This window comes from Liolophura sinensis, chromosome 5, assembly GCF_032854445.1.
Source record: "Liolophura sinensis isolate JHLJ2023 chromosome 5, CUHK_Ljap_v2, whole genome shotgun sequence".
In the NCBI taxonomy this organism is placed as follows: Eukaryota; Metazoa; Mollusca; class Polyplacophora; order Chitonida; family Chitonidae; genus Liolophura; species Liolophura sinensis.
This window is the reverse complement of record NC_088299.1, coordinates 18,439,867-18,511,955: the sequence shown is the minus strand read 5'-3', so window position 1 is coordinate 18,511,955 and position 72,089 is coordinate 18,439,867. Positions and strand designations below refer to the sequence as shown.

General features: G+C 40.1%; 2 protein-coding genes across 2 annotated transcripts in view; one reads left to right on the top strand and one right to left on the bottom strand.

The window, feature by feature from the left end:
- LOC135465648 (forkhead box C1-A-like) overlaps window positions 1–3,022 on the bottom strand; it is a 4,255-nt gene extending 1,233 nt beyond the window's left edge. The window contains exon 1 of the mRNA XM_064742936.1: window positions 1–3,022. This exon is cut by the window's left edge and continues 1,233 nt beyond it. Coding sequence (XP_064599006.1) covers window positions 1,307–2,857 — 1,551 coding nt within the window. The 5' untranslated portion in view covers window positions 2,858–3,022 and the 3' untranslated portion in view covers window positions 1–1,306.
- A 56,967-nt stretch (window positions 3,023–59,989) lies between these two features.
- On the top strand, window positions 59,990–70,751 carry LOC135465530 (forkhead box protein F1-like). The gene is made up of 2 exons (XM_064742768.1): window positions 59,990–61,243; window positions 70,612–70,751. The coding sequence occupies exons 1-2, from the start codon at window positions 60,127–60,129 to the stop codon at window positions 70,749–70,751; spliced, it is 1,257 nt and encodes a 418-aa protein (XP_064598838.1). The 5' UTR covers window positions 59,990–60,126.
- Window positions 70,752–72,089: the final 1,338 nt, after the last annotated feature.

Below are 72,089 nucleotides of genomic sequence, written 5' to 3'. Positions count from 1 at the left end.
AAACACGACGTCGAGTACCCGGTTACCTTTGTCATATATTATTTCAAGGTTTTTAAAACTGCTTTACATTTTTCATGAAACATCAGTAAAAATATTTAACACCGTAAAACTTAGCACTTTTGCTAAATACTTTTTCTCTATAGATTTTAGAAGCAGCCGAACCAGGAAACGTTCGAAATTTGGAGTATACTTATCTCACTGTACCCATTTACAATAACGTATGAACGAGGTCATTTTGTTCACGTTAAGAACATACGGGAAGAATATTTCAAATTCCTGTAAGGGAAAATATTTTGTAGCACTCACTTGTCCTTTTTTCTGTCATTATTGTAGTTTTTAACAAGCTCTCTGGCAAATTTGTCTTCAACTGGACTGGAATTTCCATCTGTCGTTCAGTTCCTAGTTTTCACCGGACCAGCCATTACTTGGTTGGATTTGTTGGAACAGATGTAGGAGCGAATATTTTTGCCATAATGTTCAGACCGAGGGGTTGGCATATACCCTGAGAAAATCGTATTACCATCGGCCAGGGCAGGCCCTGGGACTTCGAACGCCTTGAAGCGAAGGTTTAGACTACAGCTTGGGGTATTTGACATACCCAGTGACCAGTCTTTTTCACCATATGTCGGGGTTGAACTGAACTTCACAACTTCCTCATGAATTAGACACAGATGCTAATATACAAAACATGGACAATCGTGAAAGGAATCCCTGAAAATCGAGCTATATTGTAATAAAGATGTCAACATACGAAACGACATTTCAAAAAGTTCTTCATATATCTGTTATGTTTGTCTATAGTTCAGCGTAAACACCTCTGAGCCAGTACGATTTATCACTGCGTCTGTGGACCACATTTCTGAAAATATTTTCCTAACTCTATGGAATTTCCTCGTTCATGAATCTTTCACAGAAAAGTGGTTTATGAAAACAGTGCAGTTCCGATTGCTGAATGAGCCATTTGTTTAGAACACGGGTCCTATGAGTGTAGCTAGTGCACATGGGTAACAAGGAAGAACTGCGTCCTAATCACTCACTTGTAGAAGTTTGTACACAAAGCCTTCTATCGAGCTAGAATTCTCCATGTCTCTTACTGACAACTCACTGACTATCTGTAGAGAAACACTCTGCGTCTAACGAAATACCAACTACCCAGCTTAAAACACCTGATGAAGATTTTACACAATATGGATAGCGTCAGTCTAGGCGACGTCCAAAATCCAAGAAAAAGTCCAAAAGTCAACGAGAAAAAACTTGTCTCTAGTTTATACATGACATTTTATTTAGTCAGATCACAAGAAAGTCATCAGCATGAATATTTTCCACAGTCATAAGCATAAGGATTTGATGGTTTGTATGGAGCACGGAAAGCTGCCAGCTGACAACTGGGTGAGCTTGTCTGTCCGTGAACATTGGAGGGAGCGGACAGCAGTCTTTGAGAGTCATACAAACTTAGATTTGAGAAATGGGGTGCAGACCCGTAATCCCCTGCGTGGTGTCCGAGATCTGCTGAAGGGGTCATATACCATGAGTTTGATCGTGAATACTGTTGTGGAGACTGAGCCATGGAAAACATGCTGTGGTTCAGTCCGTTTGTCTGCGTGGACAAGGTGGTATGAGGGGAGCTGGAAGTGTTCTCTTCGGCCACTGTCACCGGCGAGCTGAGACCCATAGTTTGACCCACGGAAGCCGGGAAGACAGTCTGGGCACTACAATGATAGTTGTAAGATCCGGTGGACACTTGGGAAGAACAGCCCGTGTTCCGGTAGAGCGGGTCCGGTGATCGGTTGTACGGCAGCATCCCCGGCGACACGAGCGCCGGCGGCCGGCTGGACACATACGAACTCGTACCACCGTTCATCTCGCAGGTTGTCGTGGCATGGCTGGCTGTCATGATGTTCTCCACGCTGAAGTTGGATGTTCCAGTCTCCAGAGGATCAGTTGGAATGGGTAACGAATTAGGACTGTGCTGTTGAAGACCACAGTCCGATCTTGGCGAGTCAATGGGCTCCAGTTTTGTGGTTGGTGTGGGAGACGTACCGTTACACTTCCTGTGACTGTCGTAAGTGTCTGATTTGGGCGAGCTGGAATTGTCCGAGGTGTGTCCATTATGGTGCACGTGACTAGTAACTCTGTGTTTTGTGGCTAAGCTAGCCGACTCACCGGGTAGATGGCCGTGGTGATGAGGAGGCTGTTGCTGGCGGTTACCTGTTTCCTTGCCCAGGCTGTCACGAGGGGGTGGGGTGGAAAGAGGTTCCTCCGTCTCTTCCTTCAGTTGTTTTTCCCTCTCCTCCTTCTCGCGTAAAGCATCCTTCTTCTTGAATCGCCTTCGTCGCCGGAGGTAACTTCCGTTGTCAAACATGTTGTAGCTGTCTGGGTCGAGAGTCCAGTAGCTCCCTTTACCTGGTTTCTTGTCGTCACGTGCCACTTTGACGAAGCACTCGTTCAGGGACAGGTTATGACGTATACTATTCTGCCATCCCTGCTTGTTTTCCCGATAAAACGGAAAACGGTCCATGATGAAGGAATAGATTCCGTTCAGAGTCACTTTCTTATCAGGTTGACTCTGAATCGCCATGGCAATGAGGGCGATGTAGCTATAAGGTGGCTTCACCATGTCCTTGGGTGCGTGGTGTTGTGGCGCGTACGGACTGTAGGGGGAGGGCCGGGACACGGCGGAGTACTGGTCATGACCATACATTGTCATCCCACCCATCGTCATGCCGGTATATCCTCCGTGTCGGTAGTAAGGGTTTTGATCCCCGAAAAGTGTTGGCACCATGCTCAAACCAGCGCTGGAAATATTGGAAGGCAGAGCTGCTGAAGGGTACCTTGACTGGAGGCTCCCTGGTTGCATACTATATCATAGACCGTCGTTGTGTATATGCATACACTAAACATATACAAGACTATCGCTTTGCTGGGTCTGGAAAGATAGCACGTTGTTGTATAGGCAGTGCCCAATATCGCTGTTGCAGTTGTCAGGGAGCTTACTATAATAAACTTTGACGAGAAAACAGTCCAACTAGTTGCGATTCTAAACGTAAACTGGGTGAACTGCTTGAGTGGTTTGTTGATATGAGTGTCCCCTTATATGGAACGTGCATCCCACCCACAGGGCGAGAGCGGGCCAATGAGAGCAAGGCACAGCTGATGACGGGCAGGCAACTCGGCCACACGCAGGGAGAGGTATTCGCGCAGTCCGGTGACAGTTGCGCGCTGCTCTCTCACGGCCTATTCAATTAATTGGCAATTTCGACACCGCCCCGTTTTTATTCAAACAGCAATAGGCAGACCCTCCCCTGAAGCAACCCCGATTTGTGCACCTTGTAGCTTTTTCATTTTATCCAGATTTTGACAAGATGGCTTGTTTAAAATATATACATGGACTATACCATTGCTGTTCAGCTCTCTCTACTTTGACTGTTAAGTGTAAAAGCCATTACAGCCTGAGTAAGGCTGTGCGCCTGGTTAAGGTATCGGCAAGGGTAGACTGAAGAGCACTTGACACGGATCACCGTGTAAACATACAAAGAGAGGAGAATAAAAATACTGGGAGTATAAGCTAGCAGATTTAGAGCCCGTAGACGCTCATAGTACTCATTTGTTGAAGTGAAAAGACAAGTGTTTGTACATTCAGTCGTGATATAGTTCACAAAACATATTAAATATCTTCACACCCCATTGTAAATAGCTAACTGACTTTTAACTTACAACCAAAACCGTAAGTCTATAATTGTTTAATCTGAAGCCTAATCGACTATTTTCTCGACGGTCGGTGTGTACTTCATTCTTTCCAGTTGACGTTTTATGTAGAAACCAGCAAACGGTTAGTTTCATGCTCTAGTAATAATTTATTGATCGGTTAAGTAATACGTTATTTTTTATATATATTTTTATTTTGACCCACACTATAGAAATAAAACTTCCTGGCTAAACACAGAGCAGAATTTTACTCTAGCCACCGTCCTGACATTTGTTCTCAGGCATCCCTTGACTATGCAGTTTTGGCAGAGCCTTTCCATTGTTCGAGGCTCTCAGAAAATAGCGTGTATTTGGGAGTAGCACACGTGGTACATATTAAGGAGTGGGGGGATAAGCTTAAGTTACCCCTAGCTCGGTGCGAATAAAATATTTCCAAATGTGTGCTAGAAATGTCCGTAAATTGGATCAAGTCACATTGCTGTCATTTGACATGTTCGCTTTTCCCACGAGCCAAGGGTATTTAGCACAGGTACAGCCAAACGGGCTGATGTCGACCAACTTCAAGAAAAAGGTGCAACTTTTCTGGTTCATAAAGTGTGTTGTGTTTCTGATATATCTAGCTTTACGTTTTCTGGTTTACGGGGGGAATCAAGCCTGATCTCTGACAGTACAAATGCTCAGTAACAATGGTGGGATTGTGAACTGAGTCGATATCTGTGTCGAAATCTGGGCCTGAATCAATATCTGTAAAAGGTGGATTTTAACCTGGAGAGACTGACGAACAGACGAACAAAATGCGGAAAACGAAGCGTTATGGAGAGACTAGAAACGTGGTATTGTCGGGGATAGTTAACTGACGGTGAAAAGCGAAGCTATGTGTACGGTGATGTCGTCTAGCCCGGGGGTGCTTCCCCACTCAGGCTGGGTGAGTTACAAGTTCACGCATAGAGAACCACTCCAGAAGTGATTAAGCTACCTGTAGGCCGTCATGCTAACATCAACTCTCCTGCCCTCTGTAATTATTTCTTTTGCATCGGAGACATTTTCTTACAAAGCTTGATTGAGAAATTCATTCAATCATGCTTTAGATGTATACCAATGTCAAGATAAATGCATTACAGATGAAATTAAAAAAGTTATTCTCAAAACATATCTACTAAACTATATCGACCAATTAAAAATGTAGCCACGAAATGCCAGCTCATTTTGATTAATCTAATTTTTTTAACGTTTATTGCTAAACACAAAAAATGATGGTTACAATTTTAATCGTCTGCCTTTTCATTGCTAATATTTTTAACCGCCTGCCTTTTCATTCCTTACAATTTTTATCGTTTGTCTCTTCATTTTGACTAATCTAATTTTTTAACGCTTATCGCTTAACACAAAAAGAATCTTGGTTACAATTTTTATCGTCTGCCTTTTCATTGCTAATAATTTTAACCGCCTAACTTTTCATTGATAATAATTTTAACCGCCTGCCTTTTCATTGATAATAATTTTAACCGCCTGCCTTTTCATTGCTTGCAATTTTTATCGTTTGTCTTTTCATCAATGCCTTCCTTTGTAAAAGCAGAACTTACACCTATATCGGTGTAGGGAATTTATTTAACTTGACGTTGATCTTAATTATTATTTTAACTTTATAAAATTTTTTTTCCTATTATTATTTGCAAATTTTAACAAGTTTTCTTTGAGACAAAAGCAAACTTCGTAGAATATTGTTCTTTTTTTGCCAGATAGTATTATTAGACCGTTTTTCAAAACAGGAAGCCCTAATCACTCATTCATCCAAAGAGGATAAGCGGATTTTCTTAATTAAGTAACAGGCTTAAGAGTAATTTAAAACTAGCACACAGATGAGCTGGTATGTGTGGACAAGGTTTGATCAAGACACCTGAGATTAACACTGAAGACAATGAAAAAAATATAGCCAGTAGTACATAGGCCTATACTAGCATTTCCACACATGATAAATCACAAAATTAATATAACGGAACCTCAAAAATGCTAACAAAAATTATTGTGAGTTTTGTTTTTGCTTTAACTGGATTTCTCGAAAATGTGATAAAGAGCTGTGATTGAAAATGATGAACTTTACTTGTGACTATGCTCGACTGAAATTCACTTCTTAAAAATTGTCTTTTATATTTCCAGTTCATTACCAGCTCTTGTTTTCTTCACGCCGGGGTCAGCGTGCTCTCTTTACACCACACGCCTGCCGCCAACCACTCCACTTAGGTTACTTTTCTTAGGCTCAGTCAACGAGCCACTCGAAATATGTTTTCATAGACAATATTATGTGTTTTGAAGAATCGTAGGAGTTTGTGTATAATGATAGGAAAGTGGGAATGGCTGGCGACTGAAGCGTGCTAAAGAACACAGATCTTTGTGACTATGTATACGAAGACGAGGAATAAAACTGCACAGTGTCTCTGGGGCTGGTCATTTGCAGACGGAGCGGAGTTGCCGACGAGGATGTACCTCTGTCTCTTTGCCATGGGGAATTGTTCGCCATTTGCCACCATTTTGAGATCTCTGTGATTATGGATACTGCTGCGGATGAGTGACTGTGTGATGAGCCAGTTTCCAGTACTTACTCACTGCTCACGTTATGGACATGTTACGTAACTGATACGTCACTGGGAGGCATATGCTATGACGCTTTACGGGGGAGGAGAGAGGTTAATTACACGTAAGTATTGTACTGAAGTGTTACCACATTACAGTATAGGTTTGACCAGAGTTTAGAGACACGTGACCACTCCCCCTGGCGGAGAAATGGCCTGGGGAGCCGCGGGTGACAATATGGCTGCTGTCGCGTGCCTGTTGATCATGCGTTACTTGGTGGTATTGTTTTAAGTGTTGTCGGGCGGCATGGTAGTCTTTGTTAAAGTGTACAGCCACTCGTGAGGTGAGTCTATGAAGGTAGCGGATTGCTTGTCCTTGTCTATTGTTTTCGTCGGTCGAGAGTCCAGATGCTACTTGTGCAAGCTACTGTCTCCCGCTGTTATCTCTCTTCTGGACGCAGAATCCGCCGTCACAGATTGACTGACAGGGACGATCGGGTAAAACAACCCATAGATATAACCCGACTGACGGATCCAACAATCTGTCTCAGTACATACCTATCTCTTTGTTGTCGATGTTTAGTTTCGGGCTGTTTAAGATACAATAAGCATCATGTCAGATATGGAATAGTTCCACCCCCAGGCGAGCAGAGAAAGAGCGCTAAAAATTCCATATTTTCACCCTGAAAAATATGTGCCCTATGTCGGAATGAAATTATGAATGTTCATGTGAACTGTAAACCTGATGTTAAAAAAAATGGCCCTAATACAGTGTTTGCGCAATAGGCCATATATTTTGTAAAAATATAAAACATGTATTTATGAACACTGGAATATTGAATATTTGTAAAGAGTTTAGTTACAAAACCATGAAACATTTATTTGTTGTGAACATCTTCGTCATCATCTTACAGACCCTTTTTTAAAGCACACAGACAGCACTTATGTTGCTTGTGTTCTTTCCAACAAAAGCCTTGTGTCATATTTAAACAGCTCTATCTGTGTTGAATTAACACAGGGTCTTAGTGTTTACTTCACGTTTATTTAACACGTTTCTGTTGGAGTAAAACATTTCTGTGTAAAAAACAAAACAACAGAAGTTGTTAGATTTCAATTCAAGTGTTTCTTTGTATGAAGGTATTAGATAATATCATTATGCTGTCTGCAATCGTTCCTTTACATGCAAATAGATGAGAGCGCATAAAGAAAGTCTCACTGATTTAGTTCACCGCCTGGTACAGGGCCAAACGAAATATCAGAACATTTATTCTCTTCTCAAAATTCTCTTCTCATTTCTTTGTAACGTTCAAGGATGAGCGCAACCAGCAAGTACACCATGTTGTATATAGCCAACTCATAGGCTCTATGTGACTTATGCACATTTCAGCCGTATTAATTCTTGACACCAGTCTATTGTCGTTGGTATGGTTATATTTTACGAATACATTGCGATAATAAGACATCAATAGTTTTAATTCATTTTGCGCTCTTCGTTGGATGTTCTGTATATGAGCTCACTCCTCTCTCGCGCGCCAGCCTCTTGGCGTGCAGCTAATCACAGCCGCTTTAGCCCTTCCTACGCAAGCCACGAGTGCACGGGCTAAACCCCTCCCTCCCTCTCCAAGCGCAAGCAAAACCGCCATCTTTGTCACGTGCTTCTCTTTGGTTTATATGCCTTGATAGATTCCGCTCGAGTGTTGAAGCTAATAACTATTTACATAAAAATATGCTTGGATCTTATCTATGCAGATGACACGCTTGATAGTGTCAGAGTCATTACCCAGCGCCATGAGAACTAAACAGAACGCTGTTACAACGACAGGCTAAATACTGTCTGCCCGTCAGAATTAATGTCAACTGTGTGGGTAAGCGTGTCGGTGGGGGTACACCGCTAAACGTCCGCTCTGAGCGGTCTGATGGTCCGTCCCCTCAGGCTCTGGTCAGTCAGTTACTCCTAACCCCTCCATCTATTAATTATTACACGTATTAAGCAACAAAACTTAATAACGACGTAATCCAAGTATACGTCTGTTTGTTGTGTTGGAATCGCAGTAAGTTATGGACTCAGCTTTCACTGCCTGGGGACAGAGAGAGAGAGAAATTAAAAACAACTCTCCATAGCTTTGTTACAACTGCCATAGTTGTATCATACCACAAAAGAAACATTGAAATTAAGCGGAAATAAATCTATCAACAGCATTCAGTTGGATCAGGTGATCGCTTTTGTCATTCTCCACCGAGTCGTTAAGAATAATGTGTGATGTTCTGTCAACGTATGTACACGCAGAGCACATATGCTGTTAACGTATTTATCTGACGCACAAACGCCCGTTTTTTTTTTGTGGAACATGGTCTGTTGCTTGATCACTGTCTCGTGTCGGCGGGACCGTTTGACATCAGTTAGCTCAGGGCAACGACAAAGCAGTTGAAATGTGGGAATCCGCAACGCGATTGCTGAAATGAATTGCTTCACATTTCGCTGAATTGTCTATGCTTTCTTTTTCCGCTTGACTTCTCTGTATAAGTAATGACATTACACATTTGAATCAAATGTGTCAATTAAATGGACATTAATAGTTAAGCAAATGTAAGTTAAAATGACATAAAAATAGTCACAGAAATAAGCGATAATTCTGGATTTTGAACGAAATCATTATGAATACATGGCTTACACTTCGGTTGTACGGCAGAATCTGTGACAAACTTGGAGGAACCTATCAAGGCAAGGAGTGAGTGAGTGAGTGAATGAAAGTTTTAACGTCGCTTTCAACAATATTTCAGTTTTATCGCGACAATAAAACGTCAAGTAGTCGATCTACTACGGATAATCAAGGCAAGGAGATCGTGTTGTACATGTAGGTGTATAGCATTGTATCATGCTAGTGTTTGGTATCATCAAGACAGATTCTCACGATAGGGTATACATACTGTTTATAGATCTGATGGAGATCAAACCCTGCAAGCATAAAGGTCAAATATAAAAATGGAAAATATCAAACTCATCACACATGCTATGAAAGCCTGTTTTTGATAAAGTAATATTTTGCCGTCACATTGCTTATGACTTCAAGTTGTCAATGAGATTTTGTGCTCTGATTCAATTTTGTTGGGTTAGAAAAATCATTTTTTGTTAGATTATGATTCGATCTTTAAGCCTACGGTAGTTGTAACAAGTCTGTTATTATCTGAGGTACAGCTGTTTCGTTCCTGTGCTGAGGTCACTGATTGTTCGTCTCCACGGGGGATGGTGGGGGGGGGTGGATGTGATATGAGCATAATCTGCACGCAGATCGTCAGGGGGTGAAGGAACGTCATACCCAATCACGGGAGAGGTCAAGCTGTTTCATGCAGCTCTCTATTGTACGATCCTTTGCCAGTCACTGGATGACGGGGCAGGGCACGAGACAGATTGCTCATGGCCGCTCCGCCCCATATCCCTGCTCAGGTAACAGTATGTGACCGTCAGTTGCTCTTTTACATTTGATATCCATTCACTCTTCGCTGTATAATTCAAACCAGCATGTTCACACTGGAAGAAATTGTGAAAACAAATACTTGAGATAATATTATTGGAATTGTTGGATGTGTAATGAGACACATATCCATTACCATGAAACGTATAACAGAACAACAATTGGGCCTAATACGAAGCCTTGACTTTGTAATTTATTGTCCGCAAACAATAATCTCTTTATTCACTTTTAGTCTGATATGTTGGCCATAAAATGTCTCGTAGATGTAATATGACTGTTTTATTCATGAAATAAGGGATTGGGGAAAAATTAAGACCATATCTGAGCCCCTCCCCTCCTTCTTCCCAACAAACACACAGACCAAGTTCTTAACGAGACGATGAGCTCCGTGAACAACCAGTTTCACTTAAAGTCGAATTAGTCCAGGTCAGAATTATGTGATTCACTTAGCACCTGTCCCAATGACCTATTGTCTGTCAATATCCGGGCTCGCGTCACTCTCCCTTATTGAAGGTACAGAAAGGCTGTAAATGGCTTACTCTGTGATACAAAGCGGATTAAGCACTAATCCAATCACAAGTAGAGTAATCAGCATGCCCCTAATGCGTCAGTAAAACACCATGTAACAATTATATTGTCATAACACTTATTTATTAATTTTTGGGGGGTATATGTTTTTTTTGATTTCCGCGTGTTCGTTTTTTTTTTTGGGGGGGGGGCTTTAATTTTATGCATTATATGGAAATATAATTATCTTGGTTGATTGTTAATAGGCATTATGACGTTATATATTTTGTATTCACTTGTAGTTTTATTTATTTCGACAACAATATGAACCTCACAACCGCACCAGAGTGCATATATAATGTTGAATTTGCTTTGTTAGTAAAACGCCAAAGCTGTTCTCTTGACGATTGCTTTTACATTTACTTATTTCGTCGATATTTATAACGCTGTTATTTCCTTTTCCCCATAAACATAAATTCTAATTAGATCATGTTGAAGACACCTGATGGAACACTTACAGCTTATACTCCCAGAGTGCGCTTGTCCTCGTCATTGTTGATGAACTCATGAAATGAGTAACATGTCAAGCATAAACCAAAACGAGGGGTATCAATGTTTCCGAACTTCACCTGCACTTAAGTAAAAATATTGTGGACAACTTAATTGGTAAGATAACGTACAAAAGTCTTTAATTGTGGCAAATGATAGAACCAAGCTAATGTAAATCGTTTTTTCTTTTTGTCAAATAGCTTTGAGTGTAACTATAGTTTTATGAACTCACGACGTTTCATTCAGTTGCGGGGTCACACAAAAGATGTAACAACATTCTATTTACTACACATGACGCGGTGCCAAGGCATTCGATACACAAAAACAACGAGCCACACACCAACAATTTTGTATACGTATTTGAGAGCATATATCTGATTGTGCAGCAGAATTTCTGATAATGTGACATGCATTCCATATAACGCATTATTTTTAAACAATGCTAAAGTGCATGCAACACGGTACGAAACTGTCGAGTGTCTAAACATACAGTTCACTGTCGTAGAGTTGTATCAGATATCCATGACCTGTATGCCTGAATTCCATGTTTAATAAAAGAAGTAGACATAGATGCATACAGTCCCATTCTTTAGTTCGATGGTTTGATCGACACCAGCACTACATTGAGTCCGATATACACGCAACAATTCTGTTAGGGATGAATTTTGGGGTATTTGTTACTCAAGTGCAATAAATATAAGACTGTTCTACAGTTCTTTATTTATTTATTTGATTCGTGTTTTACGCCGTACTCAAGAATATTTCACTACGAACACGGCTAGAATATTTCACTACGAACACGGCGGCCAGCATTATGGTGGGAGGAAACCGGGCAGAGTATAAATATAAGCTTCCTTCATGCAGCTAAAATAATGGATTTATATCCAACAAACTGCAAATTGGCAGGAGTGTATATTTAAATGATACGCAGAAGTGGTGCGGACCCTCCGAGTTTCGGTAATCCTCACACTGTGGCTTTCCGTCCCTCCGCGTCTCGATAAGAGCGCTACAATGAGTATCGTACAAATATCATATCTAACAAGGCAAGAAGACGTCATGGCAAAAGAAACTCAAATCGACTAACGGCTTGAAAGAGCTGTTTAATAACTGTGTATAATTATATGATTGTCATATCGTCGTCTGTAATTGCTCACATCGCCTTTCTTGATACTACCCCCTGTCCCGATTGGTTGATTGCTTCACAATAAATATCCGGTGTGACACTCCGTAGTGCTGGCTCTATAAAGCACATCTTAACAGGGATGAGTTTGGGAGCCCCTTTATGACTTGGTCAGATTATAGTACCAGCATACTGCGCCCGGAAAAGAGCAATTTTAACACATCAGACGGCGACCTTCACGCGTGCGGTGGAGTGGGGGTGAGACATGAAGAAACATTAATACTTACGGTGAGGCCAAGTTTATGTTTATATTCACTGTATAAGTTTGAGATAAATTCTTTTCCCTTTTCTCTGTTTTTTTTATCTTATGTAATGAAAGACTTACAGCACAGAAAGTAATACGAATTAACTCCGTAGTTTGGAAATGCACCATCAAGAGACAGTCAAGCTAATGATTGGCTGCGATATTCCGTCTGACCTCAAATAGTCAACGTAATGCTCCTATATAAGAGGGTAATGCAAATTACTGTCTAAGGCGTGTTCTAGGTCAAGAAAAATTCTAGCTTCAAGTGGAAAACTGTGGTGGACTAATTATTCAAAGCCCTTGTTGCGTATGTTGTGGTTTAATTGATTCTCTGATCCTTAGCACATAACGAATACATAAACGAGGATTTGCCAATCGTCTTCCAATTACTAGTGACTAATAGGCCTGGATTCCACGCTTACAAGCGATACCCAAACACCAGTTGTGCTCAACGATGCCATGACGGGGGTACTGGTGTACACGTTACAGGCAGCTGTTGGTGGTGGAACAGGAGGGGTGTGAGAACTAGGGAGAAGACGAGGGACTAGCCGGGACTGACAGGCTTGTCTGTACACCCAGGAACCACCTGTCCCACGCCGTCTTCACCCCTCCAGCCAGGCTTGTCCATCAAACAAGGGAGCGAAGATACGAACCAATTTGCCACCAAGGATATCTCGATTTCTTTCAGCAAATGTCGTGGAGCGCTAATCGTGCTCGCCAACTATTAACAGTGACGTTTCCACTTAAAGTCTAGGTTAAACAGTCACTTGATACATTCCTGCTACATTTCTCCTCTTGTTCGTGACCATCTCAGCTCCACGCACTCGAGCTTCTTTGCAGTCTCTTCTGACAATCTTAGACATGTAAGGTATAAAGCTATTGGAACTTACTCCCTCACGTTACCAGTGTAAAACAGTGCTCGTAAAAGCACTGTTTTACACTGGTAACGTGAGGGGGTAAGTTCCAATAGCTTTATGCCTTATATATCCCACCCCGATATCTACGTATCGGGGGTATACGGTGTATGGTATATGCCACCCCGACATCTACATATCAGGGTTATAAGGTGTATGATATATGCCACCCCGATATCTACATATCAGGGTATACGGTATATGGTATATGCCACCCCCAATATCTACATAACAGAGGCATACGGTGTATGGTATATACAACCCCCGATATCTGCATATCAGGGGCATACGGTGTATGGTATATACAACCCCCGATATCTGCATATCAGGGGCATACAGTGTATGGTACAGGCCCCCTTAAATATCTACATATCAGGGGTATACGGTTCTCCGTTCTCTAGCTAACTGGACACCCAAAGACAACTCTAGCTCAGGATGTCCCATGTTAGTAAAAATATATGTGTGTGTTACATGTTAAATCAACATACAAGGGAGCTTAAGTCGTGCCTCAACTCAACATGCCGCAAGGAGTTGGTCTTACCGGCTAATGGCCAGTGCGATTTAACGCTTGAACAGTATCGGCCCTACTTGTAACGATTCCAGATAAGTAGTATCGTTATTTGACACCAATGAACGTTTAGGACACGACACATCTGGCGAACTGAGCTGTGTGTGCCGAAGTTAACAGTCGTGAGGAAATACCACTAGTTACACATTTTTAGATAAAGGAAACAACATACATTGTAAGAGCTGAATAATAACTCTCATAATCTTTTCACATATATCCGATGGCGGTCAGGATGTAAGAATCCTGTGTGTATTGCGTAAACCACCGACGTTGAGTACGTGTCTGACAAACTCCAAGCCCAAACAGCAGAGTGTAAGAATCCTGGGCGTATTGATTAGCCCACCGACCTTTAGTACGTACCTGACAAACTACAGGCCCAAACAGCAGAGTGTAAAAATCGTGGGTGTATTACGTAACCCACCGACCTTGAGTACGTATCTGACAAACTCCAAGCCCAAACAGCTGGGTGTAAGAATCCTGGGTGTATTGAGTAACCCACCGACCTTGAGTACGTACCTGACAAACTACAGGCCCAAACAGCAGAGTGCAAGAACCCTGGGTGTATTACGTAACCCACCGACCTTGGTGACGTACCTGACAAACTCCAAGCCCAAACAGCTGGGTGTAAGAATCCTGGATATATTACGTAACCCACCTACTTTGAGTACGTATCTGACAAACTCCAAGCCCAAACAGCAGAGTGTAAAAATCCTGGGTGTATTGCGTAACCCACCGACGTTGAGTACGTATCTGACAAACTCCAAGCCCAAACAGCAGAGTGTAAGAATCCTGGGTGTATTGCGTAACCCACCGACCTTGGGTACGTACCTGACAAACTCCGAGCCCATAGAGCAGAGTGTAAGAATCCTGGGTGTATTACGTAACACACCGACCTTGGTGACGTACCTGACAAACTCCAAGCCCATACAGCAGAGTGTAAGAATCCTGGGTGTATTGCGTAACCCACCGACCTTGAGTACGTACCTGACAAACTTCAAGCCCACACAGCAGGGTGTAAGAATCCTGAGCGTATTGCGTAACCCACCGACCTTGAGCACGTGCCTGACAAACGAGTACGTACCTGACAAACGAGTACGTACCTGACAAACGGGTACTTGCCTGACAAACGAGTACCTACCTGACAAAGGAGTACGTCAGAAATAAAAACTGGCTCCAATTTTATTATAGTTTGGACGATAGAATTAACGCTGTTCATCATTTCTGATTTCTGCTGTCAAGGAGTGTCACCTGGTTCACATCATGCTAAAACATCACTTTGTTGAATACATATCTCTTGCATACGCAACATGTGTTTGTTTTTGTTCTGTCGTCTTTCAAAGTCTTGGTAATTTGTTTTGACTGCTGTTTTACGCCGTACTCCAGAATGTTTCACTGACACAACGGCGGCCAAAATTATGGTGGGAGCAAATCGGACAGATCCCGGGGGAAACCCATGACCATCGGCACGTTGCCGACACACCTTCCCACGTTCGGCCGGAGAGAAAAACCAGCATGAGCTGGGCTTGAACTCATTGCGACCGCATTGATGAGAGGCTCCTGGGTCATTGCCCCGAGGTGGCGTACTAAACCCATCGGCTACGGAGACCCCAAAAGTCTTGCTAACATTTCATTTGGACGTGAGTATAGATGATCTATTCGAATCCAGCTGAAGACTGCTGCAGAAGGAAGAAGGTTGGGAATTTCATAAAGATTTTCTTTCAGAGACAGATTTAAGGTTTCCGAATTATACAGTGGCCATCTTTTTTTCGACGTATAGCTATTTCGAACTAAATAATGGATGGCCATCGATAATACTAGCTGGTTGGATTGGGGCCTTAACTGTGAAGTCATGTGATAGCCCTAGGGTTTTGTCCTTGCATGTAGGTTATTTCGGATGTAGCGTGAAGTGGTCTGAAGGCGCCATATATCGTAGCAACTGAGTGATATGCGCAATCTTAAATAACAGTCTTGAAGGCGGACAGCATGACAGATCCAAGCACGGTTTGCAAAGTTTGGAGACTGAATAATGAGGTCGCGTGTAAATAAAATTCATTTATTCTCTATTAATCTTGGCATCCTCTTGAATATTGTGAGTGCAAATATATCCGGACAACACATTGCGTAAAGCACTGTGTGGCTTTTCTCTCAACAACCGTCATCGTCGGGGGGTAAATCGGTATGGAAAGCAAAATGTGTAAAACTTGCGTAGCCACCCAATTAACGCGTTCTGTCGTCGCGCAACTCTTTATATGATGGTCACACATGTTGAGTAATAACAGGGCATATAAGCCATGCTTATGTACATACCGTCTGTTACCTTGTCTAACGTTTGTACGAACGAGGTGAATTATATACACGTGTCCCGACGCCCAGGTTCTCCAACCCTGTTATGATCGTTCTGCTAATCAATATGTTTTGACCGGACCGTAAGTCTACTCGTGCCAAGGTAAGACAAAAATCAAACCGAGCGCAGTCCATTTCTGCTTTAATACATTGGAATTATTTTTAAAAAATAATGAAATAAATAATTATTTAATATACTCGATTCGGCAGACGTTTTACCCTTCAAAACGCACGTGTATATAGAGGCCCTGTAAATAGCCTTGGTGACTGGTTTTGGTCCATTTTTCTCACGCCTTCACTGGGTCGTATCGGTGGCTTGCATGTACACCAAGGCTTGTGATGTGACCTTTCAGGGATGGGGCATGATACCGTCGATACTAGCTTTGTCTGTCACCAACAATGACTACAATCCATGAAAAAAAAGCTGCTTGTAAGGCTAACTCCACGTAACAGCGGGTCACTCCTGCCTCGATTCCATGTGCATAAGCTGCGCGAAACTAACGCATTAATTTGAGACCAGTTGATACATTCTATATAGCGCGTGCATGCTCCTGCTTTCAAGTCAACCGTAAAGGTTTGAGAATATCACACGGTTAGCGGTTACATGACCTACAACTGTCCTATCTCCGTTTAGCGTACAATGAAAAGGAACTGTATTAGGCGAAATTGTATTTATCAGGCTATATTTATTTATTTCTCAGTGATAGTTATAGCAAGCATGTCGTTACATTTCGATAATGTAGTTTGAAGTTAAATTATAACTTTATAAAAGAACATGCAGCGAGAAAAGTGGTAAGTTGTTGCAAGCAGGGGGATAAATCAGACGAGATGTGACTGAGATAATGTTACGCTTACCAGAAAAGATAACACTACAGATTATGCGTATATGTATGGATACAGATTCCCCCGTCCATTTTTGTGATGTTATGTAACCGAGATATTACAATTCAAGGGGAACAAAAGGGTCACATCGAAAACATCGAAAGCGCCGACATTTTTAACCAATGAGGAGCGAGTTATTTCACCCAAGAAAGCACGTGTTTCCGTTATGACTTGACGCGATCCTCGTTTTCCATTTTTGTGATACAGACTGAGGAGGGTAGGGTACAAGAGACGCGAAGTCCTGTTATTTTGTGTATATTATGGCGTGTTCATTACAAGAAACGCGGCGTCCTGTTTTTATGTGTCATATGACGTGTTCCTTGGTTTCACAGGTATGCTAGATTACTGTTTTACAATTTGTCGTTTTTTCTTATAAGTTGAGTCATATTGTTTTCAAAGGTTGTGGTCCATTTTCCCCATGAACAATGGTTGTTAAGCTCTTTCATCTGGTGTTTTAAATTCTTTATTCTTTGCAGTTAGAGAAATGGAAACAATATTTTGATGTACTCTTGTTGTTAATACTCTTGTATTTTTTTTTCAAAGTACATTTCTAGATCAATTTAAGCAGCATGAAAGGTAATTAAGATGATAACTGTGAGATAAATAATGGTAGGCTGAAGTAACAGATGAGGGCGAAGATACTAACAAAGTAGAAAGTACAATGAGGTATTATCAGCAACTTGTCTTTAAATATTGTTTTCTCGTTTCTGAATTTGCTTATCGTTTTCGCATAAAAATTAATTTTGTCGCTGAAAACTTTTCTACTTTAATATGGCTTTGATCTAATGTTAACTTCTCACTTGTGTTTAAATAATTGATTTCCTTTTTTTAACATATGGATTTTCACACTTTTTGTATATTTTTCTTTTGGTGTATATGGACGGGGTGGGTGGGGGTGGGCAATTTTATATACGCCTAATAATTTATTTTGTTCGAAATATATTTAAAAATGGTACCAGACTGGCAACAGTGGGTCGGTGTACATGTAAGGGATGAAATCAATACTAACGACAATTTCGCCTTACGTGAAATAAATAGGTTGCAGTGGTGTCGTGTGCGGACTACATGGAGTAGGCGTTCCTGGCGTGATTAAAAGACAATTTCTTACCACACATGTAGGCCTGTCGACGTGCATACGCTTCTCAGGGAGCTCAGTTCAGGGAGGAATGCGCACGTGCGATTTCCACAACATCTTTGCTAGGCACGGTGCGAACACGCCCATCTCCCACACCGCTGGGGCCGTCAATGGTGTGTCGTCTCTGAAGTAGAATCTGTTAACTATTTCAAGTTTGAACTTAGAGGTTTTTAGTTACAACTTGTAAATTGTAACTTCTATCTAAAGCTCTCTAATAACATCAGTTGTAAACCCTCACTGTGACCATCTATACAGTGGTATATGCTATTAAATACTGTTTTTCTATCCACCGCTAACTGTATGTTTTCGTCATCTGTCAGTTCGCACTCCGTTTTGAGGACATCAGAGCAGGTTGCTGTATATGCTTGAGATGAGATTGGACCTCATTACAATTGGGGGTGACAATATGGTACAGGCCTCTCTCTCTGATACACCATTCAATCATAATGGACGTGCATAGATTTGTCCAATGGAATACACTGTTGGACACGTGCTGACGGTGAAATGAGATCGCCACCATGTCCAACCAATAATATAGTTCACGATTCGTAACGAACGCCGCTGGTTTAATGTACACCAGTAGGACAGCACACGGCACCAGACCTCAAGGCAATAAAACTCCGTTACTGAGTACAGTTGTTCCTCTGTATCAGAGCGAACTCAAGAAAAGGAAATCATAAAATGTTTGACTCCAATCTCAGCTGTTTTTTTTTTTTGCTCCAGTCGAGCACGAAATCTGTGTCCATAAACTACTTTACAAACCGGTAGTCAGCGTTTTCAGAATCTTTGAGCAGGCCTACGCTTGGAAAGATACAGGATTCTGAGTAACTTCATACTCTTTTACTCACAAATATTAAGTGAGTGAGTGCTTAGAGTTTAACGTTGTGTTTATCAGTCTTTCAGTTATATGACGACGAAGGAGTTCTTAGAGTGCATGTACGTGTAATGTGCCTCCATATTTCTGGACACATTTCCACCGCTCTTTCACCTAGTGCTGCTTCACTGAGACGACCGAAGGCATGTAAGTGGCCCAACTCTGAGTCATTATTCTGATACGGGTCAACCAGTCGTATCCCCAAATTGCTGAACGCCAAGCAAGAATCTACAACTTCCTTTTTTAAGGTAGGTATTAACTCCCCCCCCCCCTCTCTCTCACACACACACACACGCAAGAGGACGCTATACCAGCTGAGCCAACGAGGCAGGTATCCCCCTCCTCCCAAAGCGGACGCTCTACCAACTCAGATATTGGGGTTGTTATCCACTCTTCCCCGAAGCGGACGCTCATAGATACTGAGCCATTAAGTATCAGTCATTCACTTACTTTAAAAATGATACTTGCTGCCTCGCTTGGCGCTGAGGACTCAGAGATCAGAGCAAGGTAACAGGACTGGTTGGCCCGGTGTCAGTATATTGTAACTGGGTGTGGTGTCACGACTGGTGTCTTCCACATGGTACTTCAGTGGCGGCGATGCTTACTATACTCACTATACGGACCCTCTGATCACTAGGCCAGCGAAGTGGTCTACTTGAGGATGTCATATTGCTATATGCGTTTTCAGGGCCGGGTGGAAGGGAGCGTTCGTGGTCAAGGAGTTGCGAAGACATGAAAACTGATCAAAAACTAATGGCCAATAATACATTCTTAACACACCCTTTCAATCAGCATGTTCTACAGCCTATCGGAAACTGTACAGACAGCCAGTGCCAGCAGCGTGTTTATCTAGGAAGGTGTTCAAAATAGCCCTGAAACACGCAGAAGGCAGAGAGTGTGATCTTGTGGGTTTCAAAATATTTGCCAAAGTGCTGAACATTCTATATTAAACTCATTTGATTCTGTACATAAGCGATCCCCCCAGGCACTTGTGTTCGCCAGAGGATAGAAAATATAAAGATTGGCTTTTCGTTGCAATGACAATTGGCTGTTACTTGATGTCGTTGTTTTGACAATCTTTTCAAGTGGCTCTGTACCTTTCTTCTCGTTTCTTTTTCTCCTCCAGCGGTGTCTTCATTGTCTATCATTCTCTACTCAATGTCCTCACTGTGTCCATGCAGACAATTCCATCAATGAGGAGCTCAAGATTAGTCACGTGACTTACGCCGCTCCGGCAGACATGATAGACAACACGGAGGCATGTAGGCCTAACTTTTCCGCGAGTATACATCACCATTGTACCAGTACACATTTGTCTGTTATATACATGTGTTAGAACAACACGCAGAACTTGATGTTCCAGGCTGTCTGGGTTATTTCATAGGTCTTTATGTTCCAGGCTTCCACAACTATTCCATACAGGTCTTTATGTTGCAAGGTTCCAGGCTTCTTCCATATAGGTCCTTATGTTCCATGCTTCCAGGGTTGTTCTATACAAGTCTTATGTTCCAGGCTTCCAGGATTCTTCCATACAGGTCTTTATGTTCCAAGCTTGCAGTGGTGAATAGTAGTGTTGGCACTCCAGTATCAATGAAATATGGTGGAGTACGGCGACACAATAAAATAGTTAGATAACTTCAGTGTGACATGGCCGCAGTGTTGTCAACATACATGGTGTTAAAGCCATAGTTATGCTTTCGTATAGCTTCTGAAAGCTCGTTAGACGGAGCATCCATAAATGAAACCGGTTCTGTCTCCTATTGTCGACCGAACAATCGCTGCTCTTCTCTGATGTCTTCTATTGTCGGCCGACCAATAGTTGTTCTTCTCTTATGTCTCGGAGACTTCATCAAGATTGGCTATTGAACTGCTAGACCTTGCACTGATCAGAGGTCACCGGGCAGGTCTGATATTAAGTATGTCACTGGAGCTGACTCAATACATATATTCGCTTAGGCACAAAATCCGATATCTCGATTTTTAAGGTCATACATTTTTAAAAATCTCTACTTACCTAAATTAGCGAATCATTTTAAATGCATGTTCATCGATAATCCAACCTAATATCCAAATTGCTCAGATCAGCTAACCAACCTAATATTTCCTCATTGTATTATTTATTTCTTCCTTTGGTAGATCATCGAATAAATATTGGAAAGAAGACCCCAACCAAGTATATATAGATAAATTATGTCACAAGCGTTTAACATAGCGGTTTGTGTTCAGATGTGTGTCTGTTTCTATCTGTATGGCTTTGGGCTATGGAAAGTGTGTACTGCCGTATTAATTGATGATTTAATCTCATGGTAACTGGATCTGTTGTTTACTTAGCAAATCAGGCAAACTCCGTTAATTAAGTGATGTATTGAAGAATGCTGTCAGGCGCACGCATTAGTATCGTCTCTCTACGGGAAAAGAGAGATGATCGTAGATCACACGCGGTGTACCACAAGAATTCCATCTAACACCCATCAAAAGTCTAAAACATTCTCACCACCTGTAATTAGATATCTCTACACGAGTGTTAATTAAATAACGAGGTTCATTAACTACTTTTTTTTATCTTTTGGCAGATTTTCTTGCAAGTTTCTGCACGTGTTTGCACGTGTGTACCCTACTGACTGGAGACAGCGTGATTCGGTAGGATATGCCGACAAATCAGCCAGGCGTACTGCCGCTGCGCAGCTATAACCCTGGCGGAGGCGAGAGACTGGGTAATTAACGATTCAATACAGGCGGTCGGGGAATAGACGATTGAGTATTACTAAACTTTCGACAGTTATGGATCTTACTTAGCGACCTGTGAGAGAAGAACTCGTGTCGACACATGTCCAAGAGTAACGTTCAGTGGTAAACTAAAGTCGCTGTTCATAACAGCAGATCTACAGAAAGTTCAATCGCCAATAACAACGAAACCAAATTTCTGACCGATTTTTGTCCTTAAGGCTTTGTCATGAAACATGACAGAAACGTACGGGTGCTATACAGAAGTTAATTGGTATTGTGAATAATTTTAGCAGGGAATGTTCTTTCTTTATTGCGCCCGTCCCACGGGCTTACACCTTGTACAGTACAGTGTATATAACATAAATGACGTGCCACCGCAAGAAAGTCCACACAGCCTGGAGGTCCTTTAGTGGATCTTTAATTGTGTTCTGCGCGAGTCGTCTTAACTTTATGGCGCTGATCTACCCCTCTGAGAGGATATCGCCTTCGCACTGGGGCATACAGAACCCGAAGAAAACGACCAACTGTCCGTCGTCGCCTAAATCAAATTGCAGTATCGTTATCCAAAAGTTCTCCCAATCCCGACAAATCGTCAGTAAATGAGAGCTAACTGGTATGACAGCGCCCGCGCCGAGTCCTGACAAGCAAGGAGAGAGCGCAAATAACCGGCTGTTCAGTGATGACAAGCGGACACGGAAGGACAGACCTGGCTTTGTCCACGAGATGACTTAAACAGCTTGCCGAGAACAAAACACCTCTCCACCGGCTTTCACAGTGGGGACATTTTCACTGAAGTAGAATCATGAGGTGTGCGTATGTGTGCGTATGGAATAGAGCCACGAGGTGTGCATATGTGTGTGAACGGAGTAGAGTCATGGGGTGTGCATATGTGTGTGAACGGGGTAGAGTCATGAGGTGTGTGTGTGTGAGTGTGAACAGAATACAGTCATGAGATGTGTGTGTGTGAACGGAGTACAGTCATGAAGTGTGTGTGTGTGTGTGAACGGAATACAGTCATGATGTGTGTGTGTGTGTGTGAACGGAATACAGTCATGATGTGTGTGTGTGTGTGTGTGTGTATGTGAACGGAGTACAGTCATGATGTGTGTGTGTGTGTGTGTGAACGGAGTACAGTCATGATGTGTGTGTGTGTGTGTGTGTGTTTGTGAACGGAGTACAGTCATGATGTGTGTGTGTGTGTGTGTGTATGTGAACGGAGTACAGTCATGATGTGTGTGTGTGTGAACGGAGTACAGTCATGAGGTGGGCATATGTGTGTGATCGGAAACCTGGCTTTGTCAATTTGTACTTGTGTGAATGAAATGGCTAAATGGATACTTACAGAGACATGATATGATGTGCTTTTGTGAATAAAATGGGCAAACCTGTGATTGGGCACGAGACTTGTGCTTGTGGGAATAAAATGTACAAATGGATGCCTAGGCACGAGGCTGGTGCTTTTGTAAATGAAATACACAAACGAATTGTAGAAAAACACGAACTTTGTGCTTTTGTGAATACAATGGACAACACTGAAAATCAACACAGCGTTTTGGATGGATGAAATGGGCATGTAATGGAAGGTGATTCTAACCATATATGAGTGTGGATAAACTCTCTTTGTTTGAACTGGAAGCAAAAGAAGAAATAAATAAAACAATGAGGAAATATTAGTTTGGTTAGCTGATTTGAGCAATTTGGAGATTAGGTTGGATTATCGATGAACATGCATTTAAAATGATTATAATTGAATGATTATGGCTTAACGTCACATCGGCAAGATTTCAGCCACATCGTGGCGATTGAACGGAAATGAATGTTTTCCTTTAATTGAAGAGGTGAAACATGCATGTGAGGGGCATATGTATGTATGTATGCATGTATGTTTTGGGCTTTACTTAACAATTTTTAGTCATATGATAACGAGGAGTCATTAGGTGTACATACATTGTGTCTTCTTGTGACAGTTCGAGTCCATGCCGCCAAAGTGCTGTCGCCACTGATGTATCATGCCGGGGAAACCAGATATTACACTCCACCCACTCCCATATACTGACCTAGGGCCAACCAGTCCTATTTCCATGCTGAGCGCCAAGTGAGGCAGCAAGAAGTACCATTTTTAAAGTCTTAGAAGACCAGGGTTTGATCCAGGGTCTCCCAACAGCGAGGCGAAGGCGCTAACCATTAGGACGTAGGACATATGAATATAATCCTGTGAAGGCTGAATGTAGCTCTATATAAGTGAGTGAGTGAGTGCTTGGGATTTAACGTCGTGCTCAGCTCTGTATAAAGAATGGAAGATAAAGCTAGGTGGAAGATGAAAGCCTTCGTGAGAGCGTAGAACAGAACGATGATTACAACATTATCAAGAGAATCTACAAACGGAGAATGAATCCAATCCTATTTTATGGATAAAATATTGCCTATTTATTTCATTGTTGTTTAAAGCAAAACTCAATAGTTTTTGACTTTTACCGTGTCAGTTAATTTTACTGGTAGAGGAAACCGCCGTAGGTGTCGCTTGTAAAACCAACAAACTTTGGCACAGTACTGGTGAACATGCCACACATTTCCATGACTTTCATGCCATAATGATGGAAGGCAAGTTGGAAGGAACGATGGATGTACGTTGATGTGGACCAGTGCGGGTGGTTTAACGCAGGGATGAATATTTCTGCATGAATGGGAGCATTACGTGCTGAGCAGAATGATAGATATTTCTATATATGTAAATGGTGAAAGAGTGATTGTGGACGGATAGATAAAATCGCTGTATGAAGGTGGATCTAGGTGAGTGGGTGGGTGGAGGTTGGTAAATATAGTTCTATGAAGTGATGACATGTTTATTTTTGAACGGAATAATGGTTAAATTCATGTGAAAAAAATTAGAATGAAAGATTATGAACGGATGATACATGTGTTTGTGAACGGATGATACATGTGTTTGTGAACGGATGATACATGTGTTTGTTAACGGATGATACATGTGTTTGTGAACGAATGATACATGTGTTTGTGAACGGAATCTCCAATACATGCCCATCAATAGATGGTACATGCGCTGATGAATGGAAAGACGAAACTTTTGCCATTTAAGTCGACTTATGCCTCTCAAAGATGCTATAGAGAATTTTCAGTAAGTTCTGGACAATATGCCAATGTGTTATGCAAGATGTCTGTTTCATGCTGGATTATTAAATAATGGCCTGCGTCAAGGTCACAAGAAAACAAAAAAAGGAGTGTATACTCACGAGAAAACAAAACAAGGAGGGTAGGCCCACGAGAAAACAAAACAAGGAGTGTAGACTCACGAGAAAACAACACAAGGAGTGTAGGCTCACGAGAAAACAAAACAAAGAGTGTAGGCTCACGAGAAAACAAAACAAGGAGTGTAGTCTCACGGGAAAACAAAACAAGGAGTGTAGACTCACGAGAAAACAAAACAAGGAGTGTAGACTCACGAGAAAACAAAACAAGGAGTGTAGGCTCTAGGACACAAGATGTGTAGGATCAAGCCCGGTCATGGACAAGACCTGTAGATTCCCCGGCTCTCACGTTCCCTTGAAGGTCCGTGTCTTAATTCCGCCAATATGTTGTGCAAGTCTGCACGTCACAGTTCATCAGTAACTTTCCACAAGTGGGTGGTTTACGCCGTGCACTCCTGTTTCCTCATCTATAAAACGGATCGCCATTGCATCAGGTAAAATTCTTTGAGAAACATACAAACATTTCAAGCCATTCTTGTTTATTTGTGTGATTGGTGGTTTACACCTCAATTGTTCCGGCATATTCTATTTACATGTATACGACAGCTAGTCATCCGAATAATGGTAGTAATACTATAGGGAATCAAACATTTTTCGCGGAATTTTGCTTAAAACAATAACAAACTTGGATATCTAGGACATTGATGGCTGTATTGCCGCAACCGAATGAAACATTTCGGAGTTGTTACAGTAGAATTTGACCTTAACACGAAAACTAGAACTAGAGTTAGTAAGTGCTTGGCGTTTAACGTCGTACATAATAATTTTTCAGTCATATGACGACAACGGATTCCTCAGAGTGTATGTAATGTACCTCCTTGTTGCAGGACGGATTTCCACTGCTCTTTTATCTAGTGCTGCTTCACTGAGAAGACTTACCGAAGGCGACTAAGCCGCCCTGCCTGAGCCATTATACTGATACGGGTCAACCAGTCGTTGCACTATCCCCTTAATGCTGAACACCAATCGAGGAAGATACAACTCCCTTCTTTTTTAAGGCCTTAGGTGTGAACAGGCCCAGGATTGACCCTGGATTTACCGCTCCCGAAGCCGACGCTCTACCAACTGTGCTATAGGGGCATGTTCAAAATGCGAAAGAACGGCTAAATGCTTAGCGTTTCACTAAGTTCCACGAATTCGTTTCACTTTCTGTGCATTATGTATCTTTTCAGTTGCGCCAACGGGCATAGCCGGGATGTGTTGACTTTAGAGCTCATGGAGTGAGAACTACTTCTTATCGCGGCTCATCCGGCGCGATCAGGTTGCCTCACACCTGCAGGTAGCTCAGGGGAAGACAAACAGTCCGGCCCTGACAGCTGATGACCCTGACCGGCAGGGATACCACCGGACGAAGCAACTCGCCAATTTTACCCTATGTTTCCCACATTTTCTGGGAGCACATATCATCTTCTGGGAAACAGAGCAGTGTTTCGTCTAAACTAGGTCGTGGAGCATTCACAGTCTAGAGTGTTGTACACCCCGAGATATTGTTCTGGCATCCGAAGCTGATCTCGTGTGACTCAATGCTATTGTTGGTGTGGTTTGGAAATACCGAGCCATTTGACATGATTAATGGATAGACTGAGCGAAGGGAACACAGGCAGCGGATGGAGTTTACATATGGCGTTTGTCGGATCTTGTTTGGGATTTAGTAATACGCGTAACATTTGTCGTTAGTTTAGTTTGGAATTTGACTGACAGCAAATGAAAAAAAAAGACATAAAAGCAATAAGAAACAAATGCATTAAAGGCGAGAAAATAAATGAGACGGTAACTGTTACAGTTACTCAAATATATACATCTTACCTTTTTTACCATTTGAAAAACAAAATGTACATTAATCTAGTCTTAGCTTCCTTACAATCTCCATTGGTTAGTGGACAGGGCAGAGAGTCCCCAAGAGAGTACAAACCGGGATATAAATTTGAGGGGAACATTTTGATCAATCTTCCACCAGAAATTATCATCAGGTGGCAGAGTTCAAAGCAACCCAGCAGCTCAACGGCTATACAAAATTGTCGTAAACAGTTTTAAGCAGGTATTGATACATTTCAAATTATCCAGCGGTAGTTAAAGTTAAATAATATAAAGTTTAATAAAATCAGTAATGTATGAGGACCACTTTATGAGACAGCATTATTGTTGTAATCGAAAACTACAAGTGGATAAATAAAATTGCGCTTGGCTGACTGAACAAGTGAAATTAATTTCTTAACATTCCGCATATTGAAACATACAAAATATGCAATTTTAAAAGATTTTTATGTACATGGGTGTAATATATCTACTACAGCTAACCATTTTTTTCCTTTGAGAATTTTTGAAACATTTTGTTTAACCCAATCATCAAGCAGTGATTATTTAAAAGCCATAATATTCTATGATTAAAATGTATGCTATACTCAAACAGCCTTGACTGTAATACTTCAGTCAGTAATACTTCGATCGTATGTCTAATTCTTGGTAGAAAAGCAAGCAACCCAGCTTGCTACAGTCTTGTGATGACTTCTTGTAATATCTTAATCTTAGGCGTTGCTAGAGGCGACAGCATTTTGCTGGCGTTTTGTTTTGCAAAACTCAGTGAGACCGAAGCGCAAATCCATTATAGATAATTTTATCCCCTTATGGGTTCATTGCCTACCGCAAACACTCTCTTGTTTGCCGACATATCCAGCCGCTCACTGCGCAGCCGCGTACAGCTGGTGGCCTATCACATGACCTGCAGTGAAAAGTTCGCCGGTCAAACAGATCGCTCAAATATCCACCATGACCTCCGCCAAGGATGGGAACAAATCACAAAGTTTATTTTGTTTTATCTCTCGCGCCTCCCCACAAAACACAGTCAGGTTATCCAGCTTTGACTGAGTTCTCCAACTTCAAATCCAACTCTAATCGGGCAACTGTAAACCCGATTGACAACGTGTGTGTCCAAGACGTCGACTACAGCGCATATATTCACGGATTTATTAAACGGTTTCACATTATTATTTTCTTTAAAGTTAAGAGTTTGATGCTGAGTTTTCAAGTTTCGGTCAGTGTGGCAATAGAAGAATTTGAAATATGGATATTCTGTGCAAAATTGCAGAATTGTTTTGCTTCAACGATGTTTATACTGACGTGCAAATTACATGTATGCAAGTGAAATGTGAACATGTTTTCCTACGATGGGCGTATACTTTGTGCTGAATAACATGAACTGTTTTCTAAAACACACAGTCCTTTTCTTGGAGAATGAATGTTAATTATTTGCCAATTATAAGTGAAAACAATAATTTAATTTTGTATGGGCAAATGATGGATACTGGAAAACAAAATGATCAAATTTTACAAGTATAATTTCTTTTTCACATCACGACGCATAGTTGTGAATAGCTTGAATGCCAGGTAGATTCGGTTTCTGTATTCCTCTTTCGATCACTAGTTTAGATCGGCAAGTGGCTTATTTTATTGTCTTAGGAAATAAAATATAGAATTGATCCCTTACCCTCAGGATTTCACTAAAAGTTACAGCCGTATGTATAGTCTTGCGGTAAATGAGGGTAATGTTTTTCGGTATGCATTGCTATGTGTATATGTGTTTATGAATTACCTAGATAGACCATGGTGTACATTATATAATGTGCATCAGTCGGTAATCTGATTCATAAGGCTGCGTGGTGATCTTTTATACTTAATAAATAATAAAACCTGGACCATTCATACTCGTCTTAATTTACATATCTGTGCGTGAATATTTACTTGATCGTTACTTTACGCCATATTCACTGTTCGCGAATCGCGAATAAAAAATACAAAGGTGTATACTGTACCATACATTCTGTAATGTATTAAAATATGTACGCAAGTGTGGTGATGGTCGGTGTTTTATGCTCTTGTCGTCCATTTTGTCATAGGCGATAAAGTATACTGAGAATGCTGAGCCGTGATTGGAGGGCGCTCGAGGACTCTTATTCTTCACAGGACAAAGTCTTTGAAATTCCTCATATACACATGTATAGTCAAGTAAGTACTTGGGGAGTATATGACCTAAACCAACGCATACTCGCGGTGGATAGATGGCCGACGATTGCCTGGAATCGTTCCTTATACGCCGGTATTTTGTGAGTAATCCAGATACAAGTATCTAGCGAAGCCTTTGATTTGACAACTGTTGCACAGTTTTGTGCAAAGTTTTAATAAGCAGCTTCAGCCGATCTTAAGGCGCATAAAAATATGTCCTTTTGTTCTTATCCTGGCCCGTCTATATCTGTTCAACAACGGTGTGAGCTTTATCTACTGGGATATTGCTTTCCTCAGAACTGGGATCTCCCAGTAGGAAGAAACAACATGGTGCTACAATAAATGAAATAATGGTTCGCCAATTATATCGGCACCGTACTGACGCGTTCGACCAGGTAGGAAGCGTATGGAAAACGGCTGCAGAGAAGAAAGAAAAGCGCATTCCAGAGGGGGCACTAGACAGGCTGGCCTCGGTGGGCTCGGGGCCCCAAGGGAGAGAAGAGAGGGGCGAGCAGAGTCTCTGTGTCAGCGGTGGTGCGGCTCCCGGGGAGATGTCACTGTGTTTTTGCCGATATTCCCAAACTCCTGACGGATTGGGTTACGATTCCAGAGAAAACAGCACCACTAAAATATCTGTACATAAAGTGGAGCGTTGGAGTCCAGGAGTTTTCTCATGGCCTCTCAGGCTGTCTCGTATAAAACACCTAACAAGTTGTATTTATACCGTCTACCATGATTCATCAACAACTGGAAAGCCGATAAATGTTTTGATATAATATCGTGCAATATTTGTTCCCTGTAGAAACATGCTTTGTGTATGTGACACTAAATGCCTTTTTCATTATAATATTTGATTAGGAAAGTATGAAACATAAGAAAATATCACCAGTTTCATAAAATCTTGATTTTCCTGAGACATCTCTGAGAATAATAATATTAGCATGCAGCCAATTTCTGTATTTCTCGAGAATAAAAATTAAGAAGTAGTTCCCCGCCTTTTCATGTTGTCTGATATTATAAAATGCGGTAAATTAAAACAAATGGTTATCTTCTGAGATGATGTAAACGGGCTGTATCACAACGATGTGTTTGTGTTTGCTTTAAGACAAGTCGTCTTCAGTATTCATTTGTCAGGTAAGGATACGCTTGTAAGTTTTACAAAATGTGCATCATATCAGAAGCCGATTTCCCTTCCTCAAAAAAGAAAGCATTTGTGTTCGATCAGTTTTCGTACAGCTCAATCAAAAACATTTTTAAACTGATAGATGTGAAGGAAGGAAAGATTCAAGGGTAATACTGCATGCTTACACAAATAACCTTTATTTCTATGTTTACAGTATGAGCCATTATAAGTCTGCTAGATCAATTCCATGGATACAGATGTGATATTTTAAGCAAAGAACCATCACATATTCAGTCTCTATCGTCTTTACACAGATGTCCAAAGAGTGTGTGATGTTAGTAGTTCTGGTAGTCCACTTCACGGCAATGGGGCGTTCCAGGGAAGTCATGTGTGAAAACTAACACATTCCCTCGCAAGAGATGAGCGCCGGGATAAAAGAAAACACGATGTTAACATCTGCGAGGTGACAACAAAATAAAAAGAAAGATCTAAAGTTGAAACGTTTTTTGCCATCATCTAGAACAAGCGTGGTCGAATGAACCTGTCAGTGTGAATTTCCATTTAAACGCTAAGTTTGGCTGAGCAGGAACCAACTGAGCGGCAAAACGCGCGCCAACTACACAATCTTGCCACGTGTAAAAAGCGCACAGCAGCCGTTTTCTAGTATTTTCGCTCGCGAGTAACTAAGTCAGATGAAGATTTGGCACAAAGGGAGACAAGGAGTTCCGGGCATAGTTCGGAGCCGTGGACAGGAGGGAAGTGAGTGGAAGTCTTTACGGAATGAACAGATCTAGAAGGGTATCGTGATAAGATCCTGCGATAGGCCAATTCAGCGAGAACAGTTCCCGAGACGACCCAGCCCCGCGGGGAACAGTGTCTTGTATGTCACTGTTAGATCGCGTTTCTGCCAAATGAAGTCTGCCACAGCCGATGATGGGGCCCTTGGTATGGGGGATACGGATGGTTGGTATTTCCAGCAAGGCAACGGCTGGCCCCATCCAGTCAGTAAGATCCGACTCGGGACGTAGATCAAGCGGGATGTAACGCCTGTAACGTATCCGTCCGTTTGTAAACCGTAACAATGTAACATCTGGCATTAGAAAAGGGGCTACGTCAAATCCCACAGCACCGTGTATTCATTCACCTAGCCCAGGGTCCTCGTTTCCAGAACCTTTCCGGTTGTTTCCTGGGACATATTTACTCAGTGCCGATAATACGTGACCGCTTCGATACCTGTGAAGGTATACTTACTTTATTTCAATATCCGAATTGACTCCAGCAAAATAGTATTATTTATTAGACCACAATTCTGAAACAAGGAGTCGGGTATATATGGAGCATTATATCCTTGCTGTTAATAGGATTCTTAAAAAAATTAAGATAATAAAAATGACTCCAATTGTCTATTGCCCAAGAATTTCTCAAGAGGAATGAAATTAAAAAACAGCAAAAACAGACTTTAGCAGCTAAGACAGTAATGTATGAACCAATTTATACACGATGGTGGCAGAATTTATATTTATAAAAAATAAAAATTACATAAAGTTCGGATGAACGAGTTCGTAAAGTTAGCTGTAAATGTGGACTTCAATAACTTTGTATGGTGAGTATTTGTATGGTGGTTCTTTTAGCTAACACATGTGTTCAGTCTGGATTTTGATCGTATTTATATTTTTAATATACTCATAAATATTATCATAATTTAGATTATATTCATGTGTTTGGATATTAACAACAAATTGTTAATACATTGAAATAAATTAATTAGACATGCATCATCTCTTATGTACCAAGAGGTGGTCCCTATTACCCACCACACAAAACTATTTTCAAATGCCATTTTATCCTAAAAGAACATATCTAAAAAAACGTTTAAAGAAAATGTTTGTAAATAAGTTTTCACTTTCTTTCATCTGATTTTGGCATCATTTTAATGTTTTCTTCTCCTTTAATAGAAATCAATGCGCTCGTGTAACGTACAGCCAGCCTGATCTGGATTCGAAGAGTCGTTCTCATTGGTTGACGATATGAAGCATTCATCACTGAGAGCTGATATTAGTTGCAATTCTACCGTTGGCAGAATGCCAGAAAAGAGGGAAATTAAGTACTTACTACTTCTTGTCAGTTGTACAATACTTTGTTGTTCATGTTGGTTTGGGAGACGACAATATCATCGTCAGTGATCTATAACTGTAGTGAGGTAAAAACTGCAGGCATCGTTAAAAAATCTCGGTACTAGTGACCATACTAGTTCGAGTGAGGTTCGAACTCACGACTTGGTGCATCTAGCCCTAATTCTTTAACAACATAGCTATGTATAAAGCTGTACATCCATTTTAAAAGATGTGCGGAGTTGACATGTACATTTAATACATTTTTGTGTCTTAATATGACCATTCCATTCCTACTGAGACAAAAAGACAGTAATGTTAGTGTGCTGCGTGTGTGACGATGGGCAGGCACAGATAACCCCGTGAACAGCCTCGTCCATCGCGAACACCTGCACGAGAATCTACGAGAAACAGACATTTCCGGAGTTAAAGAGGTCAACCGCCGTTACGTAATGACTGTATCATCGCCGGCCATGTTTGATCACAGACAAGCCCGTGTCAGCCAACGAACATTGAACAGAGAGACATTTGAAGTATTCGGAGTAGACGTATCACTGATAATGGCTGACAAAACGTGCAACTGACGCAGAATCATTGATGTTAAATGCCCCATAGAAAGTCCGTTTCCGTCCTAAGCACACTAAAATCTGGCTTACGTAATAATCAGGAAATGGTTATAAAAATGTATTTAACGTCAACCAAGACTTGAATGTATCTACCAGTTGTATTACAATACAAAACAGTTGGTAGGTTTAGTGAATATTAAACTAATTCCTGGTACAATCTATAACACTCTTTGCCCATTAGTATAGTAATTTGACATAATTAAGCATCGGATAAAGATTTAACAATTTATTGCCCGAAGACATATTTACACAACGAGCTGTTTGGTCAATATTAATAAATAATCAGTATAAAGTTGATGAGGCACAGTCTGTTCATGTTTGACAGCCACGCCAGTATAACACTTTCTTAGCTATAGTGAATTAGATAAAACTCGAAATATATTACATAGGCTCTAAATCTCTCCAATTTATATATCTGTCAATCTCAAAAATCTAATTTTCTGACATATCACTTGGAGAGGTCAAGCATTTTATGTTTAAGGTCTGAAAAACTGTAAACGTTAAACTCATGTATATCACGTGGGCCTGTGAAAGACCTAAGTAAATCTGACTTGTGATCTGACAAAGGTCGTCGTGACATCATTGGCATATAGTTTCAATATGGCTCATAAAGCACATTTTATAAGACATTTAGCTGCATTTATTTCCGTGAACAAAATGTAAAAATAGACCAATTCCTAAACTCATTTTCAATGCGAGAGTTCCGAATGAATGAATAATTATTGCTTATTGCCACTACGGCAACATCTCGTGGCGAAGAACATAAGACCCATACGAGAGGCAGTGTTTGGTTTTTGATGCCATTAGGAAAAAGGTCTAAACAAGAGGGGATAACAACCGTTACCGAACTGGCCTTTACTCCCAAGGGAATATTTCGTACCTTTGACTTTTAATTGGTATCGGTGGTTTATAAGGGAGATTAAAGTGTCAACGCAGATGGCAATGCCAGAAACAACAACAAACTAAACTTACATTTTAATTTTAGGGACCTCTCTTTTTGACTGTTTGGCGTTAAAGCTTTAGCTGTGTATATTTCATTAGTGGAGGGGTTTTATTAAACGTACAGTCAGTCGGGCTATCCAGATGGGGCTAACCTGCCATACAGGTACCCGGTGAAGGTCTTACTCCTGGTACTCCGTTTTAACGTTTAAGTTAAAACTCTCTAGTATTTCATTGGTGGAGAGGTTTCATTGTACGTACAGTCAGTGGGGCTATAAGACACAGGGGTTGCCATCCAGGTACCAGGTGAAGGTCTTAAGCGTGGTACTCCGTTTTAACGTTTTAGTTAAAACTCTCTAGTATTTCATTGGTGGAGAGGTTTCATTGTGCGTACAGTCAGTGGGGCTATAAGCCACAGGGGTTGCCATCCAGTTACCAGGTGAAGGTCTTACGCCTGCTACCCCGTTTTAACGTTTAAGTTAAAACTCTCTAGTATTTCATTGGTGGAGAGGTTTCATTGTACGCACAGTCAGTGGGGCTATTAGCCAGAGGGTTTGCCATCCAGATACAAGGCCAAGGTCGATGGTTTACCCCTGGCACTCCCGTTTCCTCCGCAGGTAAATCTGACCTGCTGTCATATATACGTGAAGGAAAATTGAACACAACGTTAAACATAATTCAATTAATTAGTCAGTCAGTCAACAATTATTAAAAGTTAGAACGAGAGAAGAAAAAGCAGCCTGATTCATGCATCTAGGTAAGTAAACGGCTTATTGCACGTGTCCTCTAACCAATAATTGTGCATGCTTTGTTAAACACCATTGTCAATTCTTCTGAACAAAATGGATGTGTCTGGAATTTTCTATGATTGTCAGTCTGGGAGATGTTTGTGTTGTATTTGGCTAAAATGACAAACAAACAAACAAAATACGTTATCCACGTTAGCATTGTGCGAAGTACTTATTCCTGAATACAGATTTCTGAGTTTGTCTAAGTTCATTAAGACCCAGGCAGTAGATATGTGTGTATCTACGCCTGTGTTAAAACATATGTAAAATCAAAGTTCAAAACGTTTGCCCTTTCCAACACGAGGCGTCCCCAAAAACGGCGACATAAACCAGTCATGTAAACCAGCTCACAATTAGGAATCTGTTCTGTTTTGGGAAGGTCTTACGTGTTACAAGAGTTCAACCGAGAGGTGAAAGACTGTGATCCCAGCAAGATGATGGTTCCCCCCGATGATGTACAGATAGCAGATGACACTGTCACACAGAGCAGACGAGAGGGAGAGAGGTCAGGTGTACTGGTGCAACCCTGAGGATCGTGGGTTGTGAGGCTCGGTTTGTGCGAACCCTGACCGTTCCATCTCATATGCGGAGTGGCCTTCCGATCCATTGATAATTTCTACAAAGGTATTAATATTAATATGAAACGAAAACATACTCTGAGTTACAGTTTTATGCTTGGGCAATTGAATCTATTAGAGCAGCCAAATAAATGTCGTTCATGTCTTCATTATTTAAGTATGATCTCTTTGATGTGTTATTCGGTTATTGAGTTGTATGTTGGATAGGTATAATCAGAAAAGGCCACTTTTAAACCGTAAAATGTACACAGATTATTTTTTATTCCTGTCCATTCAAACCTCTACATCCCCATGCTGTTACCTTAAATGCATAATGAAATAAACCTTGCGGAAGAAAAAAAACTAAAGCGTGTGCAAACAGCCATTAGGTATCTGTTCAGTGCGAAGGCAATGCACATTAGCCAGTGCGGTAAACAACTATGGCCAAATAAAATTAAAAGTTGCTTTAATTGTAAACTGTAACTGTCAATTTTTGCCATCCATCCATGTTCAGTATAAGTAGATGACCTTGGGAATAATGTTTTACTTTAAACTTTTATTTGAGAGAAAATTTGAACTGTATTTCTGGACATAGATTTTTGAAAACCATATGACTGTTTTAAAGTCCAAACATTTTTTCCACTAGCCGTGTTTGATTTCATTCATGTTCCCAGCAGATGGTGTTACAGTCTCGTGACACCGTCACACACTACAATACGGCTGATGACAAGTACAACTGGTGCTGATAGGCTGCTTTATTCTCCGACAGGCGTCTCTCGCCAACTTGGCTGCACGTGTACCTAATACAGTTCCTCACGTGTTCCCATGGGTACTGGATTGTCACGGTAACATTTGTTATGGAGTGTTTATGATCACATAAGTTTAACGGAATTGCATTGTAGATATCTGATACATATTCAATAACTTAACTTTTAGTCAAACAATAATCTCTCTTCTCCCCGAGAAAAAACATCGATAACTTGAAAATTATGATGTTAAAATGTTTGATTTTTTTCTGGCGTGAGATTGTAACAAGATAGCAAACAAAAGCTTTGCACAGAGGTTTGGTGTCAGTCAACGAGCAAAAGGTTCGCTGATCTTAGCTGAGGTCGATTTGTTATTTGAGGCTTGTACAGAAGCCGCATAAGGCCATCGTCGTATCATAGTTCCACCATAACGTCACCCCGACAGTCGTACGAAACGAATCGACGATGGTACGAAGGAATGGAACGATGATATGAAGCGATAAAATGATGGCAATGATACGAAGCGATGTCATCGTAGGGCAATACTACCACGAGTCGAAGATAAACCGACTTCCACACATAAATGAGTTGACACCGTGTGTCGCGTGTCTGGGTAAATATAGTTAAAGACGTACAGCACAGAGAGTAAAACCAGAGCAGCGACGACAGTGTGATGGCTGATAAATGCTTAAATAGTAGTAATTTACACACGCTCTAGAACGATGGCTTAAGCAGAATGAGATCGAAAAAATATGCAATGATGTTAATTACAATAAATTAGACATCACTGGTCTAGAATTACTCGAAATGCATGTTTGTTTAAAATACAATCACATTAAAACAACGCAAAGGGACCAGGTCTCGATGATACTTCGTCCAGCAGCAGGGACCAGGCCTCGGTGATGCTTCGTCCAGCAGCAGAATCCCGGTTAATACGGGAATACAGTATAACTAAAAACGTACAGCACTGAGAGTAAGACCATATCAGCAACGACATTGTGATAGCTGGCAAATGGTCCCAAATAACCGGTAAAATACGACCTTTTGACAATTTGGCCCCAGTTTGAGTTTTATTCTAACTATTCATGTAAATGCTTAAAACGTTGCAAATTACACGCCCGTACTGAGGATCGTGGCTTCTGTTGACATGTTCTATTGTAAAAGTAGCAGTAAGGTAGTAGCAGTAGTAGTAATAGATGTAGGTATTCTGGTGTGTGTCAATTTCTTCAGGCTCTGCTCTGGTGAAGAATTGGTGGTGAACCCCCCCCCCCCCCCCAAAAAAAACCCCCATTATTACAAAAGAGTTATTTCCCCTTTACAGAGTGTATTGTTCGTACCAGGCCTAACATCTGAAGTATACTGATATCAGCAGTTTTTAAAAGCTATACTCTGCAGTTTCTGTACATTTTATTTAAATGCCATCTATCATAGAGAGCTGTTTTGGTTTCAGGTGGTGCGATGATAGTTTTAGAAAGAGGACTGAAGATAACAAAACAGATACAGCTGACAAGCAATAAGGTAGATTGTAATCGTTATGTACTGCACTATTTGGAAAACTATAATCCGTTATACGACACTTATCCAGTATCCCCAGCAACTGAAATAGTGTGGTTATGTTGAATGGACCTCTGTTAAATATGTGGCTGCCAATATCGCAGAGGTGAGGTAAAGCCTTGCTCATTCCTACATTCATTAGTTCATCCAATCGTTGATTCTTTGCAATTGAAGCACAGTTACACCATTCGGTACAATCTTTGAAGCAATGGAATCAGTGTTCTTCGACTTAACTTATTTATTAATTTACTTGAGTGGCGTCGTACTCAAAAATCCATTCTTATATGCAATGATAGTTAGGTTTACGGGTTTAGGAACCCCGAGTCATGAAGTAAACCTCAACCTCTACATAACCCTCCTGACTCAAAGCCACAGCCGAGCCAGCAAGAAATGCATGGAATTGAACCTGTTACCGCCTTAGTCAGGAACGAATTCGTTATCGTGGGAAAAAACGCGTTAGGTGGATGAGCCGGCGCGACGTCTAGGGAACTAGTGGATCTATTGGATCAAGCATAAGTCGTCAATCTATTTAATCTGATAGTGATAATACTTGTAAAAAAGTTTGCTGATGCAGATGTTGACAGATAATTGTTGGCGTGGTTGAGTGATTGTTTGCGTGAAGCACAGTCTGTACTGGGCGTGGTTAGAGTGAATGATTGAATGAATGTTTATGGATTAACGCAGCATGGTAGCCATAAAGTTGCCAGAAAGTGTTTACTCCAGGACACAGTAAATGGTTTTAACCAGAACATCTGTGAATGGTTAGAAAAATATTTATCAGTTAAACAGATCGACACCGTTAAACAGATCGACTCAGCACCTTTGTTAGATCATGAGTACAGAGCAATTACTAAACTCTGATATGGTCGATAAGGTGTTGTTAGAGAACACTACACCTTGACATTTTTTTTTGATCACGTATACAGTAGCTGTGTCTAGCCGTAAGGCTGGGACTGTGTCGCTGTACCCTTCCTTCAGATGTCTAGGCGACAGTTGTGTGCGCATCAGGTTAGAGGAGTTCAGGATAAAGTGGGTTATTGTGGAGTGGAAGTGCAGCACGAGTCAGTGGAAACAAATCGCTTCAGTATTCACTTAGTGAAGCATGTTTGCCCACCACAGCGTCAGAGCAGTTAGTAAAACAGCAGCTTCGTTACTTCATACCGCCTCCTAAGCTGTCATCTGTTACGCAAACACGCGCTTAACACAAACATTGTTAGCGGGCTAGCTCTTCTCTCCTCCCACGCTTCCAGCGCCATTTGTTGTGTGCAACACGCGCAGCCGGGTCACAGTTAAGGCTTCCCTATCCCTCAGTCCTTATAATGTTTGTTTGTTTATTACATAAAGTGGTATAGATGATTTGACCATAGGTGAGCCCCCACCCAATACACTATGCCACCCCACATACCAACGCGCTGTCAATTCATCCCGCGTTAAAGCGGGAATGTGAGGAATTTATAGGTATACCCGTTTTAATTTGCTACAGCCAAAAATGTTAGCGAGCATGTTCGTCACCCTTCGCCATGTGAGATACGAACTTAGTCATAATCCTTGCTAATATCGTTCTGTGTAAACATTTTGGGGAATAATCTCCACCAGTTTTACATTCTTCGCGCTTTGAACCCAGCAGATACACATGTTAACCGATCACTATTCTATGTAAGTCAGTATCTAAGACATCAGCAATACAAGTGCCTCCACGGTATTTAACTGCACCATATATGTAGGCCTACTGGTATGTACATGTATTTTAACGTGGCCTTGTGAAAATCGTCACATCAATGGTCAAAGGGAAATAACTCCTAATGAGTAGCATTAGTGACATGTCTTGCTGAACTTATCGGATGATTCATTGATTTATTGTTCTTGTTTCAAAGTTGTAAACCTTTACAAACATTTCACACGTAAATCCTAAACCCCCCGGTGATTTTGGGCTTGACCAAACTGTACCTACCGCTGATACTGCACAAAAAGTAGACAAGGGGCCCATTTCACAAAACTTCTGTAGCCGTCTAAAGTCTGTTGGTCGGATAAATATCAAAACGATCGTAGTGCTTATGTTTGTCCAGACATTCTGGGTGGACAAATAGTTTTGACTAAATCAAATGTTATGATCGAAGTAAGGAGGTACTTGTTTCAGGGTGAACAGCTTGTGTGTGTTTTTCACCAAATCAAATGTTATGATCGAATTAAGGAGGTACTTGGTTCAGGGTGAACAGCTTGTGTGTGTTTTTTCACCAAATCAAATGTTATGATCGAATTAAGGGCGTACTTGGTTCAGGGTGAGGAACTTGTGTGTGTTTTTCACCAAATCAAATGTGATGATCAAATTTAAGACGTACCTTGTTCAGGGTGAGGAACTTGTGTGTGTTTTTCACCAAATCAAATGTTATGATCGAAGTAAGGAGGTACTAGTTCAGGGTGAGGAACTTGTGTGTGTTTTTCAACAAATCAAATGATATGATCGAATTAAGGAGGTACTGGTTCAGGGTGAACAGCTTGTGTGTGTTTTTCACCAAATCAAATGTTATGATCGAATTAAGGAGGTACTCGGTTCAGGGTGAGCAACTTGTGTGTGCTTTCACCAATCAAATGTTATGATCGAATAAAGGAGGTACTTGGTTCAGGGTGGGGAACTTGTGTGTGTTTTTCACCAAATCAAATGTTATGATCGAATAAAGGAGGTACTTGGTTCAGGGTGACCAACTTTTGTGTGTTTTTCACCAAGTCAAATGTTATGATCGAATAAAGGAGGTACTGGTTCAGGGTGAACAGCTTGTGTGTGTTCTTCACCCAATCAAATGTTATGATCGAATTAAGGAGGTACTTGGTTCAGGGTGACCAACTTGTGTGTGCTTTTCACCAAATCCATTGTTATGATCAAATTTAAGACGTACCTTGTTCAGGGTGAGGAACTTGTGTGTGTTTTTCACCAAATCAAATGTTATAATGGAATTAAGGAGGTACTCGGTTCAGGTAGTTTCTCTTTTGTCAGCTCGACCAATTCCTTCTGTTACAGTCAATGATTTGTTCTACTTTAAATGTGAACAGTCTACACTCACTTTACCCAAGGGATACCCTATGTTTCCCTTGTGTGTATGTGTGAAATCCGTGTCTACTTCACACATAAAATGTCTACGACTTTCATGTTTCACACATAAAATGTCTACGTCTGTCTTACTTTACACGTAAAATGTCAAAGTCTATCTGACTTTACACATAAAATGTCTACGCCTATCCTACTCCACACATAAAATGTCTACGCCTATCCTACTTCACACATAAAATTTCTACGCCTACCCATCACACATAAAATGTGTACGTCACACATAAAATGGCTACATCTATCCTATTTCACAAATAAAATGTGTACGTCTATACTACTGCACACATAAAATGTGTACGTCTATCAAAATCCACACATAAAACTTCTACCTCTACCCAGCTCCACACATAAAATGTCTACGTCTATCCTACTTCACACATAAAATGTCTATGTCAATCCTACTTAACACATAAAATGTCTACACCTAACCTGCTTTACGCAAAATGTGTAAGTCTGTTCTACTTCATACACAAAATGTCCATGTCTATCTACCTCCACACATAAAATGTCTACATCTATCCTGCTTTACACATAAAATGTCTACGTTTATCCTTACTTCACACATAAAATGGTTACGTCTGTTCGACTTCACACATAAAATGGTTACGTCTATCCTACCTCACACAAATTTGTCTACGTCTATCCTTACTTCACACATAAAATGCTTACGTTTATCCTACATCACCCATAAAATGACTACCTCTATCCTACATCACATATAAAATGCTTACGTTTATCCTACATCACACATAAAATGACTATGTCTATCCTAAATCACACATAGAATGGTTACGGCTATCCTACTTCGCTCATAAAATGTCTATGTCTATCCTAGTTTACACATAAAATGTCTACGTCTATCCTACGTCACACATTAAATGTCTATCTCTATCTTACTTAACACACAAAATATGTATGTCTGTCCTACATCACACATAAAATGTCTACGCCTACCGTACTTGCTATCCATGAACCGTTCATTCGGGTTTTGCACATATCAGCATCTGCCAAATCGTTTTGGTTATAAATCCCGATGAGATACGTATACCTATCTTCCAATACTTTAAACCATATAAAATATTTTGAAGGTATCATTCACAGCCTTTCCAGTGCAAGGGACACAATCAAGTGTCTAGCTTGTAACGGTTGTAAGGAGTAATTTCCCCTTATTACAAAGCCGTGCTTGTCAAATTATTTGGGGTAGGCCTTTGTTGAAGCAGAACATTATTATATAAATACTATAAACACTACAGACCAGACAGCGCACTATAAACACCAAACAGGGGTACACTATAAACACCAAACAGGGGTACACTATAAACACTACACAAGGGTACACTATAAAGACCACACAGAGATACATTATAAACACCAAACAGGGGTACACTATAAACACCAAACAGGGGTACACTATAAACACTACACAAGGGTACACTATAAACACCACACAGAGATACACTATAAACACCAAACAGGGGTACACTATAAATACCACACAAGGGTACACTATAAACACCAAACAGGGGTACACTATAAACACTACACAAGGGTACACTATAAACGCCACACAGAGATACACTATAAACACCAAACAGGGGTACACTATAAACACCACACAAGGGTACACTATAAACACCACACAGAGACACACTATAAACACCACACAGGGGTACACTATAAACACCACACAGAGATACACTATAAACACCAAACAGGGGTGCACTATAAACACCACACAAGGGTACACTATAAACACCACACAGGGGTATACTATAAACACCACACTTGGGACACATGAAATATCATGGACCAGATATCATAAATACTATATACTGGACACTACAAATATATAAATTGGGTATTACGAACATTATACAGCACTCTAAACAGCTTACACCGGACACTATAAACATTACACACCAGACACTATAAACACAATTACACTAAACACTATAAACACAATACACGGGGCACTATAAACTCTATTATACTGATCACTATAAACGATATGCACCGGTCACTATAAACATAGAGCAAAATAAACACTGTACGTCAGAACCGATAAACCCTATTACACCTCGAACTATGAAGAGTAAGCACTGGGCGATATAAACGCTGTACATCAACCACTGTACACTGTACAGTGGACAATACGAGCACTATTTACCGGTCACTATAAACATTATACACCGGACACTGTCAACACTGAACACTGGACACTATACACCCGTCAATATAAACAGGACACTATTATCCAGTCGCTATATTTATTTATTTTTTTATTTAATTGATGTTTTACGATTTACTCAAGAAACTCAAGCCCGGAGGAAACCCACGAGCATCCGCAGGTTGCAGCCAGACCTTCCCACTTACGGCCGGAGAGGAAGCCAGCACCAGTCACTATAAAGAGTATACACAGGACACTATAAACTCTATAAACACTATACATGAGAGTATACACAGGACACTATAAACTCTATAAACACTATACATGAGAGTATACACAGGACACTATAAACTCTATAAACACTATACATGAGAGTATACACAGGACACTATAAACTCTATAAACACTATACATGAGAGTATACACAGAACACTATAAACTCTATAAACACTATACATGAGAGTATACACAGGACACTATAAACTCTATAAACACTATACATGAGAGTATACACAGGACACTATAAACTCTATAAACACTATACATGAGAGTATACACAGGACACTATAAACTCTATAAACACTATACATGAGAGTATACACAGGACACTATAAACTCTATAAACACTACACATGAGAGTATACACAGGACACTATAAAATCTATAAACACTACACATGAGAGTATACACAGGACACTATAAACTCTATAAACACTATACATGAGACGCTATAAACACTCTACATCAGACACTGTAAAAACTATACAAGAGACACTATAAGCACTGTACACTAGACACTATGGACAGTAAGCACTATTTACAGTGCCGTCAAATAAGAGGAACTATGGGCACAGCACTCAGGATCTGAAGTTTAGACCAGTTCCGTTTTCCCATACTGACAGCTTGTCTACGTTGGTAAATAGCTGTATTAAAAGGTACCATAGACAACAGGGCGTTGTAATTTTATTTACGCCTACACTGGAAAAGTGATGACGGTTTACTTGAGACTCCTAGTTGACACATTAATCAGTCCTAGTTATCACACCAATGTGTTCAATGCTTACTTCACCTTACTGAGTCGCCATAACGTAAGAGTGGCGCACATCTTTTTTGTTGTTGTGTTTCTCGCCACACTCCAAAACACGTTTACTTCTTTGATAGAGGTTAGGTTTACGAATGAAGGAAACGAGATCGAGCTTTAAACCACTGAATCCAAGGTATCTGATCAGGTATAATGGTAGAGGAAACGGGAAAGAGATCACAGGAAACCTCTCAACCTAACCGGCAATCTGATCAAATCAAATCTTGGAGGAAACCAACAGAAATCAGAGGAAACGTCTGAACCTGTTCGGGAATCTGATCAAGTTTAATGATGAAGACAACCTGGCAGAGATCAGGGGAAAATGTTGGGGGAAACCGAACAGAGATCAGAGGAAACCGCTGAAACTAACATGGGAATGTGATCAGGTATATTGGTGGAAAATACCGAACAGATAACAGACAGATCAGTGAACATTTCTGAATCTCACCAGGTATCTGGTAGGGAATAAAGGTGAAAGAAACCATAAAAACTTCAGAAGCACTGGACCTTGTCACTGACACCATATGACAGTGAACATTTATAAATGACAAAAGATCTAGTCGTGTGGTTGTTTTCCTGATACCATTAATTAAATTAGGACACTTCGTGTTTTCATTTCACACAATTTAGGGTGCTCACTTTTCCGTTTTTCGTCGTCACCCTTATCACCTATAATTACCGCTAGTCTTTACAAACAATACACTTACAATATGATCAGTTTGTATGCACTGACCTCTCAACCAATCTGCTATAATGCATTGCTGGAGGCGAAACACCCGCTCCTTTCTTATATAATTTACCACGGAGACACTATGTGTTTTTATATACTAGACGAAGGTAGAAAACAATGCTGTGTGTATTGCAGCTACTAATGGTATATGCAGGAAGTTTGTTTCTCATACTATATGGACGTGTACTTTTCATATTTCAATGTCGCTTGGCTGTTACAAGGGAGGCAACTTCCAATACAATCGTATGTCCCTCGCTAAATACTTTATGTTTGTGGTTATCCCCCTTTAATTGTTCTCAGCCAGCCAAAAACGTGGGCAAAGGTGTGATCGGAACTATTTGTCGGTTGTAATTTTCCCACTCTTATCAAAAGTCACTGGGCAAGTTTAATCGAAATAAATCGACATGGACCAGATAGGTTTGGTCGATGACATCTAGTTGTTCAACTGAATATTTTCATGTAAAACACCAATAATGTACGCGTTTTGCACGCGGAGCATCAGCATTCAGTTTGTTTCCATGCTATCATCAGGAGAAAATATTAATATAGAAAAATGTTGTAAATTGGTGCTATTCGTTCTTGAAAGTTTAATTTCTCCGCATTCCAAGTCTGAGAACTCTTTGAGGTTTATCGCTAATGATAAAAAAATTTCAGACTAAGGAGATTGTGTTGTTCAAACAGTTTTCGAGAAATTGGCGGCAGCGTTACGTCAGCAACTTTGTTGAGTACGTAATTAGGTGCGGTAGTGACCACAGGGCTGAAAACATCCCTTCACCTGCCCATATACACACATCGATCACATCCACCATACACCTATCCCAACGCAAATCAAAATAGTACGGTAGGGTGTAAAACTTCAATTAGTCGAAAGCAAATACCCTTCTCTCTAGTTTCGTCCAGATTCTGTTGAATCTATTACGCTTACAACCTTTACTTTTGAGACAGAAAACTCAAAACAAAAGTTTCACCGCTTCACGCATGGCAGCTTTTAGTATTAGGTTATACCGTTATGTAGTCACATCTGTCAGTAAATCACATTTTTGCCAGGTTAATTTCAGATCCATTTCTAATGTAAAGAAGACAGCCCTCGGCTTGTCCGCACTTCAGTATTGATGTGCATGGGGTGCAATTCTGGGTATAAGTAGATGTGGCTGGGGGGTGGGGGAATGGGGAAAGGGAATTGGGTGGGGGTGGGGGTGGGGGGTGATTTCCGATGTACGTCACATGTGCCAATCTGTGGTTTATCACCTCAGACATAGACATAGTGGATTTTACCAGCTATTCAGTAAACAGTCACAAGGACCTGTCTATTCGCTTACCGTCTTATCGAGGCATATTGCCAGAGCGACGAGCTGGCAAGCTTCACCAGGTTCTGCCCTCTGTCTTCTCATAAGATATATATTTACCCCCTCTGACGACGTGAATGTTTCTCAATAACAGACCTTTTTTCCAGATAATAGTGGTTTTAAATTCTCTTAGCCCTTTCCAACTCTACAAATGACATAGGGGCACAAAAGCATTGTGCATTTGAGAAATATGATCTTACAGAGTTATGTCATATAAATAAATATACGTTTAAATTAAAGACTACAGAACAAAGTCCAAGCAGCAGAGCTTTATTCACACCTCTTTTTAACTTTAAATGTTTATTGTTACCTTCTTTATTGTATTTGTAACATATCTTTTCTGGCTGACTGTTGGAGGATAAACAAATCAACAAAGAGTAGAAGTCTGGACAGAGTTGTTCAAAAGTGGATCAGTAGCTACATATATCATATTTAGTCTGCATAGAGTTCGGTTAGTTTAATATCGGGATATCAAGACTTAAACTTGACTTAACTTTTAAAAACAATGAACAAACGGTTGATGAAATAAACTAGTCTATTTACCATTTCATGTTTGCCTTCGCTGTAGTTGAGATATCTGGTTGAGCAAGAATAAATGTATAAATATTAGGCAGTTTAATCCTAGCTGTGCTTAACTAAGCGACGCGCTGGAGCAAAACGGGGCATACCAGACCCAAAGTACATGCCTGGCAATATCGACTTAAAGGGCACGCAGGAGCAAAACCGCGTGCAGACCAACACTGCGCGTATGACCAAAACGGCGTGCACACGGCTTAAACGGTTTGCACGCGACCAAAACGGCGTGCATGACCAACACGGCTTGCATGACCAAATACGCGTGCACGACTAAAACGGTGTGCCTGACGGAAAAGATGTGCACGACTAAAATGGTGTGCCTGACCGAAAAGGTGTGCACGACTAAAATGGTGTGCCTGACGGAAAAGGTGTGCACGACTAAAATGGTGTGGCTGACCGAAAAGGTGTGCACGACTAAAAGGGCATATAAGTAGGTTTTCCCTATTTCATGTACACTGTCGATGTCTGTACGTCGCACCAAACAAACAAAAGGAAACTCTTAAACTAACTTCGAGTTTGGACTTCTCGGAATTACTTCCATGGAGGGTATGCTCGGATGACACTAGAATGTGGTAAGACTACATGTATAACTAAGATGTAAGAATCAGGGCTACATACTTAGTGAATCGGGTGACTACAATTAAAAACATTTAATAGTGTAGCTGACTTTGTAGTAAACAATTTCAGTTTTAATTCGTTTTATTTTGAACAAACTTTCTTTGTAAATTTTTGTGGCCCAATTCATACATGATAAATTTAAAAAAATTATGCTCATGTTTTTGAATAAGTTACATATTTGGAAATATCGGTTCTGAAGTTGCAAGGACTTGTTATCAAATCCCGTGTAGTCTTTAGTAAAAACAATAAGATGTAGAATGTCTTTCAGCTTTTACACAAGGCATGTGGCGTCGACAGGGCGGCATCATGGGTCTGGTACAATTTACAGAATTACAGGGAATATGGCGATTTAGCTGACAGCAAGTCGTCCTAAACGAGTACAGAACACATGGAAGCTCCCTTCTATACCAGATCTTATCCTACTTCCTTTTGTCGAAGCCCACACAAAAATTACTTACATATCAAAGGTGCTGAGAATTATTTGTTTAACATAGATATAGGAGGAGCCGGAGTCTGACGAGGGTAGGGATGGCGGCAGAGCTCTACTGGCTAGCGCTGACGATAAACATGCCTGGACAAGTGTAATCTAAATTGTCCATCGGAGAAAACATATGTCGGATAATAGTTAGAGGAATCTGCTGCGGAGCGCCGAGTAACCCAGAAGATTGTGCTCCTACAAGGTTTCACAAAATTACCTAGCTCTGTTTTCGACCGTCGCCAACAATATCTTTTCATTCTTTTGAAATCCTTCAAAAAGAAAAAAAGAACTTCCTTTTCCCTACACTTCACCTTGTTTTCTTTTACCCCAAAGCCCATGCTCACACCCTTTTTAACTTCTTCAAGTGACGCCTTTTTACAGATGAGAGTGGCGAAATGGTTCAGTTGGACTGAGCACGAGCCACCTGTGTGCTGCATAGCTATACTGGAAACTTATTCAGATTCTTTTTGGGTATTTTCAGTGTATTTCTTATTCATAAAGTTATCTTTCTTCTCTATAAGCCAAATTGTCAGCTTCAGATTCAGATAGATAGGTAAGCTTTTCAGCTTTCCTCCTCTTTTTGTCAGCACGAAAGTTTTCTGTGCATTTTTGGTGTTCCTTTTCTGTCCCCCCAAATTATGATGTTTGTGATGCCTCCATTGATCAGCTAATTATTTTTGAATAGAGACAATTTACTTGGAAATCAGTATTTCCCTCACAATATACATATATCTCTCCTCTCTTAAATTTCACCCTCCTTGCAAACAACTAAAATAATAAGAAAATATTATGACCATTAATGGTCATATTATAATAAAATATTTTATCCATAGAATTGCATTTTTGTGCTGATGTTGTGGATAAAACTATGTTTATCATTTTAAGCTTTGCTTCCTTCTGCTATTTTTCAGACACAACAATCAAATCTACTCATATGTATTAGTTTGTTGTCTTACCTTTCTCCCTACACCATACCTATATACCCTACACAGCCGCGGATTTCAAAACGAAACCAAAATAGTTATTGGTTTTAACTTTTTGGTCTTATTATCTGATATACTAAAAAGTAAGCAAATGTTTATTTTTCGTTTTTCAGAGTGCAGCAAATAATCAAAACTTCCTTTAATTCGCACCGATATCTTAGGATTCTCTGGTAACGTTATAAAATAGTCACATGCTCTTTATTAGTATATTGTCAATTATTTTTGTTGCAATATTTCACTGTGTTTGTGTACCCAGAGATGGACAAATTATTTTATTTATGACAAACTGTTTTTTATTTATTAACACCTCGAGACGGTACCAGCTTAATATGCACTATTCCAGAAGGAATACCAAATGTTGTCCAAAAATATATATAATTTACTACCGCAAACATTAAAAAAAACCTCTGAAAGATAAATTAGAAAACAGAAAATGGGAACAACTCGGAAAAGATCTGTCATGTTTGGATCTTCAACGATTAACACACTAATACCTATTATCTGCTTAATTTATTAAAAGACATCTGATAAAAATGTGATCTATTAGCGTAAAAAGATACTATAAAATTACAAAATTTCATCTACATGATAAGTATTGCGCTGTGTGATTTTGATACAGAACATGCAAAATAGTTTTCCACGAAACTACCTGTGCACATTTCTGTATTTACATTCTCAAGAAACAAGGAACAAAAGGAGGAGAAATAGAAACGAATTATTTGGATATGAGATGTCTATACATTGTAACAGATGCATGTGTCATGCAACATTTGAAGTTTAAGAACTAATAAAGCTAGTTTTCGGTTAATGTCGTTGTTCTTTCTTTAAAGTGGAAAGATTCATTATTTTTCTTTTACATTCCCAGACTGACAATAATTGGATGTAATGTATTTAACAGAGTGTCTGCCTATACGTGATTTAATCTTTCACGTTTAATTTTTTGTAGTATACTCTACACTACAGTGGGATAGGGATGGCGGTTCACTTGTATTTTACTGTCATTGTGTAAGTGATGAACATTATTCACCTGTATACCAGCCAAAACGCCCCTCCAAAACAAAGCGTTTTAAGCAAAGCAAAACGAACCCTACCCCCACCATGTTGATATATGTTACACTGTACTTATTGTTTCTGGTTTTCATTTCTGTTTTGTCTTAGAATTGCTTACTATTATTATGTTTCATTTTCTTTTCTATTTTTGTGTACACTTTACTGCTGATATCAAACTCATCCAACAGACGTCTGCGTGATGGGCCTCGTCTCCTATATGAGACAAAGAGAAATATGCCATATATACATGTATGCACAGAGATGAAGAGTCTTGAATCAGACACACATACAGATGTCAAGAACTTTAATAGACACCGTTGTGTACACAATCAAGGAAAAATGTGCGTAGACCTCCTGTACTGATGTTTGTGGTATAGACTGTTTTGTACATTTTTTCCACATTGTTTATGAAAAAATAATTGCTTTTGTTTCTTGGTGCAAGTAAGAATACAAATATTTAATTTGGTATTTTAAAATCGGTGTTTACATTTTACGACAGGCATGCAGGAAATGGAATCAAACGGAGATATACATCGTGTTGAGACAAAACCTGACAAAGTTTCCAACATTATCTCGCCCCACATTATAGCTGGAGGATGGAACAGACGGCATCACTATATCACTGACTGCATTCAACGTAGAAACCACCAACAGAGTTTACAGTTTAAAATTCCTCAATGAAATAACGGGCAAAATGTTCGAGGTTCTCCATGGAAAATGAAACATTTATTTTGTGTGTTAAGTATATTATGCAGGCAATATAGAAATAAAACAAGTTGGCACCCATGGTTATGAATGTTTCGCTAAAGTTGTACGTGTCCAGAGGACATTGACATTTTAATTTATTGATTTATTTGATTGTTGTTTTAATGCCTTAATCAACAATGTCTAAATAATTTCACATGCACGTATCCCCTGACAAGGCAGAGTCGTTTTCATGAGTATGGAGCCCTTCCTGACAATATAATAGGAATATATTCAGTTTCTCGTATAGTTTCTCTGCCATGAACACGTTAATACAGACTTCTGTTTGTTACTGTAATAATGGACAACGGGATCAATAACATAACACTCTAGTATATATAAGGCCTCTTTATTGTAAATTTATCTACTTGAAACCTACATTTTTTCGAATATATTTACATATTCGTGCGCAATTTTTAAGTAAGTGAATATTTCGTTATGAATTATCAAAACATAGTTGCTATCCACCATTTCAAAGATCACGAAGTGTTGGACTGTACGTACAGAAAGGTCAGCAAATTGCTCACAGAAAAGTTTTATGAAAACGTGACGAGATTAAATTTATTTATGAAAATAAGTAATTTTTATTTCTGCGAACTTCAAAGCGGTTTTACGTCTCTCACAGTCTATATATTATGAAATCCAACAAACAAACGGTAATAATGTGGGCAATCCAGGCAGAGTTTTGTTTCCGCTAATGTTTGAGTCATCTCTCTCCTTCTGTATGTGCCTTTAGTACAAATTTATATATCAATCATCTTATATCAAATGTATTTTTTAAAAATCATTTAACATTAATGTACCAGACAGTATTAGAAACCTTAGTCTATCTTCTCAGTATGTCAGTAACTTGAACGTTTTATACCCTTACAGAGTCGCTCATATTTACAAGTTGTCGATTTAACCTCGTTCTGCATTATCTCTGTCATTTTTCTGTGTTAATATTCGGCTGGCCGCCTATCAGGTAGTGGGCTGACCCCGGGGGTGATGGCGGGCTGGATGGGCTCCCCCCACCGGCTGTCAACGCCTGGGTGGGAACTGGGGTATCCCTGTCTGCGCCGGTTCATCGTCCCGAGGTCACAGGGTCGAGCGCTGCCCCCGGGCGTGCCCTGGCGACACATACCTAACACATTACACCCTCCAAGTCCTCCCATCTGGACAGGCTAAGATAGAGATTTATTTATATAAGACAATTTTCACTCATTTAGCGCATGTCAAAAGTTAAGATGTTTTCTGTCACGTTTCTATGAAAATATAAAAAAAGGCCTCCCTGTTAGTTGGGTTTGGTGATGATATACAGACGGCGAACACCAGAGCCATGTAATAGAGGTGAAACAGTCTAAAATCTTGAAGAATTTTTGGAACTCAAAAAGGTATCAAAGTTCTTGAGATAGATACTAATACAAACTATAGCGTTTGACAGACTACACCATACTGCCCTTCGCTATATGATAACAGTTGAAATATTTCTCCTTGTACAAAATACACATATAGCTGATGATGTGTGCAAACTGACCGTCAAATATAACGTGTGGAAAGTCAAATGTAATAATGTTGTAATATTGTTGAAATTTTTTGGTCGTAAAAGACGTTGTCTTGGCTAAATGTTTCCAAAAATTTATTTTGTGAAAGTTGTTAGGTTTGCTGATATATTCTCTATATAACACTCATAGAAGGGGACATATCCCATACAGTAATCAAACGAGGGTGTCTCTCTGTAAGGCCTACATCTTTCTGTCATGATCTCTGTTCATACGACCATGTATTGTAGATAGTACTGCGCAGGTATAGCTACGCTCTGTCAATTTTAAAACAAAGCAAATTTCCCAAAATCGATAGTGTAAAATGCATGCCTGACAGACTTGGGTGCCTGGGGGTTGCCCCCGACCGGGCGGAGGATGCGCTGTTAGCGTATGGCATCAAGCTTCACCGTGTAGCCTGACGAGCAGGGAGAGAGTACCTTTGTTTAGCTTATGGCGGACCTGTGTTTACCCCGGAGACTGCTGTATATCGGCTACCTCACCGAGACCACCTAGTATGGGAGGAAAATGACAGCCAACTGACATCCGTGAAATCTACGTGGAAATCGACAAAGCCCATCATGACCTACGATTAGCGCCTACAATATACAGGACCAGATTTCCGCTGGGATCTGCCGCACGACCAGCTGTATTCGCGCAGGCATATAGCCTACCTGTACAATATCCCATTTATACACCTGTCTGTTCGAATCAAACATTCTTCTATACAATTAAGCCAACATTTAAAAACTGAATGAAATGCATAACTTGTAAGGGTTATTTAAGATTTGAATGCGATCTGTGGACTCATGGTGAGTGTGAAGGCGGCATTACCAATTAAATGTATTTGAGGTGTTTGCGGCGGTGTTAATTAGTGCAGTTTTTTGAGTAGTAACACGCATAACTAATTCAAGCTTAAACAAGGGTGGTAAGAAGTAGATTTGAGCGACCATAGGCCTATAAGCCATTGCTGATTGGAGAGAAAGGTAAGCATGAATTTGATTGATTTATTTATTTACTTGATTGGTGTTTTACGTTGTATTCAAGAATATTTCACTTATACGACGGCGGCCAGCATTATGGTGGGTGGAAACCGGGCAGAGCTCGGGGGAAACCCACGACCATCCGCAGGTTGCTGGTTGCAGACATTCCCAGATATGGCCGGAAAGGAAGCCAACATGAGCTGTGAACGAATTTGACAAGACCTTTGAGGCATGAGCTATGTATCTCCATAGTTCTATACCATCTGCTCTAACAATCTGCAAGTTCATGCATTCTAATATATACTAGTACGTAAATAATCACCTACATGCACCTACAGTAACAATAGTGTCAATTTCATGTCCTCGCTTTACTTTGTCTGAACCGAAGAAACAATATTTGCATAAAAAATCATCTAACCTTTTACATTTTATGTTTAAAACGTCTAAACATGACTAAAATGTCATGATAAAACATATGCCATTGACGTCGTTTAAAACGATTGTAATGAACTAAAAGATGTTTTATACTAAAAATACTGAAATAAAAGAGGCCATTTTGTTTGCGGACAAGCCTTTGATCAAGCGTGTTGAGGCTTATTTTGCACCTCGCCACTCTAATGAAACCTGTTCGGGTAGATCAGCTATTGATGCTATGAAATGCCATGCAAAATACTGCTATCTTTTTTATTTATTTATTTTTTCATTAGAGCACAATTTCACTTTGTTTCTTTATTCGCTTGCGTTAGGTTGCACAGTATTTCGGTCATTTTACTCTGTACCAGACCGATCTATAAATGCCGACATATCTTGATAGGGCTGCTTCACTGGGAAGCCATGTCGTAGTCACCAGAAAAGGACCTGTCACAGATAACCAACGAAATACGCTTTCTTGTCAATTTACCTCAGTCAGAGTTTTATTTTAACTGTTCATGTAAATGCTTAAAAAGTGGACAACTACGCGCCCCAAGCACCATGCATGGCTTAAGTACGACAAGATGGTAAAAAGAGATGTTTATTATTTACACACCGGTTCAGTGGAACTTGTTCTGTCTCTATTGAAGTACGATGATTTTAACATTTTAATATGCGACGGAACTAATTCTTTAGACTTGGTCTATGCTTAATAAAGGTATAGTATATATACGACCTTATTAAATGCCTGTGGTTTCTTCACCGTGAAGCATCAGTGTAAAGGGCAAAACCACGGCTCTCGCATTGGTAGCCTTAAAGTTTTTACGTTGCTATTGTTTGTTGGAGGTAAAGTGCATTAGTTGGTAAGATGTGCGGTTAGGTTAACGTTCGTCTTAAATGGCTTGACGTAGATTACGACATTATAATGGATAAACAGAACTGCGATTTTACCTGTCTCTCCCAGACCTGCGGCTTTACCTGTCTCCCAGAACTGCAACTTTACCTGTCTCTCCCAGAACTGCAGCTTTACCTGTCTCTTCCAGAACTGAGACTTTACCTGTCTTTCCCGCCATTGTTTGTATAACTCGTGTGTTTTGATACCATTCCAAAACGCCCAGAAGTCTAGGCCTATAGGTGTGCATGATCGCAGTACTTACACACGCAGAGAGACATTTCTCCTTCTTATACACATGAGAATGATATACAAATACAAAGATGTATTAACTTTCTGTTTGACCATGAAGTAGTTAATTAATAAGTTAATTTATTAATATGAGACTACATCACGATTATTTTGCACTTTTTGATGTTTTTTATATATTTCATGAGATAATTAATGAAAAAATGATTTGTTACTTTACAATTTTAAATTTTACCCGGACTTAACATTATTATTTTTTTAATGAATACACTGTATGTTAAAGCCTCTCCACATGCCGAGACCACGTGGCATTGTAAAGGGTTTTGAAGTGGTTTAAATAATTTTACATTTATTTATTTATTAATTTATTTACTTATTTATTTCATGGTTTTTTTATGCCGCACTCAAGAATATTTCAACTGGACGACGGCAGCCATCATTAGGGCGCCGGTTTATAAACCAGGTTGTAATAATTATCTCAGACTTCACACTGACTTCCTGTTATTTTGTGTTAAATGTCGAAAACATTATCCGTATACGTCCTCCATATTATGTCCGGACACCGGTGAATAGAGATACACACTTTATTCGCTAATAGGTTTAGTACACACAGAATGATATTTGATAATTTTACAGTATATTCCAACGGTTAAACATAAATAACACTATGTTAAAACAAGGATTACACAGTGATTTTATTTCCAACTAGGTGGTTTATCGTGGGAGTGCGGCTTTCCTCATCCCCCAAAATTGACCGGCATCAAAAGAGTGTTAAGCACCATAGAAATATATAAGTCAAATAATAACAATAAAAATGCTTTACCCAAAGGTTCATACGAAAAGAAGATTTTACACTAGAAGTAAGAGAAAAGGCAAAATGTTACGAACACAAGGGTTATGAAATACCGCAATGTACTCTCTAATTACAACTGTGTACGAGTTGTACACAATGCTGTGAAAAAACTGCACTTCCACAGAATTTGTGTATATGCAGTACATGTGTAATTTTTAATGTTTAATGTTTTAAAAGTACACAACTTATGTACCACTGATACACATATCATTGTGGATGTGAAAATGTGTACCCAGTCTAGAGTACAACAGGCATTAGTGGACATAAAACGTATTATGTCACATATCCATGAGTGCTGACGTAAATCTGGTGTCTGATTCAAGCAGGTAGCGTAATATACTATTAGAACTGAGCACCAGTTGTCCTTTGAAACCATACACCGATTCTGGAATAGCCTCACCAAATGAGGCTTTGTCATTCGCTGCAAACATACATATAGAAGAAGCGCTGAAACTATATATATCGGTAGTGTGGCAACCTGCGGAAGGTGTTGGGTATAAAAAACTGTAATAATTATATTTATTTATTTATTTACTCATTCTTTATATTTTTGTTTATTTATTTATTTGATTGGTGTTTTGTTGCCAAGAATACATGTATTTCACTTACACGACAGCCGCCAGCATTGTGTGGGACGAAAGCGGACAAAGCACGGGTTAAACCTACGAGGATGTTATAGTTATACCAATGTAACGCTACGCGAATCTGACCGATGAATGATTTTCTAGACACTATATTAACATAATATACGTTTATTTGAGGCCTACATTTCGTTTTACACAAAGGAGATATTTTGGGAGACGATGTACAAAAATACTTCGGTCTACCGCAGCTTATATATAGCGGTGATTACCTCGTGCGTATACACAGACACCTGCTGGGTTTATTGGAGGGATACAAATTCATCAACTGTCATGTACGCTCTGTGCGCTCTGTACTGTAGTACACAAACACTGGGACTAGCGTCTAGCTTTGCTACGTCATGATTATCTCCTGTTGGTTTTGAACTCTTTCGTTTTTATTTTCACGTACAATGGAAACTGGGCTTTGTTATTTTTACACAAATAAGGAAGCAGTTCAGTTGGCCAAAAACGAAGCAAAAGGATTTTAAAAAATGTCAACCCTTCCCTATGATTTCTGATCGTGCTAAAACTAATTGCAACATTATTATTATTTATTTACCTATTTATTTATTTTTTGGTGCTGTTACTGTTTTGGGAATACATGTATATTAGAGTTCTATGGTGGTCATTTATGCGGGTGGAGGAGACTGGAATACCTGAGGAAAACAACTGACCTTTGGCAAGTTATTGACGAATTCAGAGCATGGCCGTTGAAATCTACATATTTTTATCTGCTTTACTCGATCAGAGTTGTTTCTGAAGAGATTGGCCAATAAAATACACAAAGTGAAAAACGGTAGTTTATCGTGAGTTATTTGTCATTTATTTCGTTGATCTATGTCATATATACATAGGTTAAAGTCATGTAATGCCAAGTAAGAATCAGCAAGGTATAAGCAGTCCACGTGCACACATGTACAATATCTGCACAGTTAGGGTTCCTATACTAAATTTCTCAGTAGCGCAATATGTAAAGTCATCATTCTGGGGTAAAATGCAGCTGATCGCACTGTCAAAGTCTGTTTTGCAAATGCCATTAGCGGAATTCTGAAGACTTACGTAGAAACCTTACCTGAGTATTAGCCAAATAACAAGACAGTCTCAATTCTTATTACTTCATGGTTTATATATGTGAATCAGTTGTTATCATATTACATTTTGTTTGGATTGAATATCATCAATTTTCAGCTTTAAATGCCAGTTTCTTATCCATAACATTTGCTACCAGGGACATCCCACCAACATACTCCACCCACAAAGTGTATAATTACTGCTTCTCATGGTAAGCTTTACTTGGAAACCTCTATTCGCTAGAGGTAAAACAACATGTGTTATCTTGTAAGTATAGGAAAGATGTCTCTAAAATATGTTTATTTGGTAGACAGTGCCTTTAGTGGCATGTTTTTCAAATTCTCAAATTCATCTCAAATTCACCCCTTAATAACATAATACAATATCTTTGCGTGATATTTTTATGTAAACAACAAGGAATAAATGACACGAAAATGTTTCTGTTACTGATTATAATTAGGGAATTTACTTTTAACTTATTTCTAAAACCAGAGTGTCCACAAAAAACACGGGCGTTTGGAACGTTGCTGTAGTGAACCCCTCAATGCATGCACGCGCGTGTGACAAATGTCATATGTAAGGCACACGAGAGATCAACGTCGATGACCTATTGCCACCAACACCCCGAGGACAGTGAAAATGGGGGAATCTATCAAAACCCCCTCCGAGGATAGAATTGAACCCATGAGACGAACTGTAATATAAGAAGGCGTATACCTGAGACATCTGGCCATGGAAGCATCCGATTAAGATACTTCTACAGAGGGAACGAAGACTATAACAACTGGTGTGCTGTACGCTGTACACTTCCATTAGCTGCTTGATACTTTTTAAAACTTGATACCAATACAGAATAAACACTGCGGGCTATATCACAAATATCATGCATTTATAATGTGATCAGAAAACATCTCAACTAATGTGTGTTATAGCGTTAACTGTATTTAACCTGTCATGCCTAGTGTATGAAAATTGCATGTATCTACATTTTGTGCATTGCATAGGATGAAAAAAAGGATAGCGGTAAAAATAATACAGGTACTGTTATGTCTGAGAGAAGATGTTTTTCTTCGGAGATGGGATACACCTATGCCATGGGCGGGAAAAAATACTCCCATACGTTACCGATCCTGACCGACTCTCCACATAACAGGATCGCGATTTTAGGAGCACTTTATATCTGTCATCGATAAGGAGGTGAGACAAATGGGGTAGCTCCGAGCCCCGTGGGTACAGCTGTGTTAGCAGAGTTCATCTGGCTGAGGCCAGTGTCTCCCGCTCGACACGCCCCACCTGTACCAACCCACCACCCCACATAACTCTGTCTTCACGTGGCCTGACGTCACGAATTACCCCCAGGTACATTTGGAATTATACTGTACACATAATTGTTTACTAGGGCAGAGAAATGGTACATGTTACGCACCTGTGCCCAAAAATAAAGTGTTTTGGTTAATACTGGTATTAAGTCATATTTTATATTTAAGATTTTAGTCATATTCAGCAGCCAGTATAGTTGCCCAAATCCAAACGCTAAGAGCAGAAGATTTAGTTCATATTTAATATACTCTTACGCCATCATTTTTAGGTTACGTACAAAATTAAAGACCTAGTTTAAAGTTAAGTCTGGTAATAAGTCTTACAACAGTTTTGAATAACCGACCCAGCATGTCCAAGTCCGAAAGCAAATATAGGTGGAGGTAATTTTGATGAGCACATCTCTTGACCGATACGGCAGCGTATATGGCGTCCGAAAATATCTTCTTTACCCTTGATCTTTTTATTATTGTGCTCTGTTACAGGTTTACCAAAAAAAGTGTCTCTACTGAATCTTTTTTTCAGTGCCGACACATGTACATGTAGGGTGCCATTTGCGTGTACACTCCAGCTGCAGATGCAAATTCGCAGTTTTTATTATTTATTTATTTTTTTAGTTCTACGCCGTACTCAAGAATATTTCACTTATACGACGACTAACACCATTATGGTAGGCGGAAACTGGATGGAGCCCCGGGGAAACCCACGACCCAGGTTGCTGACAGACCCACTATATTTCAAATTGTTATTTAGTAATACACATTGTAGGTATAAATTATCCAACTTTCAGCTTGTCGAGGCGTATTTATTTAGTAAGCTCCACAACGCTGACCTTTGCCCGATATGAAATAAGCAACATTCCTCTGTGTAACCACTCACAGATCGGTTTTTGTGGCGTAAGCTGTTGATAAGGCAGAGTAAAGCCACCATCACTGCTGACGTACAATGTGACCTCACCTCTCACCTCTTTATGTAACCTTTGGCCTCCCAGACCCTCGACTAACGGTGCGTACGCGCATCTGGCCTTTGTAATTTTATTTGAGAAATAGTTCTTAACACTTGTCCGCTGTGATGGATGAACCTATTTTGGGATAGTCTTCTGTTTGCTGAGGGTCAATCCAAGGCACCGTCACCTCCCCCTCCCTCCCCCCCCCCACCCCGCCATTCCAAAAATTAAAACATATCGACAAAACATAGGCTTAATTATGTTTTAAGGGATTTTGTAAGACCATCACATGCGTAAGTCTTCCCCATTTATATACTGTATTTAAACTTTGACTGTATTTAATTCTATGCAAATCGTTTGCGCTTTATTTAATGTTTGAATTCTTTGTTTTAGCCGAAGAACCCTTATACATTTCACGTTTTGAAAAAAACCCACTGGGGTCTTTTAGATTAGAGCCTGTTCTTCCTCTATTCTCCTGTGAGATCAAACTTTAGCCCTAATCGTTGGAAAACGTGTGGATGTGGCCCTCCAGCTACTGCTGTCAGAGGTGAGCTCTGCCCGAATTTGATCGACAGATAGCCCCGCCTACTTCTGGAAGTAAATCGCAGCTTCCGGCACAGGAGCAGTTGTTGCCCTTTTACTGCGTCTTATCGGTATTAACTTTCCCAACCGTTAAAATCAGCCTGTACCAATGGCTTAAGTGGAAACCACATTTACCAGAGCTTTCGGCCCATACGGAAGGCAAAGAAAAACTTGTGCGTCTCGAAGGGCTGGCTATATTATCCACTGGAGAGTATGGGACGTGTGTGGTAGGGCAGCTCTGAACCCAGAGCGCTTCACTGTTTGTAACTTGACCAGCCGTGTTTAGGTGATTTCACCATAAGAGCGACATTCCAACCCGACTCTACTTTGCAAACAATATACAGTGTGTATAGATTATAAGAAGGGAGCTCGCCTCCGTATACACTCGTTCGTATATAAGAACTGTAACTTCAACAAACAAATATGATGCAACCGGAATTTGACACAAAGCCTTTCCCCCAGCTCCTGGAAATGAGACCGGCGTCTGGGAGTCAGGAGTCAGCTGTGAATGTCCCTCTTGTCAAAGGAGAGGCCCAAGTCGAAGAGGATCCAGTCAATGCGAGTTCAACGACACAGGAATCCTCCGGCGCCGCGACCACAAAATCCGGAAAGAAAGTCGGCGGCGCTCTGCGAAGACAAGAAAAACCACCGTACTCTTACATCGCGCTCATAGTCATGGCAATACAATCTTCACCCACAAAGCGATGTACCTTGAACGAAATCTACAGCTTTTTGCAAAGCAGATTTCCGTTTTTCCGCGGAACATACCAAGGCTGGAAAAACTCTGTACGACACAACCTGTCATTAAACGAGTGCTTCATCAAGCTACCCAAGGGCATAGGCCGGCCCGGTAAGGGCCACTACTGGACCATCGACCCCGGGGCAGAATTCATGTTCGAGGAGGGTTCTTTCCGAAGACGGCCGAGGGGCTTCAGAAGAAAGTGTCAAAGTTTAAAACCTTTTGGCCTCCTGTCGGCTGCCTCGTGTGGGTCTCCGTCATTACGGTCACAGTACGGGCTAGTTTCCCAAGACTTCTCAGTCTTTAATGTGTCCAATGTGTCTTGTTCCTTAGGCAATCTTAGCAGTACGTACAGAAACACTGCGGTAAACGGCGACATGTCAAACATGTGGAACACAAGTATGTCAAACTTAAACAATGACAGTTTCTCTGGTGGTAATGACTACGGTAACCACCGTGGATATAACTATCCGAGTCAAAACACCACAGCTCGTTACCCGGGCTTACCTGCGGGTTACGGCGGATTGGCGGGCGTTAACTCAGGTAACAACGTTCCCAACACCTACCCAACAAACACTACACCTGTGTCCACGTGTGACGCTTCTCTCAATACGTCGTTCTATGACGCTACCCCAGCGCTACATCAAGATAATTCCTGGAGCAGTCAGAACTATTACAAACAACAATCCCTCAGTCCCACGGGCAGCACTGGGTCGGGCAATGGGGTCTCCCCACCGGCCTCCGACCCCGGCAGGTACACGGACTTCACGCCACACAGGGACTCCGGCGAACTGATCTCAGGTGAGAATTCCCAACATCCTTGTCATCAACATTTCATTTTAATAATCACGTTTGCATCCCTTCACATTGTGTTAATGTTATTGTAAGTTAAATGTGCTAGACAACACAGCATATTGAGTAATGGCCAGTGACTTTCAGTACATGGCTATTAACATCAGTTTATTTCTTTACCTTATTCTGTGTAAGTTATAGTGTTAGTGGGCGTGCAATTTGTCACTAGTTAAGCATTTGCATTGACACTGAAAACAAAACCCTAACCGAGGTATAAACGACAGGAGGCCATGTTTCATCAGAAACGTGTGACCATTTGCCAGTTTACACACTGTCGTCGCTGCTCTAGTTTTACTCTCTATACTAATTCATTTACTGTTTTGGACAAATGGAAAATTGAATACTTCTGATTGTAACTATAGTTATGCATTTCTTACTTTAGACTTCATGTTCCGAAGTTACGAAAAGTTTCAAAACTCCGATCTTGTTGACGGGATATAAGTACCATTCAAACAGCTACATCAGAAATATGTTACATATTGCCCTTCATATTGTACTAAAACTTACATATAGTACTTACTATAAGCTCACTATGTGCAAATAATGTAGGTTAGCAAAATGCCGCCGATGACCTTAAGCATATAAACAAGGGCGTAGTATAATAAACTTCATAAGTACTATAAATTTGATTTCTATATTGTTCGTAAACAAACTGTATGTTCAGATAAAAACTTCAATATGCAAATATTATTACAATATGTAAATTATTGTTTTAGGACTCTGGCAATATATATGTAGAATCATACGGGCAGACTTTCTGGTTAATTTTGGGTAAGGGAAATGTAAATATCAAGACGTTGAACGGGTTTGAATTTTGTGCTTTATCGGCTTCAAGGGTTTGTGACCAGAAACAGAAATTATTGTTTCTGACGGCTAATGCAAAACTGACCAGTATTATTATTTGTGTCGCACTGAAATCGCATTGCAAGTACGGCGTGAAACATAAATTGTAATCAGACATAAACAAATTATTTAATAAATAGACGACAAACAAAACAAGTAAATTAAACTTCTTCCCCTGACATTTTAGTGCAGCAAATCCAGATTGGAAAGTTCAATGCCTCGTTTTTCTAGTATTTAATTTAATTTTAATTTAACTTGATTGTCTAAAACAAGGGGCTAGTAAGGTGTTGCATGTAGAGTTTCCTTGTTTTACCAGATCACACGATGCCTTCTGAATGTTACCAGTTTTGATACGAAATAATATGACAAGTTGTAAATAATATTTCCGTGCCTTTAGGGCTGCTTTTTTATTTTGAGTTGATTGTAAAAATTAACAAACATTCCTACAGTTTTGGAATTAAGCTGTACATTAAGTAAAATAATTTAAAATATTTGAGCAGGCAGTTCTCGAGTCCAGAGATTTTAGAATGGAACTCCTGTTGGTTAGGCATTCATACGTGATTGGGCTTTCGACATTGCCAGCTTTCATGAAAAATGAACAGTTTAACAAGATATGGTTCTAACAAATAAATGGAGGCGGATTCATTTGTTTCAAACTGTCGTAACGGTAAGCCGAGGCGAATACTGAATAATTACCCCAACCGGCAAATATCACATTTATTATTACGTGGCAACACCAAGAAGACGTTAGTATTTTGGTGAGAATGTATGGTTGCAAGGCTGCAAAACAGAAACATAAGTGCAAAATTAGTCTTAAGTGTTTAAAATATATACACGCATTTTTCGAACGTAGAACACAAATTTGTTTTCGTGTTCATAATTTTACTTAAAATAAAAGACTCATGCAGGCTACATTTCCGGCCGTACGTTGGAAGGTCTTCCAGCAGACTGCGGATGGTCATGGGTTTTCCCCGGGCTCTACCCGGTTTGCTCCCACCATAATAATGGCCGCCGTCGTATATGTGAAATATTCTTGAGTACGACGTAAAACGCCAATCAAATAAATAAATAAATAAAAACAAAAGAATTTAAATTATTTGAAAGTAAGTACGGGCTTTGACTGTGTACATTAGTGTCATATACCTGATCACCTTAAAACGAATTAAGACTCGTGACCAATTTCACAAACTGCACAACGGGCTTCCCACACTTGGATTAAAATAAAATTTTAATATACTTTCTGGTTGTAATGAAATCTTTTTACTTCTTTGATGTAGAACATTGACGACAAAAAATCAGACCAAAATCTCCTCTGCGCAACACGTGGAACAGGCGCTTATTTTTTCCAAACATGTTTTTCTTTTGTACAACCACATGGAATGGGCTAACGTAAAAAATAACGCAAAATGTGAAGCATGTCTTTTTGGAGCGACTGTTAGCTCTTGTTTTGACTGAATCTATTTTTGGCCACCACCACTTTAGTTTAATTGTTCGACTGAAAATGCGAGCTACTTAGTACCCAAACATAAAGGCTACTCTTTAATGACAAAGCAAGTGTTTGTTGATTACATGGTGAGACAAAGTATATGACCCCCAACTTAGAAAACTTGATATTTTATACTATTCTCTCACATACAGCCCGTGTCATATTTAATTCCTGATAATTTCTGAAGGTCTAAGATAACGGTGTTGGTTAATATTTCTGGAGTCCCCCTGACGGTTTGGGGGTCGGGTATGGGAGGGTCCGGCCTAGACAGCGCTAAGTGGAGCTAATTGATGCTGGGGTCACTTTACAGTCAACCTATCAGCCCAAGCTGAGCTGTCACTCGTTATCCGCCTAATCTCTCTTTAATCTAAACCATCCTTCTGAGAAAGGATTGTACTGGGACCCGTCTCTCGCTAACTCCCAAAGCTTGTTGCGTCAGGGCCTGTGGCCAGCTGTGGTCAGTCATGTGCCGCTATCTCACGGCTGTTTGACCAAGTACACTAGGGACAGGCCAGCGCTTGACCTTGCGTAACCTTGGCCATGTTCTTGTTGACCATTCCTTGACTGTTACCCCCGGGGTTTCCCCCACGGAACCTGGCTAACACCTTCGTCCTCATCCCCACTGCGGCACACAGCCTGAATGTACAGCCTGGCAGTGTTCATTCCTTACTTACGTAACTGAATCGCTGTCCACGGGACATCTCAAAACAATTTACACAAATGAAGCCAAATATTTTTCTTGCCCTTGACGGCGAAAAGTCAAACAAAGCTGTGAAACATACCATCGGTGTTCAAAAAAGTTTTATTCTACTAAGCATGTATTGGTCTTGTGTGATTTTTGTGAATTAAACTATCATTTTGGCGTTAATAAAATGTAACGAAAATCGTATGCCGTGCTGATCCATGGAACTGTTGTAAGCTTTCCGGAAACAAATGTGAAGTAAGCACGTCAAATTCCAGGAGTCAAATTCGGCTAGGTTTGACAGCTCCACCTCACATACCAGCCTGAGTGTGATCCAGTCAGCTTCTCACTATAAAAGACAGCTTCAAATTAATCACTCATAGTTAGGAAATTAATGTCTGAGTTAGGTTAGACAAAACACAGTCAAAGGACATGTCAGTACAAGATAAAAATAAATTTACAACTTCGACGATCTTAAGAAAGTTTGGATTTAGTGTAATTTCGATGTAGACTTGGATTAAGGCGATGCATAGATAAGTTGCAAACTGAAGCCTTTGAGTCGTATTTACTTTTTGGAACTATAGAAAGGAGCTGGCAAGGACAAGGAAATAACGCTACTTCTGGCAATTAATGTAGAGACGCCTTAATCGAGCACACACTTGGTGATAACTGTAAACTACAAACATCGTGAACGTCAGACAGTGCCAGGTGCTGAAAATCTTCAAACTTTCTGATGTTCTATTTCGTCTTAATCATTTCTGTTTGCTCATTTGAGGCATATTTCGACAGATATTATTTTCTTTTTCCTTTCGTATTTGATTGCTTTGCGTGTTTTGTAATAGTGTAACTTGTTCTTTGAAAGTTGTAACATTTACCTGATTTGCTGGATGTTGACAAAAACATCTCTCTAAATGTGCACACGTTTGGTCATATTTCTGTCTATGAACTGAGCCCACGGGCTGGGTTTTACCACGTTTCCTTCACACATAGACCTGGCCGCCGTACAGTGTCTATAAGTACGACATGAGTACGGCATGAGTACAGCATGAGTACAGCATGAGTACGGCATGAGTACAGCATGAGTACGGCATGAAACTCCAGTGAAATAAGCAATAAGATAAACCCCCGATCTAGAGTCGTGCATTTCTGTAAAATATTTTTACAGTTTCAGGAAAGTCGATTTCATATTTCATAACCCTACGATAAGGGTACGCAATATAACAAACTTTTGCCAGGAATTAAATGGAAGCTAGTATATGTGTGGAAGTGGCGTAGTATTTCAAGATTGAAGATGGCCATCACTGTTGATTACAAGACTTGTTAATTTACACAAGGTATAGGCGTTGTATGGTGAAGTCAGATCTAAACTGGTGTACGATTTTAATACTCTTCCTTTTGTTCTGATGTCACAACAGATGGGATTATTCACCATAATTATGCGGCTATACACTATAGGCTCAGTGGATTTGGATATCAAAGGCTTATCAGCTGTATTATTTTACCTACAATGAATATCTTTTTGGTTCACAAAAGATTTATTACATATATTAAATTGTACATGAAGCACCTTCTATGAGAGTAGCGCGCATTAGATGTGTTCAATCGTGTTGACCCTGGAATACATGAGTGAGTGAGTGCTTGGGGTTTAACCCCTGGAATACATTTCCGCCTAACAGACTTTTTCATCTGAGATGACCCTTACAAATATCTTTTTCTTGACATTTTGAATTAATTTTCTCTGTATCGTATAACGAGGCTCATAGAATGTATGTGTTAAAATCTGTGCGAAATGGGACAGCAGTATACCTAGGTGCGATATTCCCATTTTTAATTTACAGACTCATTTATATTGGGTGCAATATTTGTATATTTAAAAAGGGATTACCACTTTCTTCTGTCTACGGTATAAATGAAATACACGGTCTCTCATGTCATTCAAAGGCTTTTTGAAAAACAAATGGTTTATTCTTAAAGGCGTAAAGGAAAAGTATGAAAGAGTCTGTGGATAAAATTTTTTTTAAAAACTACTTTTACTGTTGTTCTCTTACATGGTGTTACAACTAGACCTCAACAATGATTTAACTCGTTTAAATATGCAAACTAGAAAACAGAGATAAAACTCACCGCAACGTATGGCATCGAAATGTCTGAGGATTGAAAGCTATAGGTGTTAAAATAAGGAAATCATGTTGTTGTTCTATTTGCAAGGGAAATGTAGAAATATCAAATATGTTTAGATGCTTGCTTGCAATGGAAGATAAACACTGCCATATTGGTACAGGAGTTGAATATTTGCAAAGTTAAAAATTAGACCACAGGGCTGTAAAATTAGACCACAGGGCTGTAAAATTAGACCACAGGGCTGTGCAAGAGCTCAGTATACCTCTTTCAAGCTAACATCAAAGCATGCATGTGTGAGTTAAAACTTAATCGGTGTTAATGAATAGATCATACAACGTAAGATTTAAAAATTCGTCGCTGATAAGGTTTGAATCATGTTGAGGGTGTTTTAAAAAACTAAACTTGCCAACACTGTTGGTTTTATAATCTAGACACATTCGACATTTCTCTTATTGTTTGATTAAGGACTTCATTTAAATCATTTAATAATTTTATGAATCCAACGCAAAAAGTAGGTTTGTTAATGAGTTTCAACCGCTAAAATTGTATACAGCATACGCGCCGGGAGGCATAAACGTAACGTATTAAAAATATAGATGAAGAGAAGGACTGTCAACAATTACATGAACAATTCTACTTCATCAAAAATAATAAATCTCCATTATCATTATTTAAACGCAAATAATCCCCATTATCATTATTTAAACGCAAATAACTCGGAATGATGTTATATGTAAGTGGCCATATTTGATGCGGTGTATTAAACTGTTCAACTCTCGTTGTTTGGTTATTTTGGCTGTATGGTTTTCGATTCGGAAATTGGTGGAAAGCTGTGTAATATGGACATGACGATATGTGAAATTGTTCAGTGGATTCATCTGCAGAAAATAGCTGGTTGTATCCATGGGCTGAGGAGAAGACATACGCTGTGGCTGTTGGCTACTTCAACAGATGGTTTGTGTCTTAGCGTCCTCGAAAATTAAGACATTACTGGGGATAACTTGGGGAAACAGCCCGTCTCAGTTTTAGACAGATTTGCTATATCTGACAAATTGTCGTGTTGTCAAATTGGTATGCGGTCACTTAGACGTGTGTTAGTGAAAAAGGTGCCGCCAGTTTTGGCTAATGAAATCTTCGCATGATGTAGAGATCCACACTGTGGGGGTGCAGTCAATGAGAGGGGCTTATAAGTTACTAACTAGCCCGTGTCATGCCAGGGTTTTACCGTAATACTCATGAAAGGCGTAATGTAGAAGATGATCGGAAACTTTACGCGTGTGTCCGCCATATCCAAACTTGTTTACCTCAGTGAACTTTTTCTGTTTAGAAAGCAAAACATGAAGTAAGCTGAAGTCGGTTGTCTACCACTGAAATTATCCGCAAAGCAACCTTTACTTTTTGGAACAGTTGGAACAATAAAATGCATTTATGGTTTAGGCATATGTTTACTTCCTCTCACGCGAATGTCTGCTTTAAACTTAGAACTGGCGTGGAATTGCTGTGCTTGGTTTTGTCTCATTATATCATACATGATATGTAAATGTCCTTGTGATCTGACCGCTAGGAAGCCAAGTGTTCACTTTTGTCAGAATAATGTTTTTCTGTTGAACACTGTTAGCGGAGAGTAATAAGTAAGACGTCTTGCATGTCGACAAAAATAAGTATTCGTCTGTTTAAAATTACGTATTGATCCGAAATAAAATGTCCATCGTGCTAAATTCACCAAAAGTGGGAAGGTCTGCCAGCAGCCTGCGGATGGTCGTGGGTTTCCCCCGGGGCTCAACTCGGTTTCCTCCCACCATAATACTGACCGCCTAGGTATAAGTGAAATATTCTTGAGTACGGTGTAAAACACCGAATCGAATAAATAAATAAATAAACAATAAATAAATCTAATATAGTGTCAGTGTCTACTGAAAAGTACATTTCAAGTTCATTGCTGGCAAATAAATTCACCAAAAGAAACTTTTTATATTAAATCTTAACAACACTGAACAGAAAATTTGCCCACATGGAATTTATCTGATCGAAATTTGTTAAAATCCACGGGTTTGAATATATTGTGGAAGAATACAGTCTTTTGTTTCATTTTGTCAACATTCAGCCAAGAAGACATGTAATGTACACTGTGTGGAAAAGCGAGCGGAGCGCATGGCATGTGAGTGCGCTCTGGGCGGACTATCGGAGATGGGATTTTAACATCATGCCCTTCATTTACCATACACGGAATAACAAGCCACGGATCATGACAATCATTACAGTATTGTGGGCCCGCCACTGGGAATTCCTTTGTGGATTTGTGCTTTTGAATTGACACGTCTAAATGACCACCCGGGTCTAGTGAAGAGGCCAACCATTTATCCCAAATGTCAGATAACGGGGAGCTGTTTATTTTCTCAAATCTCCTGTCGTCTGCACAGATGTGAGGGTTAGAACTGAACGGCGAGTTGTCCAAGTAGAAAAGTGAAGGGAACCTCTGGTAAAACTTCTGTGAAGGAAATAGTACAGGTTATGCGCGGCGCCTCCTCTCACAGGTTGCCTGATGCCTCATTCACCCGGTCCGTGTAATCCCCACCTTTGAGGGTTGGAAGCCTTTAATGGCTGCTCCATCTCACCCTCGAAGTCTCTCACTCATTTGTATATTTGTACCTATAGATCTCACCAGCGTTACGGATGGTTAACGCAAATCTGCCCTGTATACAAGACTAGGGAGAATTGATTAAGCCGTAAGCGATACAGCGTCTGGACGAGGCCATCTTGAAAAGCTTTCGCTGTACGAGTTCAAGTGAAGCCTACGCCTCCAAGTGATAATGTAAACAAAGTCTCCCTCGGTCTATCATCTGGGCCTTAGCGCTCCTGGGCCTGTGTCATGCTCCCTGACGGTGGGGCTGATACCCGTAGCGACACAGTCATGCCCACTTTAACCCGACGCTCTCCCCAGTGTGGTGGTAAACCGCAGATGAAAATATACAAGGATCGGGTGAGCAAACTTCAATTAGGTGCAGCGACATGTAGAGCATGAGTTCTGGAGTGCTGAATTGTTAAACAGACCTGTGTACCCGATACCTGTTTGAAAGAAAAACCTCTTAGTCCGACATTTCAACGCCACACACCGACCAATATTATACCACAAATTGATACAAAAAAACCCCCTCATTTTCAAAACAGCGTTGAACTCCTTGTGATACAAACAGGAGCATTTGCCTTTTGGAATCATGTTGGTGAACCGTATCCGTGATGCAGATATCAGTTTTTATTACCACAAAGTGCTCCATGTCCCCCTTTTTTACGGTAATTTTTTAAATAAATATTTACATGCATGGTTTTCAAACATAAATGGAAGAATACAATGATAGTGTTGAATTCGGATTCTTATTCACGTTTTAAAAGAAATGGTTGAAACATTTCTTATCTCTGCTGACCATATTTGCTTTTGGATACACGATTGTCTTCTGCAAATCATGTCATATACATAATAATGACATAACGTGGTTCTAATGTAGTGTCAGTGTCTACTGAAAAGTCCATTTGAAGTGCATTGCTGGCAAATGTTTTATGCGCTTACAAGATAAAGCGTCTGATAATGATGGAAATACTGCTCAATTTTCACCCAAAATGTCAAGACTTTTGCCGAACCCTATAAACTTTTTCTTATAGGGTGTATTTCATAAAGAGAGGCCACTAGATGTTTGGAGGATGTTATGCAAAAGCTGTCCCAATGTCCTTTTTCCCGTCAAGAAAGAACGAAAGAAAGTCTGGAATATTTTCAAACAACTTTTCAAAGCCTTTCATGTGAAGCTTGTGCTATTTTTAATTTTTTTTTTGATAATTCTTCCATGCGACAACCGAATGCTGGCTATACGTTAGTCCATATTAAACTTGTGAACTACAGCGGTTTTCTGTCATTGCTTCTCACACAGTTCGACATTGATAAATTCAAGTGTAGTAAAAACAACATATCAAAATCTGCACGATAGTAATTTACAGAAACGTTATTAACATTGCATGGATTTGTGCAGTTTATATTTTCATGCAGTGGTTTGTCCTAATAGCAGCTCATTTCGCGCATCTGTGTTCTTAACAAAGCATCACTTGATATCTTGTTCTGTCTTTTATCTGTGACAATGGATGTGTTTGGGTGAATTTCAATGTCTAAATATTTCTTTTCTGTTTAAATTATTTCAGCCATGAAAATGCAGTCTCCACCCGGGCTTTACCAGCAGCCGAACACTTGTGACCGCTCCTCTTACCTCCCCTGTGGTTCAAACACAGTGCCAATGAACATGCCCCCACCACCGGCCTACTATGAGAAATGCGTCATTTGAGAATATGTTACCATGCGTATAGGAATTGGATGCTACTGAAACATCCTTCGATAAATGCGTGATTTGAGAACTCATGGAAACGTTTCCGTTCTTTGTGGAACTCAAGAACATGTCCGCATCCTTCGTGGAAGGTGTTATTTTGAGAACTCATGCTTGGACGCCTTCCCAATGTTTGTGGAATATTTTATGTGAGAACTCTTGAAAGCGTTCCCAAACCTTCGTGGAACTTCGGGACGCGTCTGCATTCATAAATATGTCTGTTGTGAAATCATGGATGTGTCTCCAAGTTTAGTGGAATGTGTACCTTGAGAACACATTCAAACGACTCCATCGTTCGAGAAATGTGTCGTTCAGGCTGCCATGAGCATGTCTTTAATAATGGTTCTCTGGCGTTCATACGTTGTATAAGAGACTGTGACTGTTTTCTCACCCGACCAGCCACTCAAAAGATATTAAAGGCATGCTCCTGTCACGTTGATCTTGTATACAGTACGTGTGCACTTTGACATGAAAGCAGGTATCATATATGCCATGAGAATGGCACCAGATAAGAGACCCGGAACCACCGTCCATTTACGAGAAACCTACTGTCCATTTACGAGAGTTCATCTGTCCATTTATGAGAAACCAACCATCCATTTGTAAGAAAATGTCCTATATGTAGTTGGTGATTAAAGACGATAAACTGGCGTGTCACGAGCAATGCTTGACATAAAAGAGGTAGATCAACCTTCCTATATTAGGAATATGTCTCTGGATTTTCTCCGGAAGACTTGTGAAAGGGCGGACACGGTTCATTGATAGAGGTGTGTCATTTGTGACCAGATAATTCGGGTCTAAGTGATACATGATTTTTGTTGGTTACTGTCGCTTTGAAATAAGCGCTCTTTAGCTGTCTTATAAAACAACAAATAAAGTGTGTTGATGTTGTAAACTGACTGATTGCATATTTGATTATATGCATATTCAAAAGTGAAACCCTCTGGGTATTGTGTCGATATGATGTACTGAACGCTATCACTTTATGGGCAAACAATGTAGTGGAAAATTTGGACCCTTGATCTACGGGTGTCGACGAATGTAAACATAGTGACCAGTGTGGACCTGTGCGCGAAGACACGTGCTATACACGCTATAATCTGGTTTGTACAGTCCTCCTCTGTAATCGAGTAAAGTACAGCGTGGATCCATGCAATGGTCTATAGAAATATGCTTCGTGTAATCTATATAAATTATAACAGTGCCTATTTTGTTGATGAATGTAATAAAATGCCGATTTCGATCTACATAACAAGTGTAGTGTTTCGTCCATATCTGTATAAGGGACAAAAATATTGC

Bases quoted from the DNA above. Each gene is read 5' to 3' on its own strand.
- LOC135465530 (XM_064742768.1), top strand. From the start codon at position 60,127: ATGATGCAACCGGAATTTGACACAAAGCCTTTCCCCCAGCTCCTGGAA. The intron at 61,244-70,611 runs GTGAGAATTCCC...AAATTATTTCAG, and splicing joins CTCCGGCGAACTGATCTCAG to CCATGAAAATGCAGTCTCCA.